Source organism: Pinus tabuliformis, chromosome 4_2 (genome assembly GCF_031772625.1).
Source record: "Pinus tabuliformis cultivar Carrire ecotype Pingquan chromosome 4_2, CPIR1, whole genome shotgun sequence".
Lineage (NCBI taxonomy): Eukaryota > Viridiplantae > Streptophyta > Pinopsida > Pinales > Pinaceae > Pinus > Pinus tabuliformis.
The window spans coordinates 1,101,730,624-1,101,802,712 of NC_142304.1; the positions used below are offsets into that span (position 1 = coordinate 1,101,730,624).

A 72,089-nucleotide genomic window follows, 5' to 3' on the forward strand; every position below is an offset into this window, starting at 1 on the left:
TGGTTGCAGCTGGCCATCACAGGGTCCTGTGCATCTACTGGTGTGATTAGTATTCTCCATTTCCACTAAATCCTCAAACTGTGAGTAATTGGTGGTCTAAAGCCTTGTAGTCTGGGGGTGTTCACCCATGTCTGGGGTTAAGCATAGTAGAAGTGGTTATCTGGCTTGAATATGCATCATTTCATTCCATTCATCCACCTATTTCCAACAATTTTGTTGAGTTTGTAATGTTCCTGAGCATCTTTGATATACAACCTAGGAGAGTTTCTTGGGGTGATAACAGTGGGAGATATACCGTAAATTCCCAGACATATAGCATGACTAATCCGGATGTCACCACGAAACCTGTGGTTTGGTAAGCGCTATATGAAAGATAAGGGCGAGATGGTGAATCTTGGGATAAAAGACAGAATTTTTTTGAAAAGTGCATCCCTGGGTTGCGTGCCCATGACGAAACTTGAAGATTGGGACCTCGCGGACAATAACATCTCTCTTGCAAAAATGCAACACAAGCTTCATCATATATTGAGTATACGGGACTATAGATCGCAAGCATGCTGCTCTTGCACAAAGAGTTCACAGCTTTGGCATCTCAACTAGAGCTAAAATCCTATGAGGAGCCACTTTGTGTTAACCGAGCAGAGCAGAATGAGCATCATCGGTTATGCGAATTAGCAGGGGCAATGGAGCAAGAGCTTGAAGAAGTATTGCAGGAGGCAAGGATGGAACAATGAAGCGCAGTGCGTCACTCACAGGGATGGTGGACCGCAAAGCCTTGGCAGCGCGTCTCGCCGCATTGATGAATGACTCGAGATGAGTCATGATGATTGTGTTGGGGGCCTGTTGGGCAGCAGACCCCCCGCGTAACCGTTTTGGGGCTTAAAGCCCACATTTTTGGGTATTGGTATTGTAAAAGCTTCGCAAAGTGCGCAGAGCGCAAATTGTAATGGGTCAAGTCTAAGGGTAGTCCGCCCTAAAATATTGTAAATTAATCTAGAATGTGTCAGAATGTATAAATAAGAGCGAAGCTCTAAGTGTAAAAGGTAGTTTTTGGTAATGTAAGAAGTGATATGGGTGTCTGAATGTGATATTAGATCTGAGTCTGTAAGTCCGAGTTTGGATTGGAATAGGAGATAGAGGCTCCACAGCTGTGTGCGCGGAGGCCTAGTAGAGTCTGCAGCTGTGTGCGCGGACCCCTATAGCTATGTGCGCAGGGCAGGAAGTGGATTGTAACTGGATAAAGGCATTAATAAAGATAAGTTGGTTTTGGAATATCGAGTATTTGTTCTAGATTTTGGTTTATGCATCTGTTTATGGTTTATGATTGCGCGTATGTTTGTTATGTTAACTGGTAATTGAAAGCATTGTGCCATCTTAAGTAATTTAAGATCTATAATAATATTAAGCATAGAAAATATAAATTGCACTCACACTCGTATTCCAAACCACGGGAAGGTAGATACTCTGAATAGACATTTGCGCGGGAGTAGCGCAACACGTATGATCGGTTCGCGAACTTCCAGACCTCATCAAGACATCCCTAGGGTGCGGAAACCTGGTTCCAGCACTCTCGCATACTACCTCGGGTGAGACCTCAGTCTGCGCTCCGCGGACTGTTGCTGAAAGGGCTTGTAGTTTCGAGATATGTTCGGCTAAACATTTCTGAACCTGGGTCAAGCCCCAACAAGCCAACAATAGGCATACCATTTAAATTAAATGCACAAGATCTCACCCAATGATTAACTCACTTCTTCGCACATGTAGCCAACTGCAGTAAGCAAGACTCTGTATGGAATTCCTTACTCAAACCACACTTTTCCACCAAGTCAGGACTAACATAGATATAATTAGACCCAGGGTCAATCAAAATAGAAATAACTTTATCACAAAGCTTATCATCCATTTCAATAATACATGCCTGATGATCTGCCTGTTTTTTATTCAACGCTGCATAGATACTTGGAATACTCTGATCAACCTCTCCAACAATCCGTGCCTCCTACACACTATATATCTTAGGCCTACTACTCTTGTAATGTGGAAAATCCTTCCTGCAATGATCTTCTCCACAAGTCCAACACCGCAAGGCTCCTTATTCCGCTCCTCAAATCTGTGTCCTTGCCCTCTATCTGATTATTTGAACCTCTTAAGTGGTGAAACATTCTCATTGTTACTTGAATCCTTTGGTCTTACTTGCTTCTTGTCCCATTTTCCTTTATTCTTTGCATTACCTCTCCAATCTGGCTTCATCTCAATTCAACGCTTCGACTGTTCATAGTAATGCTTCAACTTTGGATTACTTCTTCTATTGATCTAGGCTCGTCAAAATTAATACTATCTTTGAATGCAACCGGTAATCCACTAATGAATATCTGAATCTTAGTCTTATCCTCCTTGAGGTAAGGCACATACCTCAGCAACTCCAAGAATCTGCTAGTGTACTCATCACCTGTCATGGATCCCATCTTTAACTCATAGAACTATTTTTCTCTGTCATCAAAGTATCTCTCTGACAAGTACTTCTTCTTGAATATCCTCTTGAACTCACTCCAAGTCAAATCTTCCTCATTTATACCTCTGACATTCTTCACGTCTTCCCACCAAATGTCTTATTTTCCTTTGAGATTGAATGTAGCCACTCTAGCTTTCATGTTCTCTAAATAGTCATGCAATCTGAAGAACTTCTTCATACCTAGCAACCATGCTTCTACATGTTGTGATTTCTTTAGCATGTTGTGATTCAGATAAGAATCATGACGATCATGATGCCTATCTGAATCAGAACTAGAATAATACCTGTGTCTATCCATCTTCTTATTCAAAGTGTCCAACAATCTGCCATCTTTGAATGTGTCATCACTATTCGACCTGTGACCACCATGCGACCTACCGCCATATGCCCCATTAATTCTGTCCTCCTGCTCATGACTGATCCGAAGTGGTCCTTGTTGCTGCAAATCTGACAGGTTCTGAAGTATGATTGCATTTACCTTTGCTAGCTTTTCCTGTGCTTGTATGATTCTGTTGTTATCTGCCTTACAACTCCTTATTACTTCCTTTAAACTTCTTAGTGTAACTACCAAATTGGAAGAGTTCCCAACACCATATTGCTCTTTAGATTCATAGGGAGAATCTTTATAGTCAACCATCTTGCTAGCCATTTGATATTTCTTCCTGCAAAGTATATCATGTCAACTAAACCAAATCACAATAAACCAAAGTACATTACTATATCTTGGGGAGGATACCTTGTCTGCAAGGTCAATAAATCAACGTGACACATGTATAACATAATCATGACAATATATAGAAACATAAAACATAAGCATATGACCATGCAACTGCCATTCTAGCTAGGGTCCAGTCATCAATGCATGACCTCAATAACAACACATGCCATGACCTCATGCATGACAACCACCATCATTGCGTCACCATACATTTGACCACATGAAAACATGAACATGCATAATCCATGCATAACCATCCACACATATGCATAAACACATATGATCAAGCATGAATGAACAATACTTGAAATCAAACCTACCAGAATGATACATGCAACCAAGCATACAAGAATGTAACCAAACATGCAAGAATGTAACCAAGCATACTACAACGATACATGTGAGCGACATAAATTGACATGTAACCAATGATACACTCACGACGCTGCATTCCCCCACAACAACCTCAAGTTTCACATACAACATCACTACAACCATGAACAACATCATGCAAATGCAACAAGCACATGGAATGCAAGTGTGAGAGACACACATGCATGACCAACACATAGCCCATCCAGTCCGAGGGGTGAACCATGCTCTGATACCACTCTGTGACACCCTCTTCCCACATCTACCCAAGCAACCGACCAAAAGGGGTAAACATGTGATGATAGGCCACTATGATATGATTTGACTTCCTAAGTCATGTTAGGGAAGTGGAACTGACGAAAACACACCATACAGACATCCAACATCAGCTTCAGAATTCTCAGGAGACATGTCAACCACTTAGACAACCTGTCCCTAGGTCCCATTGATGTTCTGGATCTCTCAGGCCACAATTGCTCGCATGTTATAGGCAAGGGAGAGACCAGATACCCAAAGTCGCTCTCACAAGCTTGCCTGCCAACGACCAGAGACCAAAGTTTCCAGTTCTGTGCCAGGGAATCCGAGATTTGAGCCACTTTTTCAGGCCCAGAGCCCAGGCCACTGCCCAGAATTGATCCATCTCTTCAAGTCAGTAAAATAACATGGAAATGACAGTATTAAAGCACATACTTATTTAAGACCTTGACTGGACCCCTACTAGCCATGACAGGCATTTCGTCAAACATATTGCAAAAGTGTAATCTACAGATGTAATTAATAGTTGTGAGCATAGGGATCTCATACTTAGCTGAGAATCGCTAAGAACCATTGATGCCTCAACACATCAATTGTCATTCCATCCATTAGGTCATAGATACATTTATTATTCAATTACAAGTAAAAACACAATGGGAGCCACACATGGTTGATATCATAAAACATATAAATAACCAACATAACAGGGACATAATTATCCATGAAATCACAGCCATATACACCACATATAATGCATCATAATACTCATAGAAATACCAGGAGAAATAACCTTTCATTAATGATGTAAAATCCAAACCCAGGATGGGACTTCCACGTTCCACCCGACTATAGAATGACTGAGCCAAATCTCTCTTCATCCATTCATCCCTATGCCATATTCTAAGCATGAATTTGGGATCTCATAGAACACATCAATAAAAACCATCCATGGCTTCCATAGGCCATCCACCTCAGCCCATCAAACAATGATTCAACCTCATGGTTGGACATCACAAAATCATCGTCAGATTGGTCTCTATCCAAGCCTTCCAGGGCTCCAAAGTGTTTTTCCAACCAAGGCTCCAGGACTAGTAACTCAACCCACAACTTTTACTGGGCTCCAGAGTGTTTGTCCAACCAAGCCTCCAGGACTAGTAACTCAACCCACCAAGGGCTCAAGAGCGTTTGTCTAGCGAAGGCTCCAAGACTAGTAACTCAACCCAAGTTGTTCCAAGGCTCCAAAGCGTTTGTCCAACCAAGGCTCCAGGACTAGTAACTCAACCCAAGCTGTTCCAGGGCTCCAGAGCGTTTGTCCAACCAAGGCTCTAGGACTAGTAACTCAACCCAAACTAAGGAAACATGAGAACCAACCAAAAACACAACAATGAAAATAAACCCACAATCACCATGGCTATCCAGGAAATGGCAAGGCTAGGCAATCCACTGTCAATCCCAGCCATCCTCCATGCCAATGACAGATAACAACCAAAAATCCACATACATATGCCATGCATGCAAAAACTAGTGAAGGAAACATACATGCAACTCGGTACACAATCAAATCTGATGTAGATGCTGATCTCGATGCCCTCTTGCGCTTTCCTACTCTTCCTTTGCCTTCTTGTTCCAAGAATCCAAGTATGCCACACCTTCCAAGAGTGCTCCAAGAAAACTCGAAGTCTCCAAGAGTATGAGAGAGAGAGAGAATAATGAGAGAGCACCAAAACTGAACGACAAAAGGTTACCCACTGATCCTTAGAAGCCTTTTTATGAATGAGGCCTCTATTTTCTTTATTTTCCATTATTTTCCTCTTCACATGCAACATATGACCTTTCACCTCTCTTTTTTCCCAATTTCCATTAGTTTCATAAATAAATGTGCCAAAAATGTCATTTTGTCTTTCCAAAGCCTTAACCATTGCCTTTGCCATTTTCCTTAGCCATAAACAATCACAATGATCCCTATCACTAGGATTCTGCCCAACATTCAACTTGGAATAAATGTTCCATCACCCGTAGTTATTATTTTACCTTTATTTACTTTTATTACATGGAATTTTCACCAATGCTGTTACACCTTGAGACAGCCGGGTGGTGGGCCTTCTTCTCCCCCTCGCCCTCCACTAGCTTACCCCATTGGGATAATGGATGCAATTTTAATTAATGCAAATTGTGAAATGGAATGTATTTACAAGATTTAGTTTGTGAATTTTTTCCAACACATTTAATATTTGAATATATATGACCCATATACTTAATTAAAAAATCATTTATCTAACTAAAAAATAAATTCTCATTTTCATTATAAAAACATGCTTTCATATTTAATTTTTTTTTTTTTTTATTTATCTAATTATCTACTAAAATACAATGTTAAGTATACAACGTTCACTTGAGAAAACATTTCCTATATAATCATTCAAATATACATTACTACTTATGCTATTATTATTATATGATATACATTTAAACATACTTTTAATAAATATGTAATTTTTAATCTGGTCTAACCTATTTCTTTAAAAAATTGTTCACTTTCATTGGACAATTAGATTGCATTAATAATATAAACATCAACGCTTGGACAATAATGTCCCACAAGGCGTGTTAAGACTTTGCAGGTTATTCCAACCTCTAAAAATGGAACTCTGTCCATTTTTATTATCATTTAACATCAGCAGGGTTTAGCAAATCTGACAAAAGTGTTCAATAACTTTAACTCACATTTGAATATGTTGAATCGGTGCAGGCATCTAACCAAAAGGCTTAATAAGTAAACGACTGGGCTATTGAAATGGATGCTGACAAGAGATTGAGGTCACAATCCTTTGAAAATATTGGGCATCATAATCTTTGGATCACGCCTTATTGTCAAACCATTTCATCATTGTTATCGTTTCACCGACGGCTTTAAAATAAATTTGTTAGCTTTTATCAAAACAGATCATTTGCAAAAGTTTCTGAGTCTAAATATCGATGGATTGGAGTACCTCTGATGCAGCTAATTTCGACAGCCTATCCTTTGAAAAAAAATCTTTTCAGATCACTGGAGAAAAAGAAACAAGAGTTATTGCAAAAGGAGTCATCTTGGAGACTCAAAAGCAGGGCGATTTGGCTCAACGAAAGCGACCCCAATACAAAGTTTTTCCACCATTTTGCAAACGCAAGGAGATGCAAAAATTCTATTGGGAGGATCCAAGACGGCAACGGGGGTTTCTTATTCTCTCAGCATGATATTTCGATGGAAGCCACAAGGTATTTTCAGAATCAATACCAGCGGCGGATGACTGATATATCCGATGTCTTCTGGGCGATTGACCAAGTGCCACTTATGTTTGATGATGAGGCCAATACACAATTTTTCAAACCCATCTCCGAAGAGGAACTTCATGGCGCTATCAAGAAGTTCAAAAAGGACAAATGTCCCGGACCAGATGGCTGGTCGATCGAGTTCTTCTCGCATTTCTATGATATGTTTAAGGAAGATCTATTGGGGATGGTGGATGCCACTCGTATTTCTGGGAACATAAACAATGCTCTCACCGCGACATTCATAGCTCTAATTCCCAAAAAGGAGAGCTCCGATTCCTTTGCAGACTTCAGGCCCATTGCATTATGCAACATCTTTTTTAAAATTATATCAAAAATTATCGCTGAAAGAATGAAACCTGTTCTCAACGCCTTCATCTCCAAGGATCAGCACGCTTTTTTATCTGGCAGGAACATTCTTGATGCAGTTGCCTCGACACAGGAGTGCCTATTTTCAGTCTCATCCAAAAACACTGATGCCGCTTTTCTCAAGATTGATCTGGAAAAGGCTTACGACTGTGTTGATTGGGGGTTTCTCAGGATTCTCCTTGCAAAAATTGGATTGAGGACGCAGGGAATCAATTGGGTGATGGAATGTGTCGAAAATGTGTCATATTTTGTTATCATCAACGGTATCCCATCATCCTTTTTTCAGGCGGAGAGAGGGCTGCGACAGGGCTGTCCTCTCTCTCCCCTACTCTTTATTCTTGTCATGAATTCTCTTAGTACACAGATCAACAAAGCTGTTGTTGACAAGCGCTGTCTTCCGATCAAGATCTGTAAGAATATCTTTCTTTCTCATAACCTTTTTGTTGATGACATTCTTATTTGTGCCATGCTTCAAAAATCTAGCTGGCTCTGTCTCAATGAGATCTGGTCATAAACAAGATCAAATCTATGTTGTATCACAATGGCACTAATCAGGAGTTAGCTCAATGGATTGCCGCGTTATTTGGTATTAATCTGGCATCTATAATGGAGGGCTTTAGATATTTGGGTTTCCTCCTCAAACCAAAAGGGAACCGCAAACAGGACTGGTTATGGCTAATTGATCGATTCTATAACAAAATCTCAAGATGGGAGATGCGTTTCCTTTCGCTGGGAGGCAGACTCATCCTCGTTCAATCCGTCCTTTCTCATCTTGCAGTCTATTGGGCTCATCTATATTTCCTCCCGGCTTCCATAATCAGGAAAATCGTTTCTCTGTCTGCTAATTTTCTTTGGGGTGGAAGATCCCACCAATCAAAGATCCATTTGGTAAAAATGGTATCCATCACAAGACCGAAGCGGGATGGCGGTTGGGGCCTATTACATATGAGGTCATTCGGCATGGCCCTCCTATGTAAGTCTTTGCACAGAGGCATCTTCGGAGACGGCATTTGGAGCTCAATCATCAAGCAAAAATATTTGAAAGGTAGGCCGATCGCTCATTGGTTCAGAAGGCAGTCCCTCGGCTCAAAGAGAGGGTCCGCCATATGGCACAGCCTCAGAAAGGTTCAGGCGCTCTTTATGTCTTTCTTAAAATGGTCCTTTTTTTCCGGTTCTGGCATCCTGCTTGGTATTGACCCAACTATTTATGGACTGGAGTCCATGCTCACCCCCGAGCTCATATCATTTCTACACTCGAAGGGGATCTTTACTTGGAATAAATTGATCCACTCCTGGTCGTCTTCTTCGCCAATCTGGAGGGATGGGGATGACCTTGGTTTGCCCCTTTCTCTACGGCCTACATGGTCCTCTGCTGTTAATTGTTTCGAAGGGAAAGGTATTTCTCAAACAGGTTTCAAAGACGAATTAGTTTGGTCGATGGGGACTTCCAATCAGCATGTTCGCGTCAAAGACATATATGCAACTGCCTCTTCCTCTCTTCCGCCGCTTCCTGGCCCCTCTTTTCCTTTCAAACTCTGGAAGTCTACAGTTCAGCTCAAGGCAATTTTATTCTCGTGGCTGGTTTTCTATAACAGGAACCTCACATGGGAGGTTCTTCAAAGGAAAGGATGGATGGGCCCCGGAAGATGCTCCATGTGCTGTCAGGCGCCCGAGACAAACGTCCATATGTTTTTTCAATGCCCGGCATCGTCCCAAATCTGGTATGATCTTTCCTCATCATATGGTTTTCCTTACCAGGTTTTCTCTTCTGTTCAGGATGCTTACAGATGGTGGTCAGATCAGCGGCCTGCATGGAGATCCTTATTCATTTCCACGTGCTGGATCCTGTGGAAATGGAGGAACGCTAGCATCTTCCAGGAGTCCAAGGCTCCTATCTCCTCCACTCTGATCCATATTTCTGCTATGATCGACCCAGTTTGATCCTGCTGTTTTTTATCGCCTTTTGTGCTCTATGCTGGATCTTTTTATGGACATCTCCTTTATGTTTGTATGTTTTGGTCTCATGCTAATCCATGTTGCTCTCTCGGAATGTATTGGATCTGATCTCAACAGCATTAGTCCTCTTTTGGCCTGTTTGTTGGCCAGCTCCATATGGCTTTATATGTATATGCTCATTATATTTCCTTAATATAATATCATCATGTTTTTTCTCTCTGAAAAAAAATGGATTATAGCAGTATGTTTTGAAACTGTTTTTGTTTGATTAAGAGTTGGTTTTTTTTTTTACGGAAACAGGTTAATGGCAGAAGACATAGAGATATCAGCTAGGACTGAAAGCCTACAGGATGGTTATAAGTGGTGGAGTGGGCAATGTCTATCCTGGAGATCATTGTTCATCATTGCTGTTTGGTACAGGATGGTTATAAGTGGTGGAGTGGGCAATGTCTATCCTGGAGATCATTGTTCATCATTGCTGTTTGGTTCTTATGGAAATGGAGAAACACACAAATTTTTCAAGAATCAAAGGAGCCCCTTCATGCAATTCTTCAGCGTATTATGGCATGCCATGACTCTTTTCATCAGGACGACTCACAGCCAAAAAAAGCCTGCAAAAAGAAGCTGGGAATCTTTTCCTATCAGACTCCTGCCGCGTTCTTTGATGGAGCTGAACGCAACCATAGTTGTGGCTGCGGGGTTGTCATCGTTATAAGTGACAGCCTTCACTATTCTTTATCTTGGCATGGCGGTTTTGGCTCAAACTCTCTGGTGGAGGCTAGGGCTCTATTGGGGTTGCTTGCCTTCTGTGTCTTCTTGGGCATCCAGTCTATATCAATCTTTGGAGACTCAAAATCGCTCATTGATCATGTTAACGGTCTGGGTCTTATAAACTGTCCTCATCTCCTTGGATGGTTAAGCCGCATCAGCTTCTTTCGGAACTTAATTAACCAGATTACGTTTCAGCATATTCCCCGTTCCTGGAATGCTCAGGCTGATATCCTCTCAGAGGATGGTCTTAGCATGCAGCCTGGTCTGTGCTCATTATCAGTCATGCATGATGGTATCTCTTTCCACATTCAGGATTTCAGCATAAATGGAATGTGACTCTCATCCATGGCAAGGCCGCAAGGTCTCTATGAATGTGTTTTATCATGCAATCTTTTGCTGGTTTTGTTTCTTCTGCGGTAGAATGATTTTGTATCATGATCGGATAATGCAGGTTATGTATATGTTTCAATCATAGTTTTGGATGATCCTGAAAATCTGTCCCTATATTTAGTTTCAGCGTCTGGGCTTTTCTTTTGCCCTCAAATCTTGTTATGTAATGCAAATCTTTATATTTTCTTAATATAAATCTATGATGGTTTTTTTCCTCTTAAAAAAGAAAAAGAGATATCAGCTAGGACTGAAAGCCTACCTCTGTGGACCACCAGCGAGATAGTTTTAGGTGACATGGTTTACTTTGAATAACAGTGATGAATCAGCGTACATTCGCAAATAGCAATTAGTGATGATTGTCCCAACTGCTAACTTGACAATTAAATTATCATAAATTTTCTCACTATCTAAAACAAAGTCATACATTTAATTGAATTTAAATCTACAAATTTAATATTTTTAGTTTCAAAAATTTTCAAAACATCATAGAGTACTCTAAAAATAGACACTGAAACACAATCGGACGAACCTATTACCAAGAGCAGCTGGAAAATTAATACTATCATATTGATGAGAAGTGTTTGTTTCCAACACCATCCCATAAAAACTAAATATGTGAAGCTTTCAATAAAGAAAGACAAGTGAAGGTGTGCAGTGAATCAGGAGGTAGACAATATAATTGATTTATGGAGATTACATTTTATGTCTTATTGAGTTGTTTTTAGTAAGATTTTTTGGAAAATTTTTTGGAGGGTTTTTCTGGTCTAATTTCTCTAAAATCTCGCAGGAATTTATTGAAATCACAATTTTGATAAATTTTGGAATACCGATAAACTTCTCTGCCATTTTGTTTGTGATACCCACTTCCCCATGATGCCAAGTATAGAGACTCCGAAGACCTCTATACAATTGTTTCTGCTTACTCCACTTTAACAAACTGCAGAATAATAGGAAAACAGAAATCAATGGTGTAATCTATGACCAGTGGTGGGAAGAGGAGTTGGGCTGGTGCAAAAAGTCCATCATTGCAAGAGGATGATCAAGGTCCATCGTCAACAAAGAAGAGTTGCCATGATGATAAAATACATGTATGGACTGAAAAGGCTAGGAGTAAAATGAATTTTATGCCCAATACTCTAAAGTCTCTGTGTTACCTGAGGGTCTCAATTCAAAGGTAGTACTTGATGATTGTCGTCTGGAATAACAGTTCAAGACAGGCCATGAGCTAAGAAAATGAGTCTAAAATAGATTTTCATGTCTGTACAGACATGTTAGATTCTGATTTCAGAGTTGTGTTTTGTTCTGTTCTTATCCACCCTAATTTTGTAGACACTGAATTCCTGAAGTATTTCTTTCTCAGGTGGACACAGGAAGAATTGTTGATAAAATCATTGATTATATCAAGACCCTCCAAACTACCTTGAAATATTTGCAAGCCCAACCATCAGAATTGGAAGCACATCATAGCAGAAGGCCATTATCATTCACACTGTCTGAAAATTCTCATGGTCTTCACATCCCTCCTTCAATTCCAGTAACATCATCACATCCAGGTCTGAAGATTCTTGGATCCAAACTTTTGGGTGGCCAGGCTTTCATCGCAATATGGGCCCCTGAGAACACTGGTTTTCTGCCCAAATGATTTTCTATCATGGATGCCAATCAATTGGAGATTGTAAATTGCACCATAAATGCTGCTGGATCCAACATTGTGTATGCCCTTCATGCTAAGGTAAGCAACAGATCTCAACTTAACCATGTAAACACTTTACTCTCCTCTTACCAGCCATGATATTTTATACATTCTAGGAGCTATATCTACTGATAGTATTATTTTCCAGAGATGCCTAATTGGATTTTCTCTGTTATATATAGAGGTATCTGCTGAAGTGTGCTTGCTTTGATTTTTCAGTCAAAAAACGATAACCAGCAAGTCACAGCCAAGGACTTGAGTTGTACCATAGATGAACTTAATACCACTATAGCAGGTCGTGAAGAACATACCATACAAAAGGCTGGCACCCAACCAGATAATTTGTGTTTTTTTTTTCTTCACTTGTTTATAGTTCAATTTGGCTGCAAAATATATCCATTCCAAGGCTGGGATTCATATTTCAAACTTCTGACACTGGGATTCATACTTCATACTTCAAATCCAATGGAGTTTTTTAATACTTTGTGGTAAGTAACTAGCAGGTGCGGAATTTTAAGCCCCTGTAAGAGCATGGATTGGCTATTATTCTAATAAGCACAGAGTTACTGCAAATCCTTGACCTTACCAACCCAAAACCAGAATAATTAATTTCTGTATTGAGCAATTATGAGTGTACCTTAAGTATGCTTTTCCACTGAGGTGAAAATTTCTCTCAAGATTTGAACATAAATACAACAGTAGCACTCTGTAGAAAAAAACACAGGTGGTTGGTAAAGCAGTTTAATGAGCACTTTGGATCATCTGTTTACTAATTTGCTTATGTTTAAGATTCTGTCAAAGTAAGATTATGGGGCAATTAGTTTGTCAGGGGCGCCCATGATAGATATTTGATGTTCACTGTTGCCTGTAAAGTAAAAATTTTAATAGCTTTATGGTTTTAATTTGATGTTTTATATTTATTTTTCTCTATTTTTTAATATTATATAATTTTTTGTGGGTGAAAATAGAAAAGTATATTTTATTATCAATTTTTTTATATGGATTTAATGGGATACTTTATATATATATTTATTAATGAGGATTGAAAAAGAATTTTTAACATTATATATCATTAAATTATTATTATTATTTTTAAATATTTGATTTATTATTATTATTAATATAAAATATGAAATTTTATGTTAATTTAGATTATTTTGAGTTTTAGGTAGAATGGATTTTATTTTCTTTATTGAGATTCAATTTTTTTTAAGTTGATTTTTTTTCCTTGAAAAAAAATATGAAATGTTTAATAAAATTAAATAAATTTATATTAAAATTCACAATTATATTGTTTTTCTTTCTTTTCTCCCAACTTTTTAATTGACTAATTTGGTAGTTTCATAGTCATCAATTATCTACATATAAAGAATATAATTTATTAATTGTGCCAAAAGAGCATTCTACAGCTTAGTATGAGGCAAAATTATCTCTCATTTTGGTTTAGATGTTCATATGAAATCACATAATTTTATATCAATTTTATAGAGATATAAAGCAATTTAAAGTAAAAAAATCCTTGTATTTCCATTTTGAGTGTGAGGAAGCTGTGACATCCATTGGTCAATATTTCTCCTTTCCAAACAAATTGTAATTAATTAAAATGGCTAAGAGAGGGACACAAATTCCGTTGCTTGAGGAAATGGTTGTTTTTAAATATTGGTTGGCTGAAAGAATTAAATGCGCTGATAGTGCATTGAATTTAACTGAAAGAGGAAGCACTGGTCTAATTATCCTTCAACTCAAACAATGATCAAAGAAAATGACAAAATTAAGAGCAACATGGGTTGCATTGTCAAGTCATGGAATACTATGCAAATCATGGAGGAGAAGGCAATTAGTTGTTATTTTTTTTTGGAGAGGAAGAATGGGGACATTCATCATTGATTCATGTATACTCCCTCTCACGCACGAGAGTAGGCATTGGTAGATAGAGAGGACGTTGTGTTTACAAACACTGTGTATGAAAAATACAACTAAAGGAAAAGATCAAGTGGTCCATAACAGTGAATCGAACCTTGGAAAAGGGCACCAACTGAGGAACCTTCCGAGTAAGGCTTGTTGGGTGAATTGTTTCAGAGAGTGTGACTTGTTTGTAAGGTTGAAGAAACCACTGGAAGTTTGTGGATTGATGAACCTGTTGGGATGGGAAGAACCACTCAAGTGTTTGTGAGGGTTGATGAATCACTAAGAGTTGCCTTGGGGCTGAAGCTCTGGAGTTTGACTCACTGAGGAACAACCCGAAGAAGTGATTTATTTACCTATTAATAGCTTAACCACTGAAGAACCTTCCTTATAGTGGACTCTCTTTTCCCGAAAGTGAGTTAAGGCTCTTTGCAATATGATGTGTTGGTATGGATGTGAATATGCCTGAACAATGTGACTGACAAGTGTGTAGCCGGTGGATGAAGACAATGTGGCCTGGTGGCATCCTATTTCGGCTATCTTTGTTGGTTAATATACTCAGAAACACTCCACCTCAAGCTTTGGAATCCGTATCAAGGGTGACAATTGCAAGTAAGGCTTGACTGCAACTGTCTATGGCTGGGCGAAGAGTTGTTGTCCCTAACTCAATTGCCGAACTTCAATGTTGATTCAAGATAAGTATTTGTAAATGCATCCCTGATTCCCTTATTATTGAGTTCATGTCGAGCTATTTAATTAGTGTTGTATACATTGTATGAATGGTTCATGATTCAATGTGATTGGAATGGTGAAATTCTGATGAATGTGTATGCCTTGCTGTTGTGGTGAGGTACTAATGTTCTTTATGTAGGAAAAACACATATATAACCATATGCATGAGTGTTGTATACACTAAGTAACACCATTATATGTGGTATGAGCATTGGATGTTCCATTGTGTGGTATATTCCCAAGGTTCAAATTGGCTTGAATATGATACCCATAGGCCTGTAATATTGTTAGTCTTGCGCTGAATATGTGGATTGTGTCTATGATTCAAATTGGGAAGGGGGCTTCCTATTTATCTGTGGAATGTTGATTTCATTGTAGCTTTCTTGGGCACTGTATGCTTCTTATTGTTGTTAAGTTTGTTATGCTTACTAAATTGTTCCTCAAAAGAGACTTGTAGATCTCTGGAACGATGTTGACCTATTTCCCACAAATCATTAAGATTTACAAAGGGTCATAAACCTCTGAGAAGCCAAATGGGAAAGTCCTTGGACTACACTCTACATTTCAATCATTGAGAACCCAGAAAGATAACCCTATTGTAAGCTCAGAAGGATAGCACCAACGTGCCTCATAAAACCTTAATAGTGATGGCTAATTCCTCGCGCAAGTCCAAATAATTACAAAACCACCGTAGTTGAGCCATTGATTGAGTCCTTTCACAAATGGCTCAAAAACCCACTATCATAATACCTTAGCCTTATGACATTATCTTGTGCTCGTGGCAAGATTTATTGGGCCGCATGGAGGGTAGCTTGATAGCCAGGTCATTAGCCATACAATCATAATGCATAACCAAGAGCAAGGCTAACATCATGAACAACTAAGGTTGAGCAAGAGAGATTGACGACTTGGATGGAGCCCGAGGTGACGTGTCCCAAAGGTAATGTCTCCGAGAGTTCATAACAAAATGCGTAAAGGGAATGCTCAGAATGAAGAGGAATGGGATAACATGGCAAGGTCGACGACATGGAGAAGGCCAGGGTGAGGCAGAGCCCGTGCATTGGCTGATGAGAGAACACATTACCACAACAAAAGGCATAATGCATCATTAAAAGGTTGAGGTGGGGCTTGCATACACAAGGTGCAGTGTGGTAGATAACAAGAAATTTCCCGTTCTAGAGTCTATCTCCCGGAGGTGGCCTTGCATAGTGCTTGAGGATGAGCCATGATGATTCAACATTAATGGGGTGATGTGGCAAGAATGTGGTCGCCAGGGTTATTACGCAAGAGTGGGAGCTGTGGACCAATTAGAGGCGTGGACATGAAAAGGAGATGATTGACCTGCATACATGTAAGCCTGGAGGTTCTCATTCCTAGAAGTGAAAGGGAGAAAATACGCCATGGAGCACATGGTGACTTGACTCTGAGACATGGTGGCCTACACCTGATCCCGACGACAACAAATATTGAGCATGCTATAGGGCATTAATTGGGCGGCGGCTGTATATGTCCATCGTTCAATTTTACCAAAACTAAAATCGAAGGGTGGGCATATACAACTGTCGCCCAATTAATACCCTATAACATGCTATTTATTTTCAACTGATCCCGATTGTCATTGTATTAGTGTGGGGCATACCGACCTTACAGGTCAACCCGAAAGACTGACCCCACAATGTTTCATGAAAGCGCAAGGTGAAGAGGGCTAGGTAACAAAACCTGAGGAATGAGAATATTTCCATCAATAGAGGACCCATCAATTAAACTTATAAATGTACATATAAGTATATGTGGTTGACACAAAGTTAAAGGAATATAAAAGTAAATATACTAAGGAAATAAGACAAATAAAAGAAAGGAAAAAGGTTGAAATAGAAAGGAAAAAAAAAATGATAAAAGGTAAGAGGGGAAAGGAGGTTACAAGAATAAGAAGTTAAGAGAGGGGAATACTATGAATAACTAAAGGATGACTAAAAGAAAAAACAAATAAAAAAAAATTGAAAAAAAAATAAAATAAAATAAAATATTCATTGCAGATTAGTTACATAGGTTTAGGGGATTAACACACAACTGTCTACTTGTTTGTGTGAACTTGATTGTCTACACACACAACCATAAACTCACACTAGTACTGAAATAACAATTTACACAGACACAACATTCACAGGGAATAATTCACTAGTTTCAATGCATAAAGATCAAACACAACTAGGGGATAACATCACACAGTTCTATTAACACACATATTTGTACATTGTGGCGTAGATTTCACAATAGTCATCCCATTCCTCTCTTTCAAACCTCTTTTGGTCCTTAGCCGCTCCCAATTGTTTTCTCTATTCTTATATTCCCTATTCTTCCTACCTACCAGCTTGAACCCTATTCCTTTTACTAATCAAAACATTTATTACAATATGGGGTTGTTCTATAGTTGTCCCTCTTCTAGAAGCCACAAAATATCTGAGCATAATTGTTTGATTCTTTTACAATGTGCCACATGCCCAAGAATGCTAACTCATCAAAATTCCACTAACAAACTAGATCCCTTCTAGAACTAGGACACTTGCATTTACATGAACGTTCCAAATTTGTACAAAATTCAAATTAAGGAATTTTCACTCCCATTTGGAAATTTCAAGGCCCTTATGTCTATGCAATAATGATGGACTTTGGGGTTTATGCTCCTACATCATATATGTAGGGGGAATGAGCTTTGATTGAAGGGGAGAACTAGAGGGATGAAAACATTGATAAAAACCATAGAGAAATTAACCTTAGTGATGAAACTCAGATTCCTAGGCCCGAGAATCAGAAACACAACACTATATAGACAATACCCATGAGAGGTTATGACCAACATATATTTACCAGCTTGGGGGCTATGTGCTCGCTCCATTCATCGTTTGGTGGTTCCTGGCGACGACACATACGTTGGAGTTCATTCAATCTTCTTTCCTCCACCCTAGAGACAATGAACATGCATTAAATTGTCCAACCTACAATGTAGTAAGAGCAATGGAGGTCTCGGCTAGGAGGGCATGAGCCTTCCTTTGCTGGAACACCATGGAGCAAGATACTAAGGGGAAAAATCCCACTTATAGCCTGGCAAGAAATTAGAACTAGTAGAAAATGACAGAGCATGCTTAAATAAGGTAGGAAAACGCGTAGCACACAAGGGTTGCCATATTAATTCACTGTGGTGTCATGACTCATAGCATGTGTGAGTGCATGGGGAGAGTTGGCCACACCATCCCCCTCTTTAATATCTTGAGACACGACAGGGTGGTGGGCTTTCTCCCCCGCCCTTCCACTGGCTTCATTTCTAACACTCCCATTGAGGTAATGGATGCAATTTTAATTAATGCAAATTGTGAAATTGAATATATTTACAATATTTAGTTGTGAATTTTTTCCAACACATTTAATATTTGAATTTGTATGTTCCATATACTTAATTAGAGAATCATATATCTAAGTAAGAAAGAAATTCTCATTTTCATTATAGAAACATACTTTCATATTTTAAAAGAAAACAAATTTTGTCTATCTAATTATTTTACTAAAGAAAACAATATTACTTAATAATCATAATTCTACAATATTCACTTAAAAAACATTTCCTATATAATCTTTCAAATATACATTACTTATAATCCTATTTCTACAGTATTCATTTAAAAAAACATTTCCTATATAATCATTCAAGTATAAATTACTTATGTTATTATTTTACTATTACTATAATATGATATACATTTAAATATGCTTTTAATAAATATTTAATTCTTTCTAACCTACTTTTTTGATATATATCCTGAATAAAAAAATGTTCACTTTTATTGGACAATTAGATTTCATTAATTGAGCCGAGAGACTTATTCCACAGCTCAGCATGATGTGTAAAGATGCCTGTCCATCATCAAAATTGAAATTTTGCTTATGTCGGCTAAAATAAAAATTTTATATATTAAAAAAATTAAATAACTAAATAAAACATTTAAAAAATATCAGCTCATTAAAAAAATTTCATGTGAAAAAATTGAATCCCTCTAAACTCATGTTAGATCTGTATTTTAAATAAATTTATACTAATAATATAAACATCAACATTTAGACAATAAATCCCACCAAACAGATTAAAACTTCGTAAATTATACCATTCTCTAAAATGTAACTCTGTCTATTTCCATTATCATTTAACCCAAGCAGGGTTTAGCAAATCTGACAAAAGTGTTCAATCACTTTAATTCACATTGAATATGTTGAATCGGTGCAGGCATCTAACCATGTTTGAATTTGTGTTATCGGAACTTTTCAAAGTAATCAATTGAGCTGCAGATATGGAGTCACCAAAAGGCTTAATAAGTAAACGACTGAGCTTATTGAAATGGATGGTGACAAGAGATTGAGGTCACAATAATTTGAAAATATTGGGCGTCATAATATTTTGATCACACCTTATTGTCAAAACATTCCATCATTGTTATCGTTTCACCAGATAGCTTTAAAATAAACATTTTCGCTTTCATCAAAATAGATCTGACAAATATCTCCATTTGCAAAAGATTCTGAGTCTAAATATCGATGGATTGGGAGTACGAACAGTCCAAACAAAATCTAAATTTAATTATAAATGTAACAAAATATATAAATGTGAAATTTTTATATAGATATTGATTATAGTAGTATGTTTTGAAATTATTTTTGTTTGGTTAAGAGTTAGTTTTTTTAAGGAAATATGTTAATGGCAGAAGACACAGAGACATAAGCTAGGAGTGAAAGCCTATCCCTGTAGACCACCAGCAGTGTAATTCTAAATGACGTGGTTTTTTTTGAATAATAGTGATGAATTAACTTACATTAACGAATGGCAATTAGTGATAATTGTCCCCACTGCTAATTTAACAATTAAATTATCATAGATTTTCTCACTATCTAGCAAAATTCATACATTTAATTGATTTTATTTTATAACAATCAATTATCTAAATTTACAATAAATTTAAATTTAATATTTTTAATTTCAGAATTTTTCGAAACATCATAAAAGTACTCTGAAAATAGACACTGAAACACAATCCAACGGACCTATTATCAAGAGCAGCGATGAGAAGTGTTTGTTTCCGTCACCATCCCATAAAAACTAAATATGTGAAGCTTTCAATAAAGAAGATAAGTGACGCTTTGTAGTCCATGTGAAAAGGTAGGCAGGCAGACAGTTGATTTAAGGAGATTACCTCTAATGTCTAATCAATAAAAAAATAGAGACATGATCATAATGATGTCAATATGTATGACTAAGATACTTGGGAATGTTTAAAAAAACTGTAAATGTCTTTCATTCCATGATGCAGTACTTGTTCAAATAAACACCATATCATGATTTGAATAGAAAGCCTACGTACCTACTAGCCCTTCCATCTGGACTTATTGTTTCTTATATATGGCTATACTTGCATGTAACAGTCAGAGACTTTTCAATCGAGACCTTATTAGAATTTGGAATGCTGATAAACTTCTCTGCCATTTTCTTTGGGATCCTATTGGCAGAATGTTGTCTATCACCCCCCTTCCCCATGATGTCTGAGTACAGAGACTCTGAAGATCTCTATACAATTATTTCTGCTTACCCCACTTCAACAAACTGCAGAATAGTAGAAAAACATAAATCAATGGTGTAATCTATGACTAGTGGTGGGAAGAGCAGTTGGGCTGGTGCAAAATGTCCATCATTGCAAGAGAATGACCAAGGTCCATCCTCAACAAAGAAGAGTTTCCATGATGATAAAATACATGTAAGGACTAAAAGGGCTAGGAGGAGTAAAATGAGTTGTATGCTCAATAATCTAAAGTCTCTCTTACATGAGGGTCTCAATTCAAAGGTAGTACTTGATGATTGTCGTTTGGAATAATAGTTCAAGACAGGCCATGAGCTAAGCAAATGAGTAAAAAATAGATTTTAATTTCTGTACAGACTGTTAAGCTCCCTATCCCAGCAGCCGCCGATAATCTGAAAATCAATTGCAGTCATTTCCTTAAATTACGGAAACCAACTGTAGTTATTTCCTTCAATTACGGAAACTATCTTCAGTTAATTAATTTCTTGTTGGGAGCTCCTGGAGTGGTCCATTACTCCCTCTGCAGTTCTCTACTATGATCTGTGGAACACTTGACACATAGCCAACATAAGCTTGATGGAAGCTTGGCTATAAATACTTCTGTTCGGTCCCCAAGCTCACTAACTCAATCCCCTTCAGTCTTACACCATCAAGTTAAAGTGAGCAGAGCTTGGAAGTGCCACATGGATGAGAGTTTTTGGGTTTTTGTTTTCATTCTTCATTCAGCCATGGAAAAGCTGGGACCATAAATGAGATAGGAAGTAATTTCTCGAGATATGACGTCTTCTTCTTCTCCTGTAAAGCTCCGGGTCTGAACCATGAATGAAATGAGAAGAAATTTCTCATGATATTTTAATTTTTCCAGTTCAGACTGTCAAGTTGTATTTTTAGACGTGCATGTTTGAAATCTTTGGGTTGATTTTCTCTACTACCGACTTTGCTGTGCTTAGCGGGCCACTATAGATGTAGCTTTAGAATACATACACGTTGTATATACTTGCATTCACAGTACTTGCATGTTAGTATTAATCAGTAGCAGGATGGGACTTTTAAGAGCACAACTTCGTATGTGAGATTCAGCTAGTTCCAAGGTATTCTTAAATGTAGCAAGGCAATTGTTACTGTGATGGTCGATGGCATGAAAGCGGATTTTTCCCTGTTTTTGGTTAACTCTGGCACAACTCATTTATAAAGAAAGTGGACTGCCTCAAACATCAAGGGCCAGAGGTATGATTTCTTGGGTATTCAAGTTTTTCGATTCTTTTAAGTGTTTATTCCGCATTATAGAATCGTTGTTAAACTATCATTTGGTATCAGAGCCATTTTTATCTCTACCTTGGTGTTTATAGACATGTTCAGTTTGACTAAATGTCATATTTGAAAATTTTCTGAATTAAGACATTTATTTGGAAATATGTCTAATTTTTGTTCAATTTTTATGCTTATAATATTTATTTAGTTTAATTATATGCAATTTGGATAATTGTTGTGCAAAATTTATTAATTATGCTCGTATTTAATTTGCATGAATTGATTATTTCTACTCTAATTAAAACATGCTAATTTGGATGAGTATATGAGACCCATAGTTGAATGTTATGCATGAATATTATAGTTTTATTTATGCAATTTATAATTATTCTCATATCAAGTTAATTTTTATGCATAAAAGAAATAATGTCTAGTGATCCATATAATTTTTAATTGATTAGAGAATAGCCACAACATCTCTAATTAAATAATATTATATATTATGATTGATTAGGATCACATAAAGAATATTTAGACATTAATTGTAATTAATTATACTAAATATAATAAATTTTATTCTACAAGAATTTTATTATATTTATATAATTAATTAGGATAAAATATTCATAACTTACCCACAAGAATTATGAATTAATAGTTTTATCATAAAGTTCAAATCTAAGATAGAATTTATATCGAATTATAATAATAATATACCCTTTAGAATTATGAATTAAGTGAATAATTTGATAAATTCTATCATAAAGAATAATTGAATATGTTTGAATTGAAAATTTAGCCCACAGGCAATTTTTATGTCATTGGATTCAATTTTAAGCATGGTCATTGGTAAAGCATGAAATTTTATTTTTAGGCCTCAATTTTAACATAAGCATGTGATCTTTAATTTTATGGTAAAGCATGCAATTATTTTATTTTTAGGGTTCTCCCCGCTCCGTGTGCCGTCATCAGGCTCCAATTTCTATGGCCCTGACTGACTGAGGCTGGAGACTGCGTCGCAGGTCAAAGTAGCCACATAGGCTAGCCCCGGATCGGGACTGTATCGTGCATCGCTAGGCGAACAGGGCCAAAACTGAGAGGAGAGCCTCAAAGTAGCCACTAGGAGCGATCGACGTGATTAGCGGTAATCGTGCATCGCTAGGCGAACAGGGCCAAAATGGAGGAAGCCTGAGCACACGGACGCATGGCGAAAGAGCGCGAAAAGGCGAACAACTAAAAGGACAAAGGCGAGACCCGTGCTCTAGAAATTGGCGGTATTGATCGGGGCGCCCTCAAACGATAAGCGGTTTTGGATGGAAGCGGAGCGATCCCACTCAACGATCGACTCGTGGCAAGCGAAGATGAGAGAAAACCGCCGTTGCTCGCATGTTATCGGTCGAACAAGTCAACTGCGGGGGATGTGCGTATGACATCAGATCTAGAGGCCCCAAATCGGATGGCTGAGATCAAGCCCGATGGAGGAAGTGGAATTGACGAAGGAATACACCGTGATTTGTAAAGATTTGGAATCTATTTGACTGCCACGGTGAAGGAAAGACTTCATCCACGACGTAACTGAAGAAAATGAACCGATGAAGCAGGCTGGCGCTATTTAGAGGAGGACATGTGGCCACTTCTTGAGTGTTCATGATGTCGTCGAACAAGGAACTCCAAGCGCAGCTGCAGAAGGTGAATCGACAGAGGCGGAAGAGGAACCGAACAGGTATGAGTTCGGATGGTTTCAAAGCCATGAATAGAGACAGAATACACAGAGTTGAAAGAGATTCAATCAGAGCGAACCCCGAGAGGAGGACTGAACAATGAGAGACAGAAACCAGACAAGAAGGCAACAAAGAAAAGGCAGAAAGAGGACAGAGGGTCGAGCTGACCAACGGCAGCATCGAGCACCAGAGAGCTTGGGAGATTCAAGCCATCCCATAGAGGAATCTATCTGGACTGAGCATCACATTTGGCTCTTTCCACTGTAGACCAGAAGGTCATAGAGCTGGTAGGAAGAAGAAGAGTCTGTGTACTCCAGTGGCTTGGGGAATCCAAGAACCACCTTGCCAAGCAAAACCTGCTTCAGGAGAACTCACATTGAGTCCCTGTATTGTAATTCTCTGCTTAAAGACACAATAAAACAAGGCCACCACTGAAAGTTGGACCGGAGATGTATCTGTGGAGAATAGGGTGAACTCCTTATTAAAAAATTCTTGTGTCTTTGTGTTTGCTTATTGTATTTCTGTGCTGTCTTTCCATTTAAATGTCTGTGTATTAGCAATCTGATCGATCTATTGCTTAAATAACACAGAACACACACCAGCACATGAGTCTGTAATACCTTTGTTTAATAAATCTTCAACTGATGTCACTCATAGGGTGAATATCAGATCAAGTGGTATCAGAGCTTTAGGCTGTAAGGTTACACAAGCTTGTGTTGGTTTAGCTGTTGAATGCTCAAAGCTCAAATCAGGAGAAGGAGAGTTGGTCGAAACTAAACCTGAAATTGGGAGAGTCTATTCTCTGAAGACAATGTCAGAGGAAGGTTCTATGGGGCCAGACCCTCAATTCATGGAGAATTTCCTAGCTATAAAGTCTATGGTAGAAGAAATGTATAGGGACTTTAGAAAGCACAAGGACGAAGATTCATCAGGTTCTAAACAAGATAAAGAAGAAGATGAGTCTCATTCCCATGACCACTCAAAAGGAAAAGGGAAAGAGGAAAGCCTTCTCACACCTCCTAATAGCCCTGTGCATAATAAGAAAGCATCTTTGATTAAGCTAGATGTTAAAATTGATTTGCCTATATATGATGGAGAGATAAATGCTGAAAATTTGGACAATTGGATTAGACAAATTGATGTGTATTGCAGAGTGCAGAACATCAACTTAGACAAGAGCAAAATTCAGCTGGCAAGCCTACACCTAGGAGGCATTGCTTTGGTTTGGTGGGAAGGCAGAACCCAAGTTGATATGAAAAAACATGGTAATACCATCTCTGTCTGGAGTGAATTTGTTGCTACAATCAAAAAGCAGTTCTATCCATTGGCCTACATGCAACAAGCCATGATGAGTTGGCAAACTCTTCGGCAGTTGAAAGGGCAAAGTGTGTAATGTTAGAAAATTTACTGCATAACATAAATAATTACTGAGAGGAATAAATATAAAAATAACCAGCAACAACCATAAACACATAAACACAAATGTTTATCTAGGAAAACCGCAAATCCGGGGAAAAACCCAACCTAATAAGATCTCATTAGCATTGGCCAAAACCCTCGCCAATCCGACCAAGTGAGCCTTCACCGCTCACCTCTAGGTCTTGCATTACAATGAAGTCCTTCCAGCCTTTTATAAGCTCCATTACATATAATACCACGAGCAGAATATTATGGGTGCACAATACCATGTGCCCCAAAACCATCACTGTTTAACATGGTCAACTTTGACTCTATCCTGAGTCAAGTTTACCTAACAATTCCCCCCTTAAACTTGACTTGGGGTTCCTTGACTAACTCCAGCCAAACCTGCCAAGTGAGAATCCCGCTCACTCTAGCTCTTACCCCCCTCAGAGTTTTAACTCGGGGTATTGTTAACCCGACATCCCCCCTATCACCTAGGTCTAACTCAGACTTTATCGGTGATCACCGAGGGGTACACATGCCTTACCAGGTCTTACAGCAGTATGCCCATTTACATGCAATAATTTTGACTTCATTAATTATTATTATTATTATTATTATTATTATTTTATTGCTACTGCGATTCTGATCCATCCTCTCTATCAAATCGCTCCAACTGTGAGCTCGACGAGAACCTCGTAGATTCCAGCACCAGTGGCCTCATGTAGCATAAAACGAACAATTTTCGAAGCCGCATGAACAATTTTCTTATGTTGACCTTCTTTAAATAGCCGCATGAATCCCGAACAATTCGTCAGCATGTTCCAAACCGGTAAATATCGTAAATGCACTGCGATCCTTGCAGTTACGGCACTATCTTACGCACATTCTCCTCGAGGTTCTTCCGCATACGATTGTTCCACCATTATTTTCCAGATCTATAAAAAAGGCTGCATTGATCTCATCAGGCACTATAAACCCCTGGCATCAAAGAATCCCTTTGAAGCCAATATTTGGCTCTGATACCAGTTGTTAAGAAATTTACTGCATAACATAAATAATTATTGAGAGGAATAAATATAAAAATAACCAGCAACAACCATAAACACATAAACACAAATGTTTATCCGGGAAAACCCCAAATCTGGGGAAAAACCCAACCTAATAAGATCTCATTAGCATTGGCCAAAACCTTGGCCAATCTGACCAAGTGAGCCTTCACCGCTCATCTCCAGGTCTTGCATTACAATGAAGTCCTTCTAGCCTTTTATAAGCTCCATTACATATAATACCATGGATAGAATACTATGTGTGCACAATACCATGTGCCCCAAAACCATCACTATTTAACCTGGTCAACTTTGACTCTATCCTGAGTCAAGTTTACCTAACATGCAAGGGTATACTCAAGAGCTCAGAAAGAGAGCATTGATGTTGGGTATCTCATTAGACTCACCAAAGACTCTTTTGAAGTACATTGGTGGGCTACACAACTACATGAGGCATACCATCCTCATGTTTAATCCCACTAGTATAGATGAGGTATCTGTACAAGTTACTCATTTAGAAGCTAGAAGAAAGAATGGAAATCCAGAAGTTGGGGGACCATCCCAACCCACTGTAAGCAAGAGCAAGGAGAAAAGAAAGCAAAATTGGAAAGCAAGGAAGGCTAACACTGCACAAAAAAGCAAAGCTTCATGCATTTACTGTAAAAAGGAGGGGCATGATGATGAGCACTGTTGGATTCTGCATCCAGAGCTGAGACCTAAGAAGTTCGAGGGCAAGAAGAAGAAGACTGCTGTAGCTATTTAGAAAGATTTGGGGTCAGACTCGGGAGATGAAACAATCATTTCAACCACAGGTATAAAAGGTAAGAATTCTGAAGCATCTACTAGTAATTCTGCTCAAACTATTATTGATGAAGAACATGAGAGAAAAAGACACGAGCTTTTTCATATTCGAGTTATTTCCAAACATCAAAAGATTGATACTTTGTTTGATAGTGGCTCACAAGTAAATTTGATTTCTGAAGCAATTGTAGAGAAATTGGGATTAACAACTACACCTCACAAGAAACCATACCCATTAGGATGGTTGAATGATCAAGCACAACTACAAGTGACTAGACAATGCAAACTCAAGTTTTCTTTTGGGTCAGCATTTGTAGATGAGGTTGAGTTAGACATAATTCCTTTGGATATATGTGGAATTGTTTTAGGAAGACCTTACTTGTATGAAAGAAAGGCTATTTTCTATAGAGCTGAGAACAAGTATCTACTTGTTAAAGATGGAATCGAATACTTTGTAAGAGCTCACAAGCTCAAGAATAATCATACTCTCATAAATTCTGGGCAGATGAAAAGAATGATAAATTCATTTAAACAATTCTTACTAATGGTTGTAAAGGAAAAAAAACCTAATAAAACCAATGTATTTGAGGGTTGTAATGCTCAGCACCAAGCTGATATAGAAAACATTGTTTCAGAGTATGATGTCCTGTTTCAGGAACCTAAAGGTCTGCCACCCAAAAAGGAAATAGTACATGATATTATTTTGTAGCAAGATGTTCCATTGCCTAATATTGGGATGTACAGGTTGTCTGCTTTAGAGAATGCTGAAATCAAGAAGCAGGTGCAGGAGTTGCTCGAGAAGGGGTTCATTAGGCCTAGCACATCACCATGTGGGTCACCAATCGTTTTGGTGAGAAAGAAAGATGGCTCGTGGAGAATGTGCATTGACTACCGAGCACTGAATAAGATAACAATAAAAAATTGTTATCCCCTTCCTCGCATAGATGATCTTTTAGATCAATTGAAGGAAGCTGTTTATTTCACCAAGCTGGATTTGCACAGTGGATACCATCAGGTCAGAGTTGCAGAGCAAGATGCATGGAAGACTGCTTTCAAAACAAAGCAGGGATTGTATGAGTGGCTAGTTATGCCTTTTGGCTTGACCAATGCTCCTGCTACTTTCATGAGATTAATGAATGATGTACTCAGGCCTTTTCTTGATGATTTTTTTATTGTGTTTTTGGATGACATTCTGATTTTTAGTAAAACGTGGGAAGAACACTTAAAGCATGTTAAGTAGACATTAGCTGTTTTGAAAAAAGAAAAACTTTATGTTAAACTCTCAAAATGTGAATTTGGAAAAACATCTCTAAATTATTTGGGTCATATAGTAGGGGCTGGTGAATTGAAAATAGATCCCTCTAAAGTGGCAGTCATTGTAACCTAAACCCAAGTTTGCTACAGAAGTGAGAAGCTTCGTAGGAGCAGCACAGTATTGGAGGGAGTTCATTTCTAATTTTTCCTCAATTGCAGCTCCCTTACATGCTTTGACAGGATTGAACAAGTTGTTTCAGTGGGGAGGAAAACATCAGAAAGCCTTCGACACCTTGAAAGAAAAGATTAGTACAACACCTGTACTAGCACTGCCAGATCTACAAAGACCATTTGAAATCCAAACATATGCCAGTGAATATGCCATGGGAGTGGTGTTGACACAACATGGTAAACCCATATGTTATCATTCTGAGACTTCTAATCTTGCAGTAGTTAACTATCCTACATATGATAAAGAATTGTATGCATTAGTTCAGAGTGTGAAAAAGTGGAAACATTACTTAATGGGAAAAGAGACAGTAATACATACTGATCATCAACCATTTCAATATCTACACTCCCAAACTAAGTTGCAGCAATCAAGACATTACAGATGGATGGATTTTCTACAACAGTTTCATCTAGTCATCAGATATAAAAAGGGCATACACAACAAAGTTGTAGACATGTTATCTAGACCCATTATAAATGCATCTGCCATACTTTTTTCCACTGGAAAAATCAGTAACTTTCATTAATATTAGAAAATTACATAAGCAGATGCCATGGCATTACTGACTTGATCATACAAAAATCACCTCTCAAGGTGTTGTTCAGTGAGTAGTTACAAAATGTGCTGTATACATTCATATGTTCTGGCTCTTCAGCCTATTCGCTATCACAAAAGGATTCTGTTTTATAAACATAGTGGCAATGTTCCAAACATTTCTTCAAAATAGTCTCCATTATCTGTCAGCTATCGGGACTATTGTCCCTATGTTGTCTCTGATCTATGTATGGCCTGTGGTAAAATTGGTGCTCTTCTGTTCCATTCTGCTCCACTATTTGCCAATCGCCTCTGGGAAGTGTCGAGGCCTCTTTGGATAATTTGTCAGCCTCGCTATTGTGTTCTCTGTAAATATGTAAACAAGAGAAATGATCAAAAGCTGCTTTGAGAGTGAGTGTATCATGTAATAAATTGCTGAGTGTGTGTGAATGACAAGTAGTGACATTGTTAATCCAGTTAACAACCACCATTGAATCCCCAAATATATTGATCTTTGTGTGATGATGCGATAAAGCAAATTGTAGAAGATTGTGTATAGCAGAAAGCTCAGCAAAGTTGTTTGATCCATTGCCGAAGCCCAATTTTGCAAGATATCTATGATGCTCGTTTATGTGCAGGACAAATCCTCCTCCACACCCTGCTTGATTAGCTGCCCCGTCGAAAAAAGCCCACGGGGTGGATCTGTCGATATCAGGCATAGGCTGTATGGTTCTGGGTCTGGGCGGTGGCGGATCAGGTAGCTCCTTATAAGCAACAATAATAGCGATTTCAATCCGGCTCCATGATATCGGTCGATCCTCGAATATAGCCCGATTCCGGGCGAGCCAGATATACCAAGTGGCCACAGGGGGGAGGTTTTGTAACTTTGTGCCCGGATGATTATGTGACCAGGTATCCCATGCGCTCTGTAAATCAGGTCCAGTCCATTGGCCCGCTATGCCCAATTGATTACAGATATTTCTCCATAGGTTGAGTATAGTAGGGCAGAGTAGGAAAATGTGATCTGTGTTTTCAGACGCATTCTTGCAGAACGAACACCAAGTAGGGCCGTATATGGCTCTCTGGGTAAGATGATCTCCCGTGGGGACAATACCATTGAGGGCGCACCAGAAGAAGAGTTTGGTGCATCTGCCATACTTAAGCATAATTCTGTGCTACATAAAAGCTACATAGAACAATATGCCGAGGATATGGACTTTAAAGATGTATAAGCAACTTTGAGTCAAGGCAAAAAGGTAGAAGAATTGGACTATCATGTGAAGGACCGAATCTTATATCATTGTGGGAAACTCTGCATTCCACAAACCAAGAGAGTAAAGATAATTAGAGAGGCACACACTTCTTTAATATCAGGTCACTTTGGGGTAAGTAAAATAGTTGCACAGCTGCAAAGATTTTGTTATTGGCTGAAAATGAATGAGACAGTTTCTAGATATGTAAGAGGGTGTACTATGTGTGCTAAAAGCAAGCCCAACAATAGAAAACTAGGCTTGTACACTCCTTTACCAGTTCTTTCTCACCCTTGGGAAAGTGTTTCCATGGATTTTGTTGGAGGACTGCCTAAATCTAGGAAAGTTCATGATTATCTATATGTGGTTGTGGATAGGTTCAACAAAATGTGTATTTTGATACCTTGTAATAAACAGATTACAGCTGAACAAACTGAAAAATTATTCTTTGAACATGTATGGGTTCATTTTGGATTACCCACTTCTATTATATTTGATCGAGACACCCGATTTGTGGGGAAGTTTTGGTCAAGTCCGTGGGAACTGATGGACACCCAACTGAAGAAAAGCACAACTTTTCATCCACAAAACGATGGCTAGACAGAAGTAGTTAACAGGACGGTGATCCAGTTACTCAGGGGATATTGCAGCAAACATCCTAAGCTTTGGGATGAACATTTGTGTTATGTGCAACATGCTTACAACAGAGCCAAACACTCTTCTACACAGAGATCTCCTTTTGAGACCTGTTTCGGTTTCACACCAAGGTCTCCTTTGGATTTTGTCTTTGGTAAAGATACCATGGTTGATGGACACAGTGATGTGGACAAGGCAACTAGGTTCATTGAACAGATCCAGGAGATCCACCAGGCAGTACAGGAACAACTGGAAAAGATCCAAGCCAAATACAAGGCTAGGCATGACAAGCATCGAATGGAGCATAGTTTTCAAGTTGGAGCTCAGGTCTGGTTGTATATCAGCAAGGACATGATGCAAGGTGAAGGTAAAAAGCTAAAGCCTATCAGGTATGCACCTTTTAGGATACTTGAGAAAATTGGTGAAAATGCTTTTTGCTTTGATCTACCAGCTTACATGCACATCTACTCAGTCGTAAATGCAAATTGCTTGAGATTGTTTAAACCTTCAACGATTGAGGATCCTGAAGAGCAAAGTCAATTGCCTTCTATTGATGACCTGCTACCTGAATACCTTAATGAATTGTAGGAAGACACAGTCTTGGACAGGAAGGTGAGGATGACGCGCAGAGGAGATGTTGAGTACCTTTGAATTGGACTCAAAGGTTCGAAACCGAGTAGTGCAAAGTGGATTGAGATTGGACAAGTGAGACAGCAATATCCTCACTTAGTCGATGCTTGAAAGAAAACCAACTTTTGGTGGTCCAAAAGCTTTTTCAGTGGGAAGGCCATGGTCCAAATTGGATCCATCAAGAATTGTCAAAGAACCATGACTGTATCAGGTCGAGACAAATCTCTAAAAATTTCCAAAACAACGATAAAAAACACCCTTGAACTAGTGGCAATGGCAGCCAACGTGGAACGACGAGGACCTCGGTCAAAGCACGCTGACCGAGGCCCATGGAGACTGCGCAGAAGGTCAAAGTAGCCCTTGGGAGCCCCGGATCGGGATAAGGAGGTGGATTTTGATTGCGCATCGTTGGGCGAATAGGGCCAAAATGGAGGAAGCCCGAGCACACGGACGTATGGTGATGAGCCCCAAAAATGGATAATTATATGGGCTCATTCAACCTCCTAATTTGACTTAATCCACCATTCTCATTAGTTTATTGCATGTTTTTGATTATATTTATGCTAATAGAGTGAATTGTGTTAGTCATTATGCCAACAAGTCTAATGTGTGCTTTGTGTAGCCTTTTTGGTCAATTTGGAGACAAAATTGAAGGTTTTAATGAGCACTTGGCAGCCAAATTCGTGGGAGAACAAGGGAGAGGATTTGTAGGAAGGTGTCCCCTTCATTTATGGGCCCTTACCTCGAATTCTCCACCATCAGCTCGGAGTTCAAGGGCCACCAAATCAATTACCACAAGGGCAGCCAAGCAAGTCAAGTAGGACTGCTGTTAACTGCAAGTTTTGGGCAGCCGAGTCCCTAAAGTTTAGGAGGACTGTTGGGGTCCTCAATTTGTATAAATAAGAGGGCTTAGGGCCTCATTTCAGTTAGTCATTTTTGTATTCATTTTGTAGTCATTTTGTAGTTTGATTTTTAGGCAGTAGATTAGCTTTGCTTTCAGCACATTTTTAAGTTCTCCTTGTGGACAGTTTTTGGAATGTAACATTTCTTTTGATCAATAAAGATGAATCCAGCTTTGCACCAGCTCTAAATCTCTCTTAGGAGGCTATAGATCTTGGGGTTGGGCCCATCTCAAGTGCCCAGTACCTCCTTTGTTTACTTTCATGTGTCTTTGCTGCATTCTTAGAATAAAATCTGTTATTTAGATTTAAATCTTGTTTTGTTATTTAGGTTGTTTTTGATGAGTAAAATAACTTTTCATGCTCAGATTTAGTTGATCGGTTGCTAACAGAAAAAGCTTCAAGAAAAGGGCCAACAAACATCTGTGGTTTCACCTCTCCCTCAGTGGGATCAGGAGCTGTGACTAGGATGACTTTGCTGCCCACAAAAACACTGATTTTGCTTTGCCATGCAATCACTAGTGTTTGATCTTCATGTGTAGAAGTTGGTTACAAGTTCAGACTTTCGTTTGCTTAGTTGCATGAGTTAAAATACATGGTTTCATTGCAGGTCACACTTCTGTTCATTCTCTTTACTGACAGCTAGCAAATTAGGTCAACATAACTAGGTCTTTGAATTTACAAGTCTTTGTTGGTTCCGATTGGAAAAAACGACTTGCAGAGCACCTGTACCACTTCTTCATCTGCTTATTCTCCATCAGCACCATCCAATCCACCCTCTAATTAGAATCCTTACCTCACGTTTGCCACATTTTCTCACATAACCCTAGTTTTTGTACATCATTGTTTCAGCCTTCTTTGAGCCAACTTAGCTATCTACACCTTCTCACCACTCCATCCACCAGTCCCTGGGCCACTTCAGACCCCTATCCTACCTCCATATCCATTCATGCATCTTCCCTCACTCACCCATCCTCCAAAATCCAACTTTTAAACATCCGGTAGAATTTCTGAACATCCTGTAGAAATTCCTGAAACATCCTGTAGAACCCCTGCAGACTTCCTGTAGAAGCTCACGAATGAGGTTTCTTGATAGCCAAACTCTGTGAAACTCTCTGGAAGGGTGTTAGGGACCCCTTAGGCCCTCCCTGAACCTTCCTGACCTCTTCCAAGCATTTCTTCTCGCCAATCCACCCCTGCACTGTCAAAAACAGTTAAATTGTATGCATGATAATTGTAACAACTTATTCAAAAATGCAAAAAGATGTTTTTTTTTTTTTTTTTTCAGATATTGATAACTTAGACACATGCATTTTACCTTCCTAGAAGTCAATGTCATCTCTTTCAGTAGCTTGCATCCTCTTTTTCGCATCAGTAGGGCTAGTTGGTAAAATTAGGGTTTGCTAGGGTTTGCATTTCCTTTCCGCTTTCCAGTTTCTTTCTGCAAGTAAATTAACCCCTTTGAGTTAGCTTTCATTCATTAGTTAAAAAGCTTCTTCTAAGAGCTCATAGAAGTTGGCTTAAGCTCCTAGCGGACTTGTGCCAGCTGACCAAGTGACAGCTGCGGCAAGAGCTAGTACTTGTGCATACAGCATCGTCGCTTCCAAGTTTGTTACGAACTACCGGGTTGATAAAATTAAAGAAGGGAGTTCCAGGAGTTGCAGCGTTATTGCTGCAATACTGGGGCCCACCATCTTTTTGGCGCCGTTGCCGGGGAAGCATCAGAGTATTGGTGATTGCCGCTTTTATTCTATTTTCCACTACAATCTTCTGCTAAGTAGTTTATTTCATTTCCATTATGCAATTTCGTTTATGCAAAAGTAGATTAGCATTTCCCGCTTTCATAGATTAGCATTTCAATTCCGCAATTTCATTTCTGCAAGCGTAGATTAGCATTTCAATTCCGCAAGCGTAGACTAGCATTTCATTCCTGCAATTTCATTTGAGCAAAATAGATTAGTCCTTTCCTGCTTTCATTTCAATTCCGCATTTTCATTTTAGCAAGATAGTTAGTTGCAGTTCAATCTATTTCAGTTTTGCAGGTAGAAGTAGAAAAAAGCAAAAATCAACACCCCCACTGCTTCACACAGCCAACATTCTCTCTTCTTCGATGGCTGTGATTAAAGAACCCTTAGGTGGACAACAAGACATATTTGAAGAACCTCAAGGGAAGAAGAAGAAGAAACCATTCCTTTGGAGCAAATGGCTACAAGCAGAAATGTTAGGAGCAGCACCTTGTCCAAAGATGAATTTGAAGATCAGATGGAAGATTTCAAGAGTGATATGAGGCAGTTTTTTGCCATGCAATTGGATACCCCGTGGATCCAAAAGAAGCAAGAGGAAGCCAAGAGGGCTTTGGCCATCTTTTGTCCCTAGTGCACTAGAAAGCATCCTAGGGACGAATGTCCAATGCACTCCCTAGAAGTGTGTTTCGTCTGTGAAGAATACCATCCTACGAATCAGTGCCCTTCCTTGCCTGGAATCAAAGCTGCATATCAGAGGGCAAAAGGAGCCACTGAATCACTCTACTATATGAACCAAAGGAGGCCACATGAACCTAGATCTTATCAGCAGGAACTGCAAGGGACATCCGAGACCTATTATGACCCCTATCAAGCCACTTTCATGCCTTCTTGGGGTCCCCCTGCTCATCCTTCTTGGTTCATACCTCCTTGTTCCTTCATAGATCCATATTATGCCCAACCAGCTGCTCATTCGTTTCACTCTTATGCTCAACCACAGCCTCAGTGGAATGCACCTCATCAGGGGTGGAGGCCCCAATACAACACTCCTCCCGCTTCTTTTCCTCCACCACCTGCTCGTCCACAACCATCGCCTCCTGTTCCACCAAGGCAACCCCAAATTCCTGCCCAAACACAACCCCATCCACATCCATCTCAAATCTATGCCCCCACTCAGCTACCCATACCACCATTTCCAAACCTGTCCATTGGAGTAGCTCAACACAATTGCAATGCTGGGACACAACATGTCCAAATGACTCCTCTTGAGCTCAATGATCTTCACCATAGCTCAGGAAGAGTGTTGCAAAGCAGAGATTATGTTGACAACGTTGAAGGACCAAAGGCAAAAGAAGATTCAAAAGAAGAGATCAAAGAACCATGGGCTGCACTTGATGAAGAGAAGAGATCAGAATCAGAGATCGAGAGAGTTCCCTCATGGTTACCATCAAATCCTCCATGTACTCAAGAGGAAGATCAGCAAAAAGAGGAATATGAGAAGGTCATGATAGAAGGTGACATGAAGAATGATCCAGATCAGCAAAAGGACCAAGGATATCAAAGCTATATTAAGACATGGTTCCAGACAGTCACTAAGTTGCAGTAGTACTCTCTTCCTCAGCTATGTTTGATCCCTTCAAAGTCAGATAATTTTGTCTCTGAAATCTGGATAGCTGTCAAAGCATGCATTTCGAGCCTTCACATCATCTTGTCTCTAATCTCGATGTGCACATGGCTCCATTGGAAGTATTCTTATACTTGAAAATGATTTTGTTTTTCAAGTAGGGTAGGGTAGAAAAAAGGAAAAAAGAAAAAAAAATGAAAATAAGAAGAAAAATAAAAATCTAAGGTGAAAACCTCCTCGGAGGCGCCTTAGATTGGCTCATTGATTGAAAACCTCCATGAGGCGGTCAATGGGTTGGGAAAAAAGAGAAAAGAGAATAAGATCTCTGGGTGAAAACCTCCCTTGGAGGCGCCCAGGGCAGGCAATTAGGGTGAAAACCTCCATGAGGCGCCCTAGTTGTTTTTCAAAAAAAAGGAGAAAAAGAGAAATAAAAATAAACCTAATTTCCATTGGATAATTGTAGGTTGCAAGAAGGACATTGCAGGTCAGGAGGATCACTCCAAACAAAGACAAAGGAATTTTTGTGCCTTCTACAGGAAGTTCTGTATTTCTACAGGAAACGTCCTGTAGAACCTTCAAGCGAGCCAGATTCAATTTTGGAAGGGGATCTAAAGCTTGGAATCTATTGGTTATGCCTGCAAGCATCCATGTTTCCATCCCACACCTTTCTCCATCATTTTTTTTTCCACCTCATTGTGCTTCTACAGGAAGTTCCTGTAGAAATTGAAGGAATCTAGAAATGGATTTCAAAAAAGTAGTTTGGCAAACATGGTAGCTTCCTCAAGGGTTCAGAAGTCCTCCTGCAATTTTCAAACTCCTCCTCCATCATCTCCATGCCTGCATCACAGCCCAAGCTCATTCTTTTTCACCATGCAAAAACTTGCAGAATGCTTTGAAGAAAAAAATACATAGAACAGAATTTGTTTTTTCCCTAACTTGAAAACCATGCATCTATTTGAAAAACCGTTTTATGGGGAATTGTACAGGGGTGATGGCAATATGCCTGAGCAGTTTCAACCAATTCCGGTGCACGGTTTCCAAGAAATAAGCCTCTATCACCTTCAGCCATTTTTGCATTTTCTCCATATCCGTGCATCCGTTTCAAAACCTGTTTCATGGGGAGATGCACATGGGTGATAGTAGCCTACCCAAGCAGTTTTAGCCGATTCCGATGCACAGTTTCCGAGAAATTGATCTCTGAAATATTCAGCCATTTTCCGTTTTTCTCGAAATCTATGCATCCATTGATCGAAATTTTGCTATGGGAAGTGCATAATGATGATAGGAACATGCTCAGCAAGTTTCAGATCGATTCGGTTTATCGTTCGGGAGCAATGGAGAAAACAAGTTTCGGTCCTGTGAAAATTCAGTAGCAGCAGCTTGAGGGTGCAGATCTGAACGTGGAAATGAACTCCTGCAGCTTAGATCCAGCTAGAGGATACCTGCACAAGAAAAATAACCACACATCAGACAACAAAGAGCTTATTTCACAAAGGAGCCATCATGCAACCAATGAAACAGATGCATGCAGCAACAAAAAGCACCTCACAACAACCATTTGACTTCAGGTACGTGACTAAAACTTGTTCCTCTATTGCATGAATCTAATCTAAGCACTGCATGAACGAATGAGATGGGGGGATTCAGCCAGGAAGCTAGCCATATTCGATTGCACTCATCCAGGCAAAAATCACGCAGCATGCATGTATAGTCATTCACGTGGAAGTTGAAAAACACAGGCAGTGGTGGACGTGTTGAACTCCAGCGCATAGGACATCAGATGATTAACAAATAGAAGAAGACATGCAGTTCATAACATCACTGCAGTTTGAAAAAGCCAGCGCACATGTTTTTGCCACCTCACCACAAATCACGCAGCAATTAAAGACGGCTCAGCTGAAACTCATGAACTAATGTTCATGTGCACTTTCCACATCCTCAACTAAAGTGTGCACAATCGGCTAACCTATAGTCCTCCACTAAGTTTTTCTACCTTTCTTCAAGATTCTGCTGCGTATCAGGCTCACTCAAAGGTGCAGGGGCGCTCTACAGGCATTTCTACAGGAAGTCGTCTACAGGAAACGCATAAAACAACCATGCAGAAAGAAAACGTGGGATTTTCGGCAAATTTCAAGCTCCAGACGAGGTAGGCTCAGGAAACTTCTCTGCATATGATATTTATATAAGGTGGAGGATTAAAAACACAATATTGGGTTGAAAGAAAGGGAAGTGAAGCTTAAAATGCTGCCTGTGTTTTTTCCCTCCTTTGGGTTATACACAGTCTCTCCATTTTCCTCCTCTGCATCCGAAATATGCCTTTTCCTTTCTCACATTCTTTTGAAAAAAGGATGCAACCATATAAGCCAACCTATGAGAAACAAAATTTGCAAGACTGTCCACTCTCTGAAGCAAAACCTTGTGTTATAAATATTCTCTGTTCTGTCAAAGGTATTGATTTTTCTCAAAAAAACCAAGAAGCAAATTCAAGTTGGAAACAGTTCGAGGAAAAATTGCAAATTGATGTTGTGAAAAAGAAGAACATGAGAAATTCTTGACTCCAGAAAGACAAACCTCAACCATTTCTCTATTTCCAGTTTTGAAAGTTTGTTTCCTCCCTCCTCACCTGAACATTTCCAGCAGTCACCACACATCATGACAGGGAGATTTTTAGAAATATGGCAGGGGAAGATGAGGAGGAAATAGAAAAAGAGGAAAAGACCAAAATGGAGAAAGAAGGACTTGAAACCAAGGAGGAAATCAAAACAAAAGGTGAGAAGGAAGATCCAGAACAGAAAAGAAAAAGACTAAAGCAGAGAAGGCAAAAACTAAGCAAGATGAGAAGAAAGCCAAAACAGAGCATGAGGAAGCAAGATATTGAGGCAGAGAAGAAAACTAAGGGTAAGGAAGCTAAGGGAGAGAAAACCTAGGGCAAACCATCACAGGGGAAGCCACAGGAAAAGCAAGAGGAAAAGCAAGAAAGAAGAAGAAGGAAGAAACAGAGAGAAAAAAACAAGTTTAATCCCTGGAAATTGTTGCAGGTTGCAGAAAAAAATGCGGAAAGGGGGTCTCCCAACACAAGCAAAAAGGTCCCTACCAAGTTTCGAGGCATCCTCACATCCATCCCCTCCATGAACACATTTTTTCAGGGTTCGGGCACAATCTAGTCATAGTTCAACCTTCTACAGGAAGCTACTGGACTTTCTACAGGAAGTTTTGTATTGCTACCAGAAACATCCTGTAGAGCCTTTGGGCAGGCCAGAATCGATTATGGAGAGGGATTTGAAGCTTGAAGTCTGTTGAGGAGGCATGCAACCACTCTTTTCTTCCATCCTCCACTGGTTTCATCTCCTTTCACCACCATTGCCACCATCTGATTGAATATACTTGCACAATCATACCAAAGCTGAAACTTCTCTAGGAAAAGGAGCACAGGCAGTGGGAAGAAGCAAAGAGAAAAGCATGGTTTCATGACTGAGAAGAGGACATCACTTCAGAAGCTTAGCATGACAGGGAGGCCACTAGGGCCATCAAAGATGAGGAGATAGATTGGTTGCTCAGAGGACGAGCAACACTTTCAGTAGGGGGTGATGATGAGCCCAAAAAATGGATAATTATATGGGCTCATTCAACCTCCTAATTTGACTTAATCCACCATTCTCATTAGTTTATTGCATGTTTTTGATTATATTTATGCTAATAGAGTGAATTGGGTTAGTCATTATGCCAACAAGTCTAATGTGTGCTTTGTGTAGCCTTTTTGGTCAATTTGGAGACAAAATTGAAGGTTTTAATGAGCACTTGGCAGCCAAATTCGTGGGAGAACAAGGGAGATGATTTGTAGGAAGGTGTCCCCTTCATTTATGGGCCCTTACCTTGAATTCTCCACCATCATCTCGGAGTTCAAGGGCCACCAAATCAATTACCACAAGGGCAGCCAAGCAAGTCAAGTAGGACTGCTGTTAACTGCAAGTTTTGGGCAGCCGAGTCCCTAAAGTTTAGGAGGACTGTTGGGGTCCTCAATTTGTATAAATAAGAGGGCTTAGGGCCTCATTTCAGTTAGTCATTTTTGTATTCATTTTGTAGTTCGATTTTTAGGCAGTAGATTAGCTTTGCTTTCAACACATTTTCAAGTTCTCCTTGTGGATAGTTTTTGGAATGTAACATTTCTTTTGATCAATAAAGATGAATTCAGCTTTGCACCAGCTCTAAATCTCTCTTAGGAGGCTGTAGCTCTTGGGGTTAGGCCCATCTCAAGTGCCCAGTACCTCCTTTGTTTACTTTCATGTGTCTTTGCTGCATTCTTAGAATAAAATCTGTTATTTAGATTTAAATCTTGTTTTGTTATCTAGGTTGTTTTTGATGAGTAAAATAACTTTTCATGCTCAGATTTAGTTGATCGGTTGATAACAGAAAAAGCTTCAAGAAAAGGGCCAACAAACATCTGTGGTTTCACCTCTCCCTCAGTGGGATCAGGAGCTGTGACTAGGATGACTTTGCTGCCCACAAAAACACTGATTTTGCTTTGCCATGCAATCACTAGTGTTTGATCTTCATGTGTAGAAGTTGGTTACAAGTTCAGACTTTCGTTTGCTTAGTTGCACGAGTTAAAATACATGGTTTCATTGCAGGTCACACTTCTGTTCATTCTCTTTACTGACAGCTAGCAAATTAGGTCAACATAACTAGGTCTTTGAATTTACAAGTCTTTGTTGGTTCCGATTGGGAAAAACGACTTGCAGAGCACCTGTACCACTTCTTCATCTGCTTATTCTCCATCAGCACCATCCACTCCACCCTCTACTTAGAATACTTACCTCACGTTTGCCACATTTTCTCACATAACCCTAGTTTTTGTACATCATTGTTTCAGCCTTCTTTGAGCCAACTTAGCTATCTACACCTTCTCACCACTCCATCCACCAATACCTGGGCCACTTCAGACCCCTATCCTACCTCCATATCCATTCATGCATCTTCCCTCACTCACCCATCCTCCAAAATCCAATTTTTAAACATCCTGTAGAAATTTCTGAACATCCTGTAGAAATTCCTGAAACATCCTGTAGAAATTCCTGAAACATCCTGTAGAACCCCTGCAAACTTTCTGTAGAAGCTCATGAATGAGGTTTCTTGATAGCCAAACTCTGTGAAACTCTCTGGAAGGGTGTTAGGGACCCCTTAGGCCCTCTCTGAACCTTCCCGACCTCTTCCAAGCATTTCCTCTCGCCAATCCACCTCTGCACAGTAAAAAACAGTTAAATTGTATGCATGATAATTATGACAACTTATTCAAAAATACAAAAGTATGTTTTCTTCAGATAGTGATAACTTAGACACATGCATTTTACCTTCCTAGAAGTCAATGGCATCTCTTTCAGTAGCTTGCATCCTCTTTTTCGCATCAGTAGGGCTAGCTGGTAAAATTAGGGTTTGCTAGGGTTTGCATTTCCTTTCCGCTTTCCAGTTTCTTTCTGCAAGTAAATTAGCCCCTTTGAGTTAGCTTTCATTCATCAGTTAAAAAGCTTCTTCTAAGAGCTCATAGAAGTTGGCTTAAGCTCCTAGCGGACTTGTGCCAGCTGACCAAGTGACAGCTGCGGCAAGAGCTAGTACTTGTGCATACAACACCGTCGCTTCCAAGTTTGTTACGAACTACCGGGTTGATAAAATTAAAGAAGGGAGTTCCAGGAGTTGCAGCATTATTGCTACAATACTGGGGCCCACCACATGGCGAACTGGAGAACCGCGGGTGGAAAAGGTGAACAACGCTAAAAGGACAAAGGTGGGACCCGCACTCTGGAAACTGGTGGTATTGATCGGGGCGCCCTCAAACAGTAAGCGGTTTTAGATGGAAGCGGTGCGATCCCACTCAACGATCGACGCGTGGCATGTAGAGATGAGAGAAAACCGCTGTTGATCATGCGTTATCGGTCGAGCAAGTCAACCGTGCAGGACATGCGTATGGTGCCGGATCTGGAGGCCCCAGATCGAACGGTTGAGATCAAGCCCGATGGAGGAATCAGAATCGACGAACGCCGTGATTTGTAAAGATTTGGAATCCTTTTGACCGCCACGGTGGAGGAAAGACTTCATCCACGACGTAACTGAAGAAAACAAACCGACGAAGCAGGTTGGCGCTATTTAGAGGAGGACATGTGGCCACTTCCTGAGCGTTCATGATGACGTCGAACAAGGGACTCCAAGTGCAGCTGCAGAAGGTGAATCGACAGAGGCAGAAGAGGAGCTGAATAGGTATGAGTTCGGATGGTTTCAAAGCCATGAATAGAGATAGAATACATAGAGTAGAAAGAGTGTAAGTCAGAGCGAACCCCGAGAGGAGGACTGAACACTGAGAGACAGAAACCAGAGAAGAAGGCAGTAAAGCAAAGGCAGAAAGAGGACAAAGGTCCGAGCTGACCAGCGGCAACATCGAGCACCAGAGAGCTTGGGAGATTCAAGCCATCCCATAGAGGAATCTGTCCGGATTGAGCATCACATTTGGCTCTTTCCATTGTAGACTAGAAGGTCACAGAGCTGGTAGGAAAAAGAAGAGTCTGTGTACTCCAGTGGCTTGGGGAATCCAAGAACCACCCTGCCAAGCAAAACCTGCTTCAGGAGAACTCACATTGTGTCCCTGTATTGTAATTCTCTGCTTAAAGGCACAATAAAACAAGGCCACCATTGAAATCTAGACCGGAGATGTAGCCCTGGAGAATAGGGTGAACTCCTTATTAAAAAATTCTTGTGTCTTTGTGTTTTCTTACTGTACTTCTCTGCTGTCTTTCCATTTAAATGTCTGTGTATTGGCAATATGATGGATCTGTTGCTTAAATAACATAGAACACACACTAGCACATGAGTCTGTAATACCTTTGTTTAATAAATCTTCAACTGATGTCACTCATAGGGTGAATATCAGATCACCTAAGCATGATGTTCATTAAGACTAAAATTTCAGCTGGTATTCGTGGTTCCTTTGATCAACATGAAAAGGTTCGAGACTTGCTGAAAGCCATTGATGATCAATTTGTCACTTCAGACAAGGCACTAGCAAGCACCCTAATCATGAAGTTCTCATCCCTAAGGTTCACCAATGTGAAAGGTGTATGTGAGAACATCATGCAAATGAGGGACACTGTGGCTCAATTGAAGAAACTCGAGGTTGAAATATCGAAGTCCTTCTTGGTGCACTACATCTTGAACACCCTTCCACACCAATACGGACCCTTCAATATCTCATACAACACACATAAGGATAAATGGTCAATTAATGAATTCATGACCATGTGTGTTCAAGAGGAAGGGAGACTGGTGATGGAAGTGGGCGAAAGTGCAATGATAGCAACGCGTGGAAAGGGAAAATCTCAAGCCAATCGGAAAGGGAAAGGTAAAGTACCTCCCCAAGCCGATATCAAGAAGGATTCCAAGTGTTTCTTCTGTAAAAAGAAGGGACACATGAAGAAGGAATGCTCCAAATTTCACTTGCAAACAAAGGTAATCCAATCTCATTTGTTTGTTATGAATCTAATATGGTTAATGTCAATATTAACACTTGGTCGATTGGTTCTGGATCAACAATTCACATTTCGAATTCCTTGCAGGGTTTGCAAAACCTAAGGAAGCTAGTGGGAAGTGAGTAAAGCATCTTATCAGGAAACCAGATGGGCTCGCATGTGGAAGCTATAGGAACATGCTATTTAACTTTAAGTAGTGGCTTTGTTTTAGAATTAGAAAAGACCTTTTATGTTCCAAGTTTTTCTAGAAACTTGATTTTAGTTTCAAGACTTGTACATTTTGGATCTTCCTTCAACTTTTCAGAAATATCTTTCAGTTTATTTTATAAATCTGATTGTGTTGGGAATGGTATTTACTGCATTAATTTACAAAACAATGTCACTTATGATTCAATGCATGTTCACACTAGCACTAAAAGATGTGTTATTAATGAAGATTCCTCTAAATTATGGCACCAGAGATTAGGTCATATCTCCATAGAAAGAATTAAAAGATTAGTAAATAAAGGCGTACTTAATACTCTGGATTTTATTGATTTTGAGACTTGTGTGGACTGCATAAAGGGAAAGTAGACCAACAAGTCAAAGAAAAGTGCTAATAGATCAATACAGAACACCAAAGGACACCGCTCACACACAGATCATAGATCAATACACCAGTATTTTGACGTTGTTAAAACCCTCAAAGAGGGAAACAGTCCACGGCCTGAGCCAATGCGGCCACTTCAGGCAATTTATTAATAAAAGAATGAAAATTTACATAAGCTTCTCTCATTGACAGTTACCCTACAAAAGACCCTCCATGCTCTTTGAATAGAGATCATGGACTAATCGGGTGTTAAGCCATGGATCAAGTGTTGGTAATACCGAGGAGAGAATGAACCGTCGGATCACTACATATCGTGACCATCGGATTGTAAGTTACAAAATGTACATAGTAAAGAAACACACTTTACCTAACTCTATACTAGACCAAGTTATACTTAACTATTTCCTATGTGTTAGAATATCCTAACATATTAGAGATCATACATACTGATATATGTAGTCCAGACATGGACTCACATGGTCAGAGATACTTCATATCTTTTATAGATGATTACTCACTATATATGTATCTCTACATGCTTCATAAAAAGAACGAAGCATCAGATGCCTTTAAGATCTTTAAGGCTGAAGTAGAGAAACAATGACGCAAGCAAATTAAGATCGTGAGATCAGATAGAGGTGGAAAATATTATGGTAGATACACAGAAGATGGACAAGCACCTGGGCCATTTGCAAAATTTCTTCAAGAGCATGGGATTGTTTCCCAATACACCATGCCTGGTTCACCCGACCAGAATGGTGTAGCAGAAAGAAGAAACCGAACATTATTGGACATGGTGCGGAGTATGCTTAGCATCTCCAATATTCCTAAATCCTCGTGGACTGAAGCACTTAAGATGACAATGTATATATTAAACCGAGTTCTAACCAAAGCTGTTCCTAAAACGCCATTTGAATTATGGAAAGGTTGGAAATCGAGTTTGCGACATATGCGCGTTTGGGGATGCCCGTCTAAAGTAAGAATATATAATCCACAAGAGAAGAAGCTGGACCCAAGGACCATTAGTGGGTATTTCATTGGATATGCTGAAAGGTCTAAAGGTTACAGATTTTATTGTCCATCTCACAGCACTAGGATTGTGGAATCAAGAAATGCAAAGTTTCTTGAAAATAACTTGATCAGTGGGAGCGATCACACCAGGAACATAGTTTCTGAGAAGCATCATTCAAAATCTCAACCTTACACCTCAAGTGATAGATTGATTATTGTTCACAGAACCCCTCAAGTACAAACTGGTGTTGAACAACCAATTGTTGAAGTTCCACAAGCTGCTGACGACATTCCAGTAGATCAGGGAGTTCAAGAGTTGCCAAGAACTTTTGAACAATGAGTTGAACCACATACTTCTCAGGAAGATGATGGTACAACATTAAGAAGATCTACTAGATCAAAGAGATCAGCAATTCCTGATGATTATGTTGTGTATCTGCAAGAATCTGACTACAACATTGGAGCCGAAAATTATCCCGAGTCATTTTCACAAGCCATGGGTTGCAAAGAATCAGAATTATGGTACGATGCCATGAAGGAAGAGATGAATTCTATAAAGAGTAACGAAGTTTGGGATCTTGTTGATTTGCCTAATGATGCAAAAGCCATTGGATGTAAATGGGTCTTTAAGACAAAGAGAGACTCATTGGGCAACATTGAGAGATATAAGGCAAGACTTGTTGCTAAGGGATTCACTCAGAAAGAAGGAATCGACTACACAAAGACTTTTTCTCCCATATCTAAGAAATATTACTTGCACGTTATTATGGCATTAGTAGCCCATTTTGACTTGGAGTTGCAACAAATGGATGTGAAAAGGACATTTCTCAATGGAGATCTAGAGGAGGAGGTTTACATGAAACAACCTAAAGGATTCCCCTCTAGTGATGGTGAGAAATTGGTTTGCAAGCTCAAGAAATCCTTATACGGTTTAAAACAAGCATCCCGCCAATGGCATTTGAAATTCCATAATGTAATTTCTTCTTTCGGTTTTGTAGAAAACATTATGGATCAATGTTTATACCTGAAAGTCAGTGGGAGTAAAATCTGTTTTCTTGTTTTTTATGTGGATGACATTTTGCTAGCAACCAATGATAAGGGTTTGCTGTATGAGGTGAAATAATTCCTCTCTAAAAATTTCGATATGAAGGATATGGGTGAGGCATCTTATGTCATTGGAATTAAGATCCATAGAGACAGATTTCGGGGCATCTTGGGTCTGTCTCAGGAAACCTATATTAATAAAATTTTAGAGAGATTTGGGATGAAGGATTGTTCACCAAGTGTAGCTCCCCTTGTGAAGGGTGATAGATTCAATTTGAACCAATGCCTGAAGAACGACTTTGAAAGGGAACAAATGAAGAACATTCCATATGCTTCTGTTGTCGGAAGCCTAATGTATGCTCAGGTCTGCACAAGACCTAACATTGCATTTGTTGTGGGAATGTTGGGACGATATCAGAGTGATCCAGGTTTAGACCACTGGAGAGCTGCAAAGAAAGTAATGAGGTACCTTCAAGGAACCAAAAGCTACATGCTTATGTATAGACGGACAAACAATTTGGAAGTAATTGGCTACTCAGATTCTGACTTTGTTGGATGTGTTGATTCACACAAATCAACATCAGGATACATTTTTATGATAGTCGGTGGAGCTGTATCATGGAGGAGTGCTAAGCAGACCTTGATTGCCACTTCCACTATGGAAGCCGAGTTCGTCTCCAGTTTTGAGACTACTTTACATGGTGTATGGCTTAAGAGTTTCATTTCTAGGCTTAGAATTATGGATTCCATCTCTAAGCCATTGAGAATGGATTGTGACAATTCAGCTGCTGTTTTTATGGCTAAAAACAACAAAAGTGGGAGACTTTGAAATAAACACATTGAAATTAAGTATTTAGCTATAAGGGAACGTGTTAAAGAAAAGAAAGTGGTCATGAGCACATTAGCACTGAGTTGATGATCGTTGATCCTTTGACTACGAGCATGCCACCGTTTAAATTCAAGGATCATGTAATGAATATGGGACTTGGTTCCATTATGCAGTTTCTCATTGTATGGACAATGTTATTTTAATGAAATTCTTAATTATTGTGATGTTTTCCTCATATTTATGTGCACCTTAATTTGATTTGAGAGAATTCATCTGTGTAGGACCAAGAATAAACATAAGGTTTATTCATTAAGAAATTGTTGCCACATAAATTTTAATAGAAATAAATACATAGTAATACATGGAAGATAATACTCGTCATTAGAGGACTTATCGCCATGATTCATGTATCTATTACTTAATACAGATTATCAATGGGTTTTAAGATGAGACATTAAGATTGGAAGTATGGACCAAGTGGGAGAATGTTAAGCTCCCTCTCCCAATGACCGCCGATAATCTGGAAATCAACTGTAGTCATTTCCTTAAATTACGGAAACCAACTGCAGTTATTTCCTTCAATTACGGAAACTATCTTTAGTTAATTAATTTTTTGTTAGGAGCTCCTGGAGTGGTCCATTACTCCCTCTACAGTTCTCTACCATGATCTGTGGAACACTTGACACATAGCCAACAAAAGCTTGATGAAAGCTTGGCTATAAATACTTCTGTTTGGTCCCCAAGCTCACTAACTCAATCCCATTCAGTTTTACACCATCAAGTTAGAGTGAGAAGAGCTTGGAAGTGCCACATGGATGAGGGTTTTTGGTTTTTTATTTTCATTCTTCTTTCAGCCATGGAAAAGTTGGGACCATAAATGAGATAGGAAGCAATTTCTCGAGATATGAAGTCTTCTTCTTCACCTGTAAAGCTTCGGGTCTGAACCATGAATGGAATGGAAAGAAATTTCTCATGATATTTTAATTTTTCCAGTTTAGACTGTCAAGTTGCATTTTCAGACGTGCATGTTTGAAATCTTCGAGTTGATTTTCTCTACTGCTGGCTTTGTTGTGCTTAGTGGGCCACTGTAGATATAGCTTTAGAATATATACATGCTGTATATACTTGCATTCACAGTACTTGCGTATTAGTATTAATCAACAACAGGATGGGACTTTTAAGAGCACAACTTCGTATGTGAGATTCGGCTAGTTCCAAGGTATTCTTAAATGCAGCAAGGAAATTGTTACTGTGATGGTCGATGGCGTGAAAGTGGATTTTCCCCTGCTTTTGGTTAACTCTGGCACAACTCATTTATAAAGAAAGTGGATTGCCTCAAACATCAATGGCCAGAGGTATGATTTCTTGGGTATTCAAGTTTTTTGATTCTTTTAAGTGTTTATTCCGCATTATAGAATCGTTGTTAAACTATCACAGACATGTTAGATATTCTGATTGCAGAGTTGTGTTTTGTGCTGTTCTTATCCACCCTAATTTTCTAGACACTGAATTGCTAAAGTATTTGTTTCTCAGGTGGACAAAGGAAGAATTGTTGATAAGGCCACTGATTATATCAAGGCCCTCCAAACTATCTTGAAAGATTTTCTGCCCAACAATCAGAATTGGAAGCATATCATAGCAGAAGGCCATTATCATTCACAATGTCTGAAAATTCTCTTGGTCTTCACATTACTCCTTCAATTCCAGTAACATCATCACATCGAGGTTTAAAGATTCTTAGATCCAAACTTTTGGGTGGCCAGGCTTTCATCACAATATGGGCCCCTAAGAAGATTGGTTTTCTGCCCAAGTTATTTTCTATCATGGATGCCAATCAATTGGAGATTGTAAATTGCAGTGCAAATGCTGTTATATCCAACATTGTGTATGCCCTTCATGCTAAGGTAAGTAACAGTTCTAATACTTTACTATCCTTTTACCAGCCACGATTTTTGATACATTTTAGGAGCTATATATACTGATAGTATTATTTTCCAGATATTCCTAACTGGACTTTTTCTGCCTAAGTGTGTTTGTTTTGATTTTGCAGTCAAAAAACAATAACCAGCATGTCACAGCCAAGGACTTGAGCTGTACCGTAAATGAAATTAATACCACGACAGTTGGGCCTGAAGAATATACCTTACAAAATACTGGCAACAAATAATCTCTGTGAATATCCCATCCATATGATTTGTTTGTTTTTCTTTCACTTGCTTATAGTTCAATTTGGTTGCAAAATATATCCATTCCAAGGCTGGGATTCATATTTCATACTTCAAATCCAATGGAGTTTCTTAATACTTTGTGGTAAGTAACTAGATTTTGCGGAACTTCAAGCCTCTGTAAGAGCATGGACACCTATTATTCCCATAAACACAGAGTTACTGCAAAGCCTTGAGCTTCCAACCTAAAACTAGAATCACTAATTTCTGTATTGAGCGATTATTAGTGTACCTGTGATTTTCCACTGAGCTGAAAATTTCTCCAAAATATTTGAACATAAATACAACAGTAATACTTTGTAGAAAAAACACAGATGGCTGGTAAAACAGTTTAATGAGCACTTGGATCATCTGTTTACTAATTTGATAATGTTTAAGATTATGTTAAGCTAAGATTATGGCGCAATCAGTTTGTGACTGGTGCTCATGATAGAAATTTGATGTTCACTGTTGCCTGTAAAGTAAATTTTTTAATAGCTTTTATGGTTTTAGTTCGATGTTATATATATATATATTTTTAATATTATAATTTTTTTTTTTGGTGTAAATAGAAAAATAACTTTTATTCTTAATTTTTTATGATCGTTTTTATGGGTTTAATTGGATATTTTATATTTTTTTTTTCATTATTTTAATGCAGATAGAAAAAACATTTTTTATTCTTTTAACATTGTATATTATTAATTTTTTTTTAACATAAAATATTTGATATATTAGTATTATTAAAAAATATGATTTTTTTTTGTCAATTTAGATTATCTTGAGCTTTAATGGAATGATTTCTATTTTCATTGCTGAGATTCAAATCCCTTTCAAGTTGATTTTTTTCCCAAAAAAATGAGATGTTTAATAAAAATAAATAAAATTTATAATTATATTGTTTTTCTCTTTCTTTTGCTCTTAACTTTTCAATTGACAGTTTGGTAGCTTCATAGTCATCAACTATCTACATATAAGGAATCTAATTTATTAATTGTGTCAAGAGGGGCATTCTACAATCCATTGTGCGACAAAATTATGTCTCATTTTGATTTACATGTTCATATGAAATAACATAATTTTATATCAATTTTATAGAGAGATAAAGTAATTAAAAGTAAAAAAACCCTTGTATTTCCATTTTGAGTGTGAGGATCTCTCATTTTGATTTACATGTTCATATGAAATAACATAATTTTATATCAATTTTTTAAAGAGATAAAGTAATTAAAAGTTAAAAAAACCTTGTATTTCCATTTCGAGTGTGAGGAAGTTGTGACATCCCTTGGTCAATATTTCTCATTTACAAACAAATTGTAATTAATTAAAATGATTGAGAGAGGGACACATATTCCATTGCTTGAGGAGTGAGATTGCCTGAAATAGGAGGTTGCATGAGGAAATGGTTGTTTTTAAATATCAATCCTAGTTGGCTGAAAGAATTAAATGTGATGGCTGTGCATTGAATTTAACTGATAGAGGAGGGACTAGTTCAAATGTGTTTCAGCTCAAACAATGAGGAAATAAAAGGACACAAATTTAAGAGCAACATGGGTTGCATTGTAAAGTCATGGACTGTTGTGCAAATCATGGAGGTGAAGGTAGTTAGTCGTTATTTTTTTTGGAGAGGAAGAATGGAGACATTCATCATTGATTCATGTATGCGCTCTCTCAGGCACGGGAGGAAGCATTGGTAGACAGAGATAACATTGTGTTTAGAAATATTGTGTATGAAAATAGACTCGAAGGAGGAGGTCAAGTGGTCCATAACAATGAATCGAATCCTGGAAAAGGGTGCCAACTGAGGAAACTTCTGAGTAAGGCTTGCTAGGTGAATTATTTTAGAGAGTGTGGCTTGCCTATAAGGTTGAAAAAACCACTGGAAGTTTATGGATTGATGAACCTGTTAGACTGGGAAGAACCACTCAAGTTCTTGTGAGGGTTGATGAATCACCAAGAGTTACCTTGGGGCTGAAGCTCTGATGTTTGAATCACTAAGGAACTTCCTGGAGAAGTGATTTCTTTACCTACTAACAACTTAACCACTAAAGAACCTTCCTTATAGTGGACTTTCTTCTCCTAAAAGTGAGCTAAGTCTCTATGTAATGTGATGTGTTGGTATGGATGTAAATATGCCTGAACAATGTGATTGACAAGTGTGTAGCTAGTGGATGAAGGCAGTGTGGCCCGGTGGCATCCTATTTTAGCTATATTTGTTGGTTAATATCTTCAGAAGCACTCCACCTCAAGCTTTGGAATCCGGATCAGGGGTGATCGTTGCAAGTAGGGCTTGGCTGCAACTGTCGATGGTTAATGGATGGAGAGATGTTGAACCTAACTCAGTTGCCCAAATCAAGTGTTGATTCAAGATAAGTATTTGTAAATGCATCCCTTGTTATTGAGTTCATGTTGAGTTGTTAAATTAGTGATGTATTTATTGTATGAATGGTTCATGGTTCACTGTGATTGGAATGGTGAAATTCCGATGAATGTGTGTGCCTTGTTGTTGTGGTGTTGTACTAATGTTATTTATGCAGGAAACACACATATATAACCATATGTGTGAGTGTTGTATGCACTAAGTAACACCATTCTATGTGGTATGAGCATTGGATGTTCAACTGTGTGGTTTATGTCTGAGGTTCGAATCGACCTAAATATGATGGCCGTAGGCCTGTAATATTGTTAGTCTTGAGATGAATATATGGGATGTGTTTGTGATTCGAATTGGGAAGGAGACTTACTATTTATCCATGGAGACTTTATCTCCTTGTAGCCTTCTTGGGAACTGTATGCTTCTGGTTTCTTTTATAAGCTTGTTATGCTCACTAAATTGTTCCTCAAAATAGACCTGTAGATCTTTGGAACGATGTTTACTTGTTTCCCACAAATCATTAAGATTTACAGGGGGCCATAGGCCTCTTAGAGCTTGAATGGGAAATTCCCTGGACTGCGCTCTATATTTCAGTCATTGAGAACCTAGGAAGGGTAACCCTGTTGTAAGCTCAGGAAGGATGTGAAACCCTAAATTCGAAAATCAACATATTTTAACAAAATTAATACTCAGAAACCAAATAGTGAAATTTTAAAACATAATTTATCAATTCATTGGTGAGTACTTACTTGGAACTATCATTTGAAGGTATTTCTGCCTGTTGATGCTCCCACTTCTGTTACCAAATTGACCCTTTCCTCCTAGCCTATCTGGGATCAACCTATCCAGTTTCCAAATCCCTAAGACTTTAAAATGTCTTTTGGCCCTCGCGCCTAAAGCTCCAAGAAAAATCAAGGTTCAATTTTCACTCTCTGTTTGTGTATTACATTACCCCCCCGCCCCACCCCCTCCGCCAAAAAAAAACCTTCACTTCTGTGCATTATTCCTTCTCCTTATACCCCCCCACACCACCGTCTCAACCTTCCATATCATTTTCCTTCCAACACATGGAAACCTAGAATAGTCATCTATTTTCTCCCAGATTCTAAAGAGACAATAAAATTTTATATGGGTACTGAATAATATACATGGGTTTCAAACTTTAATTCACGAATTATTCATAAGTTTCAACCTTTTAAAAGTTTTTTAGTAAAATTAACTTATACTTTTATTAAGATTTTAATTTAATTCTTATTTGTTTAGCTTATATTTTCATTAAGTTTTTTTAATTTAACTCTTATTTTTATAGTTTAATTTAATTTTATATTTTATATTAAAATATTTTAATTTAATTCTTATTTTTATAAATTTAATTAATTTAGTTCACAATCTTGTATATCTACTTTATTATTAAATAATGTATTAGCTATATATTATAATGATGGTACATGTATTAAGTACCCTGCTCAACATATTCATAATACGCTAAAGGAGTTAGGTATTTACTTCACAAATCAATTTATTACTCTATACTTAGACCATTTCAATATCAGCTAGTATGTATATTAGTGCACTATATGCGATGCATGCATATGTAGCTATAATGTGCATGCTAATATCCCGTTTTGCATGTAATTCAAGATGGGTCATTATAAAGGATATCACTAGTGTGTGCCTCATAAAACCTTAATGATGATGCCTAAGTTCTGGTGCAAGTCTAAATGATTACACACTCACCATAGCTAAACCATGGTTGAGTCCTTTCACAAATGGCTCATAATGTAGAACAGGAAAAAAACACTCTCCTCCCACATCTAGCCAAGCAACCGACCAGTTGGGGTAAATATGCAATGAGAGGCTACTATGATATGATTATACCTCCTAGGCAACCTTAAGGAAATGGAATCGACAAAAACACAACACACAAACCTCACTCAGGTGTTTAAGGATCCCAAGGAGCTAACCCACCACTCTAGGTGCCCAACCCCTGAGTTAACCTAGCATTTAGATGAATTAAACCTAAATTCGTCCCCATGGCGCTTGCCTGCCAACGACCAGAGACCCAATTTATCAGTGCTATGCCAACGACTTCGGGATTTGAGCCACTTTTTCAAGCCCAGAGCCCATGTCACTATTTAGAATTGAACTATCTCTTCAAATCAGTAAAATAACATGGAAATGACAGTACTAAAGCAAATACTTGTTCAAGACCTTGACTGGACCCCTACTAGCCATGATAAGCATTTTGTCAAACACTTAGTAAATATGAAACCTATAGGTGTAAATAACATATCTGAGCATATGGGTCTCATACTTATCTGAGATTCGCTATGAAGCATTGTCTCCTTATCACATTAGCTGCCATTTCATCCATTAGGTCATAGATACAATGCTCATTCAATAACAAGTAAGAACATGATGAAAGCCACTCATGGCTGCTATCATAAAACATGTAAATAACCAACATAATAGGGACAAAATTATCCATGAAATCACAACCATATAAACCACATATAATCCATCATAATACTCATAGAAATACAAGGAGAAATAACCTTTTCATTAATGATGCAAAATCCAAACCCGAGATGGGACTTCCACGTTCCACCCAATCATAGAATGGTTGAGCCAAATCTTTGTTCAACCATTCACCCGCATGCCATATTCCAAGAATTAATGTGGGATCTCATAGAACAAATCAATCAAAACTCATCCAGGGCTTCCGATGCCATCCACCTCAACCCATCAAACAATGATTCCACCTCACGACCGAACATCACAAAACCAAAATCAGATTGGTTTCTATCCCAACCTTCCAGGGCTCTAGAGTGTTTGTTCCAACCGGATTCCAGGACTAGTAACTCAACCTACATCTTTTACCAGGCTCTAGAGCATTTTTCCAACCAAGGCTCCAGGACTAGTAACTCAACCCACAACTTTTGCCAGGCTCCAGAGCGTTTGTCCAACCAGGGCTACGGACTAGTAACTCAAGCCACCAAGGGCTCCGGAGCGTTTTTCAAACCAAGGCTACAAGACTAGTAACTCAACCTAAGTTGTTACAAGGTTCCAGAGCATTTGTCCAACCAAGGCTATGGGACTGGTAACTCGATCCAAGCCATTATAGGGCTCCATAGCGTTTGTCCAACCAAGGCTCTAGGAACTAATAACTCAACCCAAGCTAAAGGAAACATGAGAACCAACCAGAACACAACAATGAAAATAAACCCACAATCACCGTGACTATCCACGAAATGGAAAGGCTAGGCAATCCACTGTCAATCCAGGCAATCCTCCATGCCAATGACAGATCATGACCATGAAACCACATGTATGTGCCATGCATGCCAAAACTAGTGAAGGAATCATACGTGTAACTTAGTACTTGCAAGCAAATTTGATGTAGTTGCTGATCCTGATGCCCTCTTGTGCTTTCCTACTCTTCCTTTGTTTTCTTTCTCCAAAACTCCAACTGTGCCACACTCTCCAAGAGTGCTCCAAGAAAAATAGTGTCCAAGAGTATGAGAGAGATTAGAATAGAAGAGAGCTCCACCAAAACTTGTCAAAACCTTACCAACTGATCCTCAGAAACCTTTTTATGAATGAGGCCTCTATTTTCTTCAGTTTCCATTATTTTCATTCATTTTCCTCCTCACATCAACTTGTGACCTTTCACCTTCCTTTTCTCCTAATTTCCATTATTTTCATAAATAAAAATGCCAATTAATGCCTTTTTCATTTCCAAAACCTTCGCTATTGCCTTTGCCAATTCCCTTAGCCATAATAAACTGAATTAACATCCATTAGGATGTTTCTCCCACCATTCAACTTGGAATACATGTCCCATCGACCATGGCCTTATATATTTTTTACATGTAATTTTCATCATGGTTGTTACAGAACCCTCCCCTTAGGGGAGCACCGTCCTCGGTGTTCAGTGACACCTATAGCCAGCAAGACTGCTGAAAACAAAACATATTGCCCATGGAGCTTTATAACACAACTCACTACAGTATTTACAATGACCACTGCTAAAACATGATAAGCATACCATTTACTGGAGCTTTATAACGTAACTCATTATGGTATTTACAATAATATCCACATATACACATTTTCTTCACCCAACAAATAATCATACTATATGTGGAGCTTTATAAACTAGCTCGATATGATATTTACAATAATACATACATATACACATATGCACATTTTCTCAACCAACAAATAAAAGGATATGATGCCTGCATCCGCAACAGGGGAATCCAAAGGTGTACACCTCCACCCTAAAGTAATACCAACATTCACCTACTTTCCAGGAAGTCCAAAATCCACTGCAAAATCAAATTTGCTTCCAATGTCCAACACTATAGTCCCACGCCACCTATCCTCTGAGTGAACATTTACTGACTCATTGTTCCAGTGCGCACTCCCAATGTGCATCTGATTCCATATGGCCATGCTAATGACCAAAAAAAATCCATCCCTGGTCTTCCCTTCTCTGCTACACTGTCCCTCAGGAAATCTGGTCATCCCCTTCTGTGCAGTCACTCACCTTCTAATTTCCACTGGCACCCCCATCTCGGGCAGTCCATACCTTGTCAAGGATTCGTCGCATCGAAAGATACAAAAACCAAGCATATCCCTTCCTTAAAATCATCATACCGATCATAGCATGCTCATGGAAATCAATGGTCACTATGGGGTACCAGTGTCCCACAATGGCCCTGCTCCTGAAGTTCTTTACCAACATACTGCTTCATTTTCCAATTCCTTTTGTTGATTCTGCTAATTGTTGCAGTCAATTTCAACCACTCAACTGGGCGTGTTCATGCATTCCTGTTCCAAGAACATAATTTCCATTAGATTCAATAAATCAAAGTAACCTCAAATCATACCTCATTGGTTGTTCATCAATAAAGTACACTTGCAATCTTGTTCGCTTCCTTTCACAACAAGTCAAACTAACTATTCGATCAAACATCATGTGTAAACATATCACATCTGGTTAGCTCAAAACACAACCATCATAGATCAACATCATAAATCACATATAACCATCATAAACCAGAATCATAGATCACATATAATCATCATATACCATAGTCATAAATCACATGCATAATAAAATTGAAATAAAATGCTGATACTTATCCTTTCATTATTCCTTAGCTTCTATCTTTGTCTTTGTTCCGTACGCACTTCGGATCGGTTGCCACATCAGAAAAACACCCAGTTCCTTCTCTTAAACAATGTGCACATACACGTAATGTGCATCAAACACATACATTCACACACTACATACAACACCATGCAATACATGCACCTACACCTGACGTACAATACATACACCTACATCCGGTGTACAATACAACATAAATACGCATATAGAGTGCAACACAATGAATGCATATTCCACGATACCATGAATACACAGTGCACATACATAGTACCACCGCATGCCCGCAACACAGTATGTATGACATGCACTCAATCCCACATGTACACCAATACCACATGTCCAAAGCACCACCTGCACAACGTGTGCACAACATCACATGTACACGATGCCACCTACACAACGTGTACACAACGCCACATGTACACTACACCACTTATACAACGTGTACACAATACCACATGTACATAGTACCACATGCACGACATGTACGCAACACCACATGTACACAACGCCACATGCACGACATGTACACAACACCACCTACACACAGCGCCACTTGTACAACATGTACACAACACCACATGCACACAACACCACTTGTACAATCATGCACACCACACCATATGTACATAGCACCACATGTACAACATGCACGCAACACCACATGTACATAGCACTGCATATCCAACATGTACATAGCATCATTTGTACACATCACCGCATATCCAACATGTGCAAAGCACCATATGCATACAACACCGCATATCCATCATGCACACAACACAATATGTATACAGTACTGTATATCCAACATGTGCATAGCACCATATATACCCAGCACTGAATATGCAACATTCATACAACACTATTTGTATTAATGCCTTGTACATAATATCGCATAAACAACATGTACACACACTACATATTCACAATACTGCATGCACACAATCATCACATATGCGACATGTACAACATATACAACATATGCACAATAGTAATACCACACATCTGAAACCACACTGTCCTTAGCATGCCTCATACCACACTGCTTTCATTTCACTGATGTATCCCTTGGTATAACCTGTCCATAACATAGACATAATATAATCACATAATATCAATTCATAACCACATGATACTGACCTCATATATTTGTCATGACTACTCTTCCCAATTGATTCCTCGTAAGACCAGGAACCTCTTCATGTCATTTGCTTGTGTAAGCAAACGTTCCTCCACTAGAACGATTCCTAATGACCCTGTTGGACGAAGACATAGATAGCTAGACACATACATACATATACATAAACATTAGCATAAAACAATCACGATCCATGATGACCCTATCAGATAATAACGTACATACATACATATATGCATATAATCATTAGCATAAAGTAATCATGATCACAACATAAATACTAGATATCAAGGTCAAGGTTAAGAGAACTCTCTTTGTTCATGCACAACATGCACGACATTGAGAACAACAGTTCCCAACATAGCCAAGGCATCGACACCTCATATCCATATATTTTACCTTTTCTGGTTACCTTTCTCATGTCCGTATAGCCACCGTCTGTTTACCACAATGGACCCAACCAGTCCAACCGACTGTCATAGTCTTACCTTCCGTTGCGCTTACTCATGCACAGAGCTTCATCTAAGTTCTTACATTACCTGTTGGGTGCCACACATCTCTCCCCGAGCTCCATCAACTTTCCTCTTCCCCAACCAATTCCCAAGACACTCAAAACATAAAAGGCAAGACAAGAAACAACCAAGAAGGAAACCATGAAACCAATAACGACACCACAACCCAAGTGGCATGGCCATGCACAAGATGGAAACAAAACCAAAATCAAGCACAACAAAGCACCAAAAGCACAAGACTAGCAACAAACACCATGACTCAATCCCCATGGTTCCCAAGGAAAGCTCAACCCAAGCCTTCTTCAAGATTTTGTGGAAATCTCTTTGCCATGCAATCCCCTGCATCATACTGCCATCAACACATAACTGTTAGTGCATAAATAAACATAACAATACATTGGTTACCTTACCTTGTTGTGCCAAGCACATTGCTTGCAACTGAACACATCCACACCATCTCTCAAGGGACTCCAATTCCCTTGACAGATCCTCCTACAGCTAGAGACTGGCTAATATACATGTCAAGTAAATGTTCATGACTATAGCACATATCCACATAATGTTAGACAAAATCAAGGTTAAGAAGACTCCCTATATGCAAGGCACTCATTCATTTGGAATTAGGGTTTCCAAACATAGCCAAAGGAATTCTTGTCCAATTCCTTTCTTTTACCCTTTTTACCTTGTTGCAATTGAGGCTTACTATGTACTGCCACATTACCCAACTGTTAGTTATACAAACACATCAAGTGTTACCTTGTCATGCTAATACCTAACATGTTACCCTGCAACTGCTCACACATGTCAACCACATGTTCCAAATATCAAGACAATCATATCTGTCAATTTGAAATCAACCTTTACCAAGACTAACAATAATGTCATAATTCATAGTCCTTAGACACAATGCTACAACTATCACCTACTATACTCAAGTACATATCAACTGTCTCAACACATATGTGTTAGTACAATCTTCTTAAAACAAGATCATTTCGGCAAGAAACCTTATGAAACACATACTTATATTATGAAATTCATCAAACATTCAACCAAGTTGCAAACATACCATGTTAAATAAATCAAATAGACAACATAATAGACACCAAACACTCAAACACCAAATAGAAGACATAATCAAACATTCAATCACTAAATAGATGACATAAGAAAGCTTGTACCTTACTGTGTCTCAGGGGAGGCTATCTTGTCTGCACAATCAATCTAGTTAGAAATATAACTTTACAACAAGTCAAATCAAACATAAATAAGATCATGATATCCATAATACCAACTAAATAACATGTTAACATCATAAAATCATAAGCATTTATCATTTATGCATAGAAATCACATATGTGCGATTGGGCTAGATTAGTAACACATAATGCAACAAGATAAGTCGACTCATACTTGAAGGTCGTAACCATAACTATCTGCATAGGCCAATCCAATTTAGCATGATACATATGACATCAATATCTTAATGAAATAACCCTAATCATCAAGTTAATAATGTATAACGACAATAAGCTATATATTATGCTTATCAACAACATATAACCTAATAGTCAAGTTAGCTGTCATATACCAACAAAAAGTTAACCTATAACATACTCATCAACAACATACAACATAATCATCAGGTTACCTAATATAAACAACAATAGCAATGCATACAACTACATGTTACTATCATTCTTGATTATTCGACACATGTGCATATAACTATACTAATAAACTAACATCTATCATGAATGTAACCATAACATCAAAATATATATACATAAAGCTAATGTATGTAAACCTGATACATATAACAATCCTTAACTTACATACTTGCATGCCAAACATACAATACCTGTATGATGATCTTCTCTTACCCCAAAGTCTAATGTTGCAACCTCATTATGATGATCTGCATCCCCTGCTCTATCTCAGCCAACACATTAGCATCATAAAAACCAATAGCACCACAATGACCTAAATTTGCATACAATGATTTCACAAGGCATTTTGACCTACTATTCATGCATAACTATAACCAAGACCATACATACATGACAACTGCATAATCAACCATACACGTAGGAAGACATACTCCACGACAACATCTTCAACCTTCACATGGTGACATCACTACAACCATGATCAACACCATGCAAATGCAACAAGCACATGGACTACATGCATAAGGAACACATATGCAACCAACATGAAAGCATGATAAACACACAACCCAAGGAGAGTGTAACCATGCTCTGATACCACTCTGTAACACCCTCCTCCCACATCTACCCAAGCAACTGGCCAGCTGGGGTAAACATGCGACGAGAGGCTACTATGATATGATTTAACCTCCTACGTAACCTTAATGAAATGGAATCGACAAAAACACAACACACATACCTCCCTAAAGTGTTTCAAGACCCCCAGGAGCTAATCCACCAGTCCAGGTGCCCAACCCTTGAGTTAACCTATAATTTAGAAGAATTAAACCTAAAGTCACTCCCATGACAAGGCATGCATGCGACTATAACCCTATAGTCACTCCCACAGGCTTGCCTGCCAGCGACCAGAGACCCAATTTTTCAGTGCTATGCCAGCGACCAGAGACCCAATTTTTTAGTGCTATGCCAGTGACTCCGAGATTTGAGCCACTTTTTCACGCTCATAGCCCAGGTCACTGCCCAAAATTGAACCATCTATTCAAATCAGTAAAATAACATGGAAATGATAGTACTAAAGCAAATACTTGTTCAAGACCTTGATTGGACCCCTACTAGCCATGACAAGAATTTTGTCAAACACTTAGTAAATATGCAACTACTTGTATCATATTTTGGTACACTGAAAATTACAAATTTTCAGTGAGAAAGTGCCAATTTCTTTCTTGGCCAAATGCTAAGATATATGCTGATTAAATACTTTTGAATGATTTTTTAATTTTTAATTTTAAAATATTATGATATTTTTATAAAAATATCTCTTTAAAATTAAAGTTGTATTATTAATCATAAGTCATATACAAGTCAAAGCAGCATGTCAAGTCAAAGGAGGAGCCCACAGGGAACATATCAAAGGAACATATCTAATTTCGGACCCCCTCAAGCTTTTCAACATTTAATGGAGAAGGGGGTTCTGAAATAAGTTGTTTGATAAACCACTTTGATCATACGTGGCATATTCCTATGGATTTCGGTCCCCCAGGTCGAAAACTACTTACCATTACAGACCCCCTCCGAAATCCGCTTATGGTTTCAGTACAACAGGATGTTTGACAATGCGAGATGGAGTTTAAATTTGAAATAGGTTCTTTGTTTTCCTCTTCCAGATGTGCCATTTTCTTTAGCTTTTGACAGATCTAATGCCCTGACCAAATCCAAGCTTTGACTCTTAAAGCTTGAAAGGATTAAAGATTATCTTCCTGACATAAAAACAAGGAGACACATATTCCAGATACATACAACAAGGATGACACTTGTAAAGGATGTTATACAAATTCATGCTTATCTTTCTAAGCTTGGTGATTTTCATCAGACACATATATTTGCTAATATTGAGACCATAGAGGGTTTAAAACACTTCGATGAGATTTTGCAAGAAGTAGATGGTATCATTTTTCTTGTGGAAATTTGGGCATGTGCACATTGACATAAATGAATTTATTGGGTCTTTCACTCCTACTTGACTGCCTAGATCTTTGTTATGCTTTTCATCCCCATCGCCTTATTCTAATTCCCCAACTCCATTCCAAATTCCAATCCTCGGTCTTGTAGATAAATATTCACTGATATATGTGCTCAGGAATGCATGTTGTCCATTCAATATTTGTCATCTGTGCTAGTTTGTTGGGTGGGCTACTTCTTTTCATTCAAAATTTCGTCACACATTTTCGAACCTTTGTTTCTGCTTCCCACAGGCCTATGTTGACCGTGAATTTCTGAATAAGTGTTGCTTTGCTTTCTTCCACTGAACAAAAATCAACCCTACTTTCAAAATGTGAGTTCTGTCAAGTCGCTGTGGTTAATATGTTTCTCCAAACCTAGGGTTCTAATTTGAACCCTTCTTGCTTTTAAAATCTCCTCCTTCTTCATCTAGTGTTGGCTTAAGGGGGCCTGACCTGAGTTCGAACTTGTTCATGCCAACCAACAAAAACCTAATTGCTGGCCCTTTCGGTAACAACCTGCGTAGCGCAGGCTATAGTCCCACTCGAAGCAGTGTTGGGAGATGCTAGAACTAGGTTTCTACATCTAGAGGCCTGTGTGATGGTTTCCTAAGGTTCTTAGGTTTTAAATCTACCTTCGCGCAGATCTATTCCTTTTGACTGTTAACTACAAAACTATATCAAAATGAATTTCAGATCTTCGCGAAGGTACTTAATTGTACTTATCATGTAGAAATATTACAGATCTACCAGTTCTGCGCAATAAATGTGTATTCTGAAGCCCTTATGGCCTAGATCTATCGTCGCACAAATCTACCCTTTCCGGACAGCTAACTACATCAGATCTATCTAACGACTTCCCGATCTTTGCGGAGGTGGTTAATTATACTTATTATGCATAAATATTATAGATCTACTCGTTTCATGTAAAAACTAAGCATTAATTCACATAAAATAGATCACAGATCGAAGATACATAAACTTAAACAAAAGTAAATAACAAGGCATAAATGCATTAGAATTTCTTCCCAAATAGTCTTTATTATGAATAAGTTTTCAATTTCAGACTTCTCCTCCCTGTGAAATCAGATGTAGGGGCCCACGCACTCAGTTGAAGGGGCCCACACACTCAACTTGCAGACTTATCAAGGTCTCCGCGTAGTTAGTTGCAAGAGCCTTCCTCTTTTGCCTAAGTACAGGAAACTGACCTTTCCTGCCTTGGCACCTTGCCCTTACAATGATTCTTTACAAAAAGTTATCTCCTTAGACTTGTTATGAATCAACTATATATAGCATTTTCATTACAATACCATGGCCCATGGACCATGGGCGAGTTTGAAAACCATCCTATTGCCTACCCATACAAGGGACTAATGCCCCTTTGACTCTGATGTAGGAGCATCCAGACTTAGCTAGCAATGTGAAAGTTTGTTCACATGTTGTGGCTAAACAATTTGAATTCCATTGACTTGATTGGTCAAAAGTCAGTTTTACTGAGAGGGTTGGACCTCTTAAGAAATGGATTGTCTTTCATTATTGTAATAGTTAGAAATTGTCTGATTTTAGGTTCAAAGATAAGTTGTTAGCATAGTTGTGTGGTAGAGCTAGGAATTAGAGATTTGCTGTTAGATTGATTAAAAATAGGGATTGAGTTGTTAGGCACAGAATAGAGTGATATTCAATTGATAAAAAGAAGGGGAAAAATGTAATGAAGGGAGGATTGAGTGGAGCGAGAGCAAGAATAGTGTGTGGATTGTATTTTGAAACAAAGGTCTTTTATTTGTGTAATTGGGCCAAGGCCGAGACTCTGTAACATATATTATATTAATGAAAATGATCCAGCGTGTATTTGTATTGTAATCTTGGTGCAAAATCTTGTTTCTTTCGGTGTGTCCGGGTCCAGACAGTTAACCGGGTATTTTCTGTAATTTCATATCGAACGCAAATCTCAGTGGTTGTGGGTTTTCTATGTATTGACAATAAATCAGGGTCAATTAGCATTAAGGGTTAATTTTGTGATTAAGTACTAAAATCAGTCATTAAGGGCTTTTCTTAATTTAACGCACGTGGTTATATCCAAGAGCGGGGTTTAAACAGTGAAAGTGGTATTTCGGGCGGCCTCAAAACCATAAGTGGTAAAAAGGAGTAGTCCCCCGATTCCATTCAGTGGAGGACATGTAGCAATGAGGAGGTGAGAGGAAACCACTTTTCGGGTGGGTACTCTCCATGCAAGTTGTGCCCCCGATATCCTTGTGAACCGTTGGATCTGTCGCGAGTTAATCGACGGTGGAGGATCAACGATTAGTTTCATTGATCAGGTGTAATGTCAACCGTTGGATCGGTGAATGCAATGGACGATGGAGATTGATTGATAGAGTTCAGGTGAAAAGAGTGGACCTGAGAAATTTATAGATGCGGGCATAATGCATTTGAAGTCCGGCCTTATGTGTTGAAGCGTGTTTTTCCTGTGTTTCCTGTGTGGTTCCGATTTTATGTGTTGCTGGGGTTTAAAGCCAATAATGCTTCTGATAGGTTTTGTGGGCCCATAACCCACAGGTCCATGCGTATTGATTTCAGATTGCAGCTTTGCTGCATCATTTGTGGTATCAGAGCACAAAGATTAAGGTTGATTGTAGAAAAAAATGCCGCCGAGGAGAGGAGCTGGCATTGGTCAAGGAAGACTTGAAGCAAATGCAGTACTACTGGAAGAGATCCAGAGTCTGCGTACGAGAATGGAAACAATTGAGACTACTTAGAGAAGAACACCTGATGAATGAGCTAACAGTACTAAAGAAAAATCTTCAGAGGAATAAGAAGAGGAGGAAAATGAAACTACCAAAGTTATCAAGATGTTGGCGAAAGTAGGATGAAAACTGAAGATGGAAATTCCTACGTATGAAGGGAGTCTCAATGCAAAAGAGCTAATGGATTGGATCAATTCATTGGACAAATATTTTGACTATGAAGAGGAAGTTGACGACAAAAATAAGGTGAAATTTGCAGTTACCAGATTGAAGGGTCATGCAACTATTTGGTGGGATGAATTACAAACATCTAGAACGAGGAAAGGAAAGTCCAAGATCAAGCAATGGGACAAAATGGTGAGTAAAATGAAAGCCAAATTTATGCCTAAAGATTATCAGTTAAATATTTTCAAACAATTGCAAAATTTAAGGCAAAAAGGAATGTCAGTTAAGGAATACACAGAAGAGTTTTATAGATTGAGTATTAGAGCAGGACATGCAAAAGATGACATGGAGAAAGTAGCTAGATATATCAATGGTTTAAGGTATGACATCTAGGATGAGATCAACTTGTTGAGTCTAAAGACTATTGAAGATGCCTATCAAGCAGGTTTGAAGGTAGAAGAGAAGATGTTGAGAAAACAGAATCAGAGGAATAGAGGAAGAAGCTCAGTAAGAGGTAGAGGAACTACCAGACCAAGGGGACAACAACATCAACATGAAGCAAGCAGCTCAAGTAGCAGACCACCATAGAGGGGAGAATTTAACAGAGGAAGATTTTCACCTAGAGGAAGAGGCCGAGGAAGAGATGTTCGGTGTTACACATGTGGAGAATGGGGACATGTGTCATGGGACTGTCCTCATAATAAACCAACAAGTCAGAGGAATGCAAATGTGGCTGAGGCAAAGCCAAAACCACCTCGACTTATGGAAAAGGAAGAATCCCCTGAAGTAGGAGAATCCCTGTTATTGAGAAGGACCTTGCTTAAGATAGAGAAGGAGATTGAAGAACCAACGCAGAGGAAGAATTTATTTAGAACTACCTGTAAATCAAAAGGTAAGTGTTGTAAAGTAATAATTGACAGTGGAAGCACTGACAACCTTGTTTCTACAGAGATGGTGGACAAGCTCGGACTAGCAAAGACAATACACCCTACTCCTTACAAAGTGTCATGGTTACAAAAAGGACATCATATTATTGTGATAGAACAATGCAAGGTTGAGATACAAATTGGTACGTATAAATATGTGATATTATGTGATGTAATGCCCATGGATGTATGCCATGTATTACTGGGAAGACCGTGGCAATTTGACTGAAAATCTATTCATGATGGGAGGAGAAACACTTATACTCTGGAGAAGGATGGAACTAAACATACATTGCTGCCATTGAAGGACAACAATGACAAAGGAACACCTGGAAGTAGTGTTATGCTAATGAGTTGGAAGGAGCTATTACAAGAGGCTGGAAAAGGTGAAGAAACGCATTTTGTTGTCATAGGGAGACCTAAGGTAATTTTGACTTCCACAAACTTAGATGATTTACCTAAGGAAATCAAAAATTTGTTGAATGATTTTGCTGATATTGTTGTGGATGAGTTTCCAAATGCATTTCCACCAATAAGGAGTATTAGTCATCATATTGATCTAATATTAGGAGCAAGTTTTCCAAACAAAGAAACATACAGATTAACTCCTCAAGAGAATGCAGAAGTTGGAAGACAAGTGCAGGAGCTGATGGATAAGGGGCTAATCAGAGAAAGTCTTAGTCCATGTGCTGTACCAACAGTACTTAGTCCAAAGAAAGGAGGTGAATGGCGAATGTGTACAGATTCTAGAGCTATAAACAATATCACTATCAAGTATAGATTTCCTTTACCACGCATGAATGATTTGATGGATTGTTTGAGTGGATCAAAATATTTTACTAAAATAGATTTGAAGAATGGATATCATAAAATAAGAATTCGAGAAGGCGATGAATGGAAGACTGCATTTAAAACAAATAATGGGTTGTATGAGTGGTTAGTGATGCCTTTTGGAATCACTAATGCACCTAGCACATTCATGAGATTGATGAATGAAGTTTTGAAGGAATATGTAGGAAAGTTTGTTATTATTTATCTTGATGATATTCTAGTATCTAGTAGAAGTAAAGAAGAACATCTAGAGCATCTTAAGTTGGTTCTAAGAACTCTGCAGAAAGAGAAACTACTGATAAATCTGAAGAAATGTAGTTTCATGAAGGAAGAATTAATTTACTTGGGATTTGTAGTTTCTAAAGAAGGATTGAAAATGGATCCAGAGAAAGTCCAAGTAATTTGGAACTGGCCTATTCTTGAGCTTTGAAATTACACCTCTCCTACACATTTTCCCAGACTTTTTCCCTTCACCAGTACTCCATAAGCTATCAGAGATCATTGCATATTGATTCTAAAAGAGCATTTAAGTGGTTTTATAACTATGTTTTTGTGTTTGCTGTTTGAACTAGATTTTGCTCATTAGCTGCGGAATCCAGTCACTTTCCGCAGCTGATTCAACTTTCCGCAGCTTTTTTTGTTAAACTCTAGGTTGCAGGTGTCATCAGGCAAAACAAGCCACATGGGAAAGTTAGAAATGACTTGGACATGGATCAAGTCCTATCGGTTCAGCCGGATTCATCAAAGAAAGCCGTGGTCAACAGTGGTCAAGCGATGGTCAAACAGAGGAGTCCTACAGCAACATGACTCCGTTTTCAAGCACATGAAGGATTCGTGGCCGTTCCTAGATCCCTGGGGACATGCTAACAGTTGTAGAATACCTCATGACACGAATCCAATAGCCACAGTTGATAGATTTAAAAGTCTCGGAAACCATTATGCTAAATCCCTGAACGCTGCCTTTTACGTGTCTTCTGATTAATGTAGTTTCACAACAAAACAGTTATGAAGTTTTTGTTATAAATAATGCGTTTCTATACGCATAGAAGTTAGTTTTTGTTAATGTAATTTTGCTGTTAAAGTTACTGTGTTGTGACACTGGTTCCACTTTGGTAACGAGAGGATTCTTCCTCAGTTTTGATATATAAAGAAGACTTTGTTTCTATATGATTGCGTGAACATAATTTTGGATTGATAGCCTGTTGACTGAGGCTGTGCAGAGGGCCCCTGTACGCTGAGGTTTCATTTTCCTTGTTGCTGTACAATTTTTATGTATTGTGTCCTTACTTCTATTGCACATGTTTTATAGTTATCCGCCTGTGTATATATTTCATCTGTTATGGTATTAACATGTCATTCCTGTTCATGATTTTACAAGCTTTGTATATCGCGTTAACGCTGATCAGTGTGTGTATGTTTCAGGATAAAGTAGGCCCGGGCATTTTTCATGCAATTTTCGTAATAACTAGTGACATGGAATTAGCCTCTCTACTGACTTTACTTTTCTTAGTTTTTTTTTTAATTCCAGTTATGCTTTGATTCCAGTCTTGTTCACTTGCTTTAGTAGTTAGTTTAGATATCAGATTGCTCATGTCATTGATGTTATCTTCGAAAGCCATAGCTTAGACTACCTGGCGAGGTATCAGACCATGATTGATGTGATTTGATCTTAGTTTTACTTTTCTGCAATTAGATATCAGATTGCTCATGTCATTGATGTTATCTCCGAAAGCCATAGCTTAGACTACCCGGCGAGGTATCAGACCATGATTGATGTGATTTGATTTTAGTTTTACTTTTCTGCAATTTGATATCAACTTACTCATATCATTGACGTTGTCTCCGAAAGCCATAGCTTAGACTACCTGGCGAGGTATCGAACTATGAATGATGTGAATTGATTTTACTTTTCTTAGATTGCAATTTTCAATTTGTTTGAGTGCAGTAGTTTAATTCATTTTTTTTTTGTATTTAGACAACAACATGGATAATGGTTTCATGATCAGTAGTTTATTATTTGTTTTAAATGGCAGCACATTTTCATTCTTGTTCAAGTATTACTGTCATCACTAGTATGTTATAAGACCTTCTGAAGTGTTAAGTGTTGGAAACCATTATAGAGGACATAATTGCCTAAAATCTATATCCATACTTGCCTTCTAAAGACTTAGGAATAGGATTTCCATTCACATTAGGAGATAAACGAAGACAAAAACCCCCAAAACAAAATAAAAAGTCGAAAACGAAAAAAAGTAAGAAAGAGGTTGTCTTGCACATATAGTGCGCCACACTTCATCAGTTTACAACTCCCATATTGATAATTAATGTAGCAATTTAGGACACACTAAATTGACCAAACATTTTGGCGCCATTGCCGGGGAAGTGTAAATAGGTAGCCAATTTATTAAAAAAAAGAGAGGGAAAAACTGACAACTTCTTGAAGTATGCTCTCCTCTTGCACCTAGCGTGATCTGGAGGATCAAAAAAGAGAGTTATTAGTTCAATAATTTCTTGATTATGCTCTCTTCTTGCACCTAGTGTGATCTGGAAGATCAGAAAGAGAATTATTAGCCCGACTTAAAAATAAAAAATAAAAAATGACATGCATAGAGCGAGAGATTCTAGGGGAAGGTTTATAGCTAGGGCCAAGAGTTCGATTTTCACAACTCCAGCTACTTCAAGGCATAGACAAGATACACCTCCATCATCTCTGACTCACACTCCTAACCTTAGGATTCTTGGAATTCGAGGGGCAGCAGCCGAATTAGGAGACTCTCCCACACTATCCTTTAAATCTGACCTAGGAGAAGAACCTTTCTTCACTTCTACAGGGGAAAATATTGTAATCAAAGAAGTAGAATCACCTGAAGAGGAGGAGGGAGAAATTCTTCCTCATTCGCCATTAATAGAAGAACCAGAGGACTCTGAGAACTTTGAGGAAACTATCATGACAAAGGAAGTAGTGAATGGATTTGGAGGAGGGGGTAGAGGTAGAGGTAGAGGAGGAGAAAACAATGGAGGAGGTAGAGGTAACAATGGGGGAAATAGGGATGGAGATAACTCATCTGGATTCCCTATAGCCGATGAGGAAACTCATACAACAATGAAAAACATTTCACCATCTGTTTTCCCAAACTTTTATGGGTTGCAAAGTGAGGATTCTGAAACATTTCTATTTGAGTTTGAAGTCTTGTGCCGAACCTATGACTATATGGAAGACTCTCAAAAACTCAAACTGTTTCCTTCAACATTCAAGGGAGCTGCTTTGAAATGGTTTATGTGATTAGTCACCCAATTTATTAGGACTTGGAATGATATGAAACAAACATTTTTGGATAGATACCTGGATTATTGTATGCCCACCAATCATAAGGATGAGGTATTCAAGATGATGCAAAAAGAAGATGAAAACTTGGAGGATTTACTCGAAAGATTTCAATACAACTTAAAGAGAGAAAAAATGAGTAATTTAGATGAGGAAACCTTGAAAGCCCTTTTATTGAAAGCCATTAGAGATGAATGGATAGATATTTTAAATATGATGGGGAAGGGAGATATTTCTCAACTTCCACTCCATGACATAGCAGAACTACGTGTCCATCTCTCAAGGGGAAAATCTAAAACTGGAAAAGGGCCTAGAGATCCCTCTCTTACTAGAGCAAACAAATTTGCAACTGGATCAGTAAGTAGGGCAGAGATTGGCAATATGCTTGATGAGTTCAAAACTGATATTTTAGGAAGCCTTAGTGAACAACTAGACACCCTTAAAATACAAAACAAGCAGAAAACAGAAGCCAAAGCCTTGGCCATCTTTTGTCCAAAATGTAAGAAGAAACATGCTCTAAGGGAATGCCCTTTGGATGCAAAAGTAGTAGAAACGTGTGTGATTTGCTCTGAAAGCCATGAGACCAAGGATTGTCCTTCAATTCCCAGGCTCAAAGTTGTCTTTCAGGAAGATCCAAATTCAGTAGAGTCTCTTTGTTTTGTTTCAAGAAGACCATGGCAGGGGCCACAAAACCAAGGATTTAACAATCCTATGAACTTTCAGCCCCCGCCAAATTGGAATTCTTGGCAACAACCTTGGCCCCAACCTCAAAATCCATATCAATCATGGGCACAAGGGATGAAAAATCCTTATGGGAGATTTGCTCAATTTTATCAATATCCTCCTTCTTTTCAAAATCAACAAAATCCACAACTTCCAAATCAAAACCCACAACTTTCATTACCATTTTCGCAACAACAACCTTCTCAACAAAATCCAAATTCTCAACTCTTGCTTCAATTTCAACAAAAGAGAAATCAACTACCAGCCCAGCCATTTCCAAATCCCAATAACAAAAATCTTCAGAATGCTTACATGGTAGAAGGAAAACAATTTCCTACCTATATGATTGTTCCTCTTAATGATGTACAACTCAGGTTTGGTAGAGTTTTAGAAAAACCTTCTATAGATGTTCAAGGACAAGATATCTCTGAGGAGGATTCTCTTAAAGTCAATAAAGGTTCTAAGGAAGCATTTCTTCAAAACCCAAACATTCAAAAAGAAAAAGAAAAAGAGTCAACCCCCACAACTCCTATAGTTGAGCAACCTGCATCTTCATCCACACCCCCTTTCCCTGAAAGATTACAAATTGACAAAGGGGTGGAAAAGCAAATCTTGTTGCCTGACTATGATTTTCTAGATGATTTAAAGAATGTCTGTATCAAGATTCCCTTGCTACAAGCCATTAGAGAAATTCCTATTCTAGCAAAAACAATAAAGGAGTTGAGTCTTAAAAGACTAGGAAGGAAACCAAGAGATACAAGAAGGATCCACTTGGTAGGAAAAATTGCAGATATCATGATGGGAAAAATTACCATGCAGAAGTATGTAGATCCAGGTAGTCCAATTGTCAAGACACATATAAATGGGATAGAAATTCCAAATACTTTGATTGACTTAGGGGCTTCTATCAACATTATGAGTAGTCAGACTATGGAACAACTTAAACTTCCTACTATTCTTTTCACACCTACCTTACTGCAACTTGCAGATAGATCAATAATCAAACCAGATGGTGTATTAGAAGATATTTTAGTCTCCTTAGATTCTTGGGAATATCCAGTAGATTTCATGATTTTGACTCCCAAGAGTAATTTAGGAGGGCACCCACTCATCTTAGGAAGACCTTGGCTAGCCACAGCTGATGCTTTCATTAGTTGTAGATATGGGGATATGTACATTTCTGATGGTAGTTCGACAAAGAAATTCAATCTGTATCCTCCAGCAAAAGCAATTACAGAAGTAGGAGACAATGAATGGATCAATGATGAGGACACTATACAACCTGTCTTTACCATTTCGGAAATTAGTGAAGATAGTCAAATTCTGAACACATTAGCAAATTTTGGAACATCTTTAGAATATGACCTCACACAATTTCAGTTAAATTCTGACATTGAGTATTTATCATCAAGACAAATGTCTCTTTATTCTATGGGAGAGTTTGGTAGTTCTACCATTGAGATTTTTTTAGATAAAACATTGAATATCAACAAAAATTTGGAAAAATCACAACAGGAAGAGCTAACCAAAATTTTGGAAAAACATTCTACTGCATTTGCATGGGAGTATACTGATATGAAAGGTATTGATCCTAAGACTTGCATCCATCATATCTATATTGAGGAAAACAGTAGACCAATCAGACAACCTCAGAGAAGGATGAATCCAAATCTTAGGGAGATAGTGAAAG

General features: G+C 38.6%; 2 pseudogenes across 1 annotated transcript; both read left to right on the forward strand.

Moving 5' to 3' along the window:
* Positions 1-11,629: 11,629 nt before the first annotated feature.
* LOC149173504 (uncharacterized) lies at positions 11,630-13,019 on the forward strand (annotated as a pseudogene). The gene is made up of 3 exons (XR_016259297.1): positions 11,630-11,762; positions 11,999-12,384; positions 12,565-13,019. The product of XR_016259297.1 is annotated as an uncharacterized LOC149173504 (transcript).
* Positions 13,020-20,486: 7,467 nt separating this feature from the next.
* Positions 20,487-48,775, forward strand: LOC149173505 (uncharacterized; annotated as a pseudogene).
* The last annotated feature ends 23,314 nt before the right edge of the window (positions 48,776-72,089 follow it).